Below are 62646 nucleotides of genomic sequence, written 5' to 3' on the forward strand. Positions count from 1 at the left end.
CTACACCAATCACCCCTGCCCCTCTAAGACTGTAGGACAGAGCCTGTACTACGCACTTGATGATCAGCTACCTGGCACCTCAGCTGAATTCATACAAGAAAAGTGAATGGACTCCTAGACTGATATACCTGATAACAGCTCTAACCATCAGGGGACAAGACGTCAGAGTTCCAAAGGCAAAAATAATCAAGCTAGCTCACTCAAGCAACCCTTTTGGGCATATCAAAACAAAACAAAGCAAGAAGCTAAGACACAGTAAACAAACATAAAATAAACTAATATAATAACTTAAAAAAAAAATTTTTTTTTTTAGTTTTATAAAGGTGGAGCCAAGATGGTTGAATAGACAGAAGCTTCCGGCGGGCCCTCTTACAACAAAGACCCGAAAAAACAAGTGAAACGAGTATATTTACGACAAGCTAGGAGCCCTGAACATCAAAGGCAAGCTTAGAAAACAAACTGAGGGGCAGGGGGAGGAAGAGATGGTTTAGAAGCGAAGAGAAGTTACCGGACCTGAATCGTGGGAAAACCTCAGGCACCATTCCCAGAAGCCTAAGCAGCGGGCCGGTACTAGCGTTCAGCCACAGTTTCCTCAGGGAGAAGCAGCCAGCCACACAGCCTACTCACACCTCCAGAACCAGAGAAGAACGGCGCTATTGGCAAAAGCTAAGTACTTGCATCTTTTTTACCACAACCCCACCACCCCCACCCCGCTCCCAAGCCAGCTTCAGAAGCTAATTTCCCTGGGCCTGAGATAGCAATTGGGTGAAAAGATAATTTGCCAGCTCCACTAATCAGGGGAGCTCAGAACAGGAGCGGCTCCTATCCAGGCATAAACATTCCATGGACTTTGAATACCTTTCCCCTCTGCATGGACTTGTGTGGGCCCATTTCAGGAGAATAGGCCCTTGTTAGCAGACTGCAACCATTTCAGCTGTGCAGTGGAGAGGTGGGTGTTTGATGTTTGACGTTCCTATGCCTATTAAACAGGGTCCTCACCTACCCAAATCAGGGGCCTAAGGACTGGTGGATCCACTCAAGTCACCCAGCCACCCACGACAGGGTTCCAAGGATAACTGGTACCTCCCAGTCCTTACAACCAAAAACATTGGGTGCCCATGGTCCGTCTGCAAAGCCCACCCACCTGTACACTCTAGGGAACAGGGACACACTTTCCTCAGAGACACTTGGGGGTTGGTTCTCAGCCCCCTGCCTTGTTCAGAGTGTGACCCCCTGCTGCAACCAGATACCGGTATATATGCCAATCACCCCTGCCCCTCTAATTCCGTAGGACAGAGCCTGTACCACACACTTGATGGTGAGCTACCTGGAAACCTGAGCTGAATTCATACAAGAAAACTGAATGGACTCCTAGACTGACATACCTGATAACAGCTCTAGCCATTTGGGGACAGGATGTCAGAGCTCCAAAGGCAAAAATAATCAAGCTAGCTCACTCAAGCAACCCATAGGGGTATACCAAAACAAAACAAAGCAAGAAACTACGACACAGTAAGCAAACATAAACTAAAACAATAACTTATAGATGGCTCAGAGACAACAGTCAATATCAAGTCACATAAAGAAACAGACCATGATCGCCTCAACTAGCTCTCAAAACAAAGAATCAATGGATCTTCTAGATGAAAGTGCCTTCCTGGAATTACCACAGGCAGAATAAAAAAGTTTAATATACAGAACCCTTCAAGACATCAGGAAGGAAATCAGGCAATACGCAGAACAAGCCAAGGAACACACAGATAAAGCAACTGAAGAAATTAAAAAGATTATTCAGGAATATAATGAAAATCTTAATAAGCTGGAAAAATCCATAAACAGACAGCAATCAGAAATTCAGAAGATTAACAATAAAATTACAGAAGTAGACAACTCAACAGAAAGTCAGAGGGGGAGAACTGAGCAAGTGGAAGGCAGAATTTCTGAACTTGAAGATAAAGCACTTGGCACTAATATACATGAAGAAAAATCAGACAAAAGAATTTAAAAAATTGAAGAAACCTTAAGAATCATGTGGGACTCTATCAAGAGAAATAACCTACGAGTGATCGGAGTTCTAAAACAAGGAGGAATAACAGAAAATACAGAGAATTGTTGAAGATTTGTTGGCAGAAAACCTCCCTGATATCGTGAAAGATGAGAAAATATCTATCCAAGATGCTCATCGAACTCCACATAATGTAGTTCTAAAAGAAAGACACCAAGACAAACCAAAGATAGAGAATATTAAGAGCAGCTAGGGATAAACGAAAAGTCACCTACAAAGGAGAGCCAATAAGAATAAGCTCAGACTACTCGGCAGATACCACACAGGCAAGGAGGCAATGGGATGACTTACATAAAAAATTAAAGGAAAAAAATTGCCAACCAAGAATCATATATCCAGCAAAACTGTCTCTTAAACATGAAGGTGAAATTAAGACATTTCCAAATAAACAGAAGTTTAGGGAATTCGTAAAAACCAAACCAAAACTACAAGAAATATTAAAGGGAGTTCTTTGGTTAGAAAATCAATAATATCACATATCAACCCAAGACTAAAACACTGGGCAGAGCAAACAGAAGTCAACCCAGACAGGGAAATCACAAAAATAAATCAAGATGAAAAAAAAACGCTCAAAACAGGGAAACAGCGATGTTATTATGTAAAAGAAGACAACATTAAAACAATACAGAGGGACTAAGAAATATAGTCATAGATCTTCCATATAGAGAGGAAGACAAGGTGATACAAAGAAATAAAAGTTAGCTTTAAATTTAGAAAAATAGGGGTTAAATAATAAGGTAACCACAAAGGAGACAAACTATCCTACACATCAAAATAAAATACAAGAAAAAAATAGAGACTCAGCAGAAATAAAATCAACAACAATGAATATGAGGAAAGGACAATATATAATCCACTCAGCACATAAAATTAAGTGGGAAAAAGAAATTGTCAACAACACACAAAAAAGATATCAAAATGACAGCACTAAATTCATACCTATCCATAACTACCCTGAATGTAAATGGACTAAATGCATCAATAAAAAGACAGAGAGTGGCAGAATGGATTAAAAAACAAGATCCATCTATACGCTGCCTACAAGAGACACACCTTAGACTTAGAGACACAAACAAACTAAAACTCAAAGGATGGAAAAAAAATATATCAAGCAAACAACAATCAAGAAAGAGCAGGGGTGGCAATATTAATTTCTGATAAAATAGACTTTAAAGTTAAATCCATCAGAAAGGATAAGGAAAGACAATATATAATGATTAAAGGGACAATACACCAAGAAGATATAACCATATTAAATATTTATGCTCCCAATGACAGGGCTGCAAGATACTAAAACAAACTCTAACAGCATTGAAAAGTGAGATAGACAGCTCCACAATTATAGTAGGAGACTTCAACACACCACTTTGAGTGAAGGACAGGACATCCAGAAAGAAGCTCAATAAAGACACGGAAGATTTAAATGCCACAATCAACCAACTTGACCTCGTAGACATATACAGAACACTTCACCCAACAGCAACCAACTATACTTTCTTTTCTAGTGCACATGGAACACTCTCTAGAATAGACCACATATTAGGTCATAAAGCAAGCCTTAGCAGAATCCAAAACATTGAAATATTATAAAGCATCTTCTCTGACCATAAGGCCATAAAAGTGGAAATCAATACAACAGAAAAAGCAGGGAAAAGAAATCAAATGCTTGGAAATTGAAGACTATCCTGCTCAAAAACGACTGGGTTATAGAAGACAATAAGGATGAAATAAAGAAATTCATAGAATCCAATGAGAATGAAAACACTTCCTATCAGAACATTGGGGACGCAGTGAAAGCCATGCTCAGAGGTCAATTTATATCAATAAATGCACACGTACAAAAAGAAGAAAGGGCCAAAATCAAAGAATTATCCCTAAAACTTGAACAAATAGAAAGAGAGCAACAAAAGAAACCCACAGGCACCAGAAAACAAATAATAAAAATTAGAGCTGAACTAAATGAAATAGAAAACAGAAAAACAATTGAAAGAATTAATAAGACCAAAAGCTGGTTTTTTGAAAAAATCAACAAAATTGAAAAGCCACTGGCCAAACTGACAAAAGAAAAACAGGAGAGGAAGCAAATAACCTGAATAAGAAATGAGATGGGCGATATTACAACAGACCCAACTGAAATTAAAAGAATCATATTACTGTGAAAAACTGTACTCTAACAAATTTGAAAACCTAGAATGGATGAATTCCTAGAAACACACTACCTGCCTAAAGTAACACAAACAGAGGTAAAACAACTAAATAGACCCATAACAAAAGAACAGGTTGAAAAGGTAATCAAAAACTCCCAACAAAAACAAAAAAAGCCCTGGCCTGGACAGCTTCACTGCAGAGTTCTAACAGCAACAATTGGAAGCCCTTGTAGGGTTTTGAAGCAGGAAGAGTGATATGATCTGATTCACATTTTTAAAAGTTGGCTCTGGCTATTATATGGACAATGGACTATGGAGGCAGAGAGACCAAGGAGGAAACTGTTGCAGTGATCTATGAGGTGATAATGGCTTGGATTATGGTGAGGGCCAAGAAGATGGGGAGAAGTAGACAGGTATGAAATGCGTTTACTGGAGATAGTATTGGCAGGATTTACTGATGTATTGGATGCAGACTAACTTCCCTCTCTAGCCCTGACCTCTTCACCAAGGTCTAGATGGAAGTTTGGAAATTGAAAGCCATCATTATACAGTATTTAAAGCCCTGGAAATGGATGATAAAGGAAGAAAGTAGAGAACGAGAAGAGAAGTGAGCCCAATGCAGAGGTCTGATGTCTCTCACATTTGTATCTGCAGCCCTAATTCCTCTCTTCCAAGGGTTCCAGAACTACAGCTCAAACTGCCTACATAAACCCAACATGTCCCAAAATGTCCTCATTAACTTCCTCTCCAAACTTAGTTCTCCTTCTATATTTTCTATCACCTATTTATCAGTCAACTGGATCTCTTCTTAACATCTCTGGTATCATTCTCTACCTTTCCATCTCCATAATAGTTATCTTAGTTTTACCACCTCAACATCTCCACTCTGGATTACTTTAAGAGCCTCCTTGCTGGTGTCTCTGCCTCTAGTCTTGCCCCCCACTGTTGCCAGTAGGGTCCTTCTAAATTGCCTTAATCATGGTATGTCCCTATTTAAAACCCTTCAATTGTTTCCCAGTGTTCAAGATAAAGTACAAATTTTTAAACCTAGCATATAATGTCCTTCAAGATTTTCTTCCTACTGACCTTTCCAACCTCATCTTCCACATAACTCCCTCTCCCTACCATCTTAGACTTATGAATTTGCAAACTGCCTTCAGATCTCAGGACTCATTATCCTAGTTTATGCCTGCAAACATTTACCTGCAATACACTCCACTACCACCTGTTCTTCCCCAGCTCTATGAAGTTTTTCCAGATTTCCCTTGAACCATCAGTTTGATTTCTTATACCTGATGCCTCCTCAGTGTCCACTGCGTCCTTCCATCTTTGTTGTCTGTAACAACTTACTGTGTTTGTATGTTCATATATTTTCCTCCCTCTACTAGCCTATGGAAACCCTGGTGGCATAGTGGTTAAGAGTTCAACTGCTAACCAAAAGGTCAGCAGTTCGAATCCACCAGGTGCTCCTTGGAAACCCTATGGGGAAGTTCTACTCTGTCCTATAGGGTCACTATGAGTCGGAATTGACTCAATGGCAATGGTGGCAATGGGTACCAGCCTATAGGTGTTTTTTTTATACTAGCCTATAAGCTTAAGGGAAACCCTGGTGGCGTAGTGGTTAAGTGCTACAGCTGCTAACCAAGAGGTCGGCAGTTCAAATCCGCCAGGCACTCCTTGGAAACTCTATGGGGCAGTTCTACTCTGTCCTATAGGATTGCTATGAGTCGGAATCAACTTGATGGCAGTGGGTTTGGTTTGGTTTCGGTTTATAAGCTTAAGGAGAGCAGAAATGATGACTTATCTTTGTTTTTTCAGAAACTAATATAGCGTCTAAGGAGCCTTGGTGGTGCAACAATTAAGCGCTCAGCTACTAACTGAAAGGCTGGCAGTTTGAACCCATCCAGCAGTTCCGTGGAAGAAAGACCTGGCAATCTGCTTCCGTAAAGATTACAGCCTAGGAAATCCTATGAGGCAGTTCTACTCTGTCACCGTGGGGTTACAATGAGTTGGAATTGACTCAACGGCACCCAACAATAACCATATAGTGCCTAGCATATAGTAATCACAACAGCTAATAATTATCAAGCACTTACCAGCACCACGTACTACTCTAAGTACATGTATTGACTCATTTAATCTTTACAACAACCTTATGAGACAGGTACTACTGTTATCCCCAATTGACAAATAAGGAAACGGAGGCTTCAAGGGGCTAAATAACTTGTCCAAGGTCACACAGCTAGTGAATACAAACCCAGACAGTCTAGCTCCAGAGACTGTGTTTGTACTCACTTAGCTATACTGCCTCTCGGTACGAGTCAATAAATGCCTACCCAATGAATGGGAAATTGGGAATGGGGGCATGTGAACTCTTCATGTTAATATTCTGGCCTTGATTATTTCATCTTTTCTTTCACTTCAAAGTCTCATTTGGGACAGAGGTCAGAAGACAATCAGGCTGTAAAACCAAATAAGAGAGCCTTTGCTCTGGAGCTCAAGGGAGTCAACTAGGGCAGAGATCACTAACCTCACACTACTAGGCACCAACCAGGTAGGCTGACTTACTGATGTGCAGTGATTAAGACCAAAGCCCAGAAAATAAGATACCATGGCTAATACTAAAAATATCTTAACAGGAACCATTTACTGAGTGCTCCATCAATTCTGGGCATTTTGTGAAGAGTTTTACATGGATTATTTCATTTACTCTTTCCAACAGAACCTCTGTGATATAGGTGCTGTTATGACCTCCATTTTACAGATGGGAAAATGGGCTTAAAGAGATTAGACAGCTTGTCAGTAAATGGCAAACCAGGGTTTATGCCAGGGCTGCCTGCCTGCAGGGTCTGTGCCTTTAATCACTGTAGGAAACCACCTCCATTCACCAGTGTCAACTGGGACTCTAGGGCTGCACTGCCCCATGGGGAAGTCACTAGCCACATGTGGCTAGGTAAGTTTAAATTCATTAAAATGAAATAAAATTTAAAAATTCAGTTTCTCAGTCACATTAGCCCCAATTCATGTGCTCAAAAGCCACTAGTGGCTAGAGGCTACTGTATTGGAGAGTACAGACACAGAATATTTCTATCACCACAGAAAATTCTAGAGGACATTGCTGTGCTAGGGTGCACTCTCTAAGATAGAGTAGGCTCCATACGCTTCTTCCAAATGCTATACCCTCCTCTGCACTCTGGCTCTTCTTTCTTCAGAGTCTCAGGGAAAACTTGAAGCATATGTCAAGGTAGTAACTCTCATTATTGTTCCCTCCAGAATTCACCTCCTCGGCAATATCACTCTATCTTCCTACTGTTCCCCTCAGTTCTGCCACTGCTTGCAACTCATCCTCAAACCCCATCCCAGTTGCCCTCAGTGCTAGGAACACAGAGGTTCTGTTGTCATTTTGTCTCATTCTCCCACCAACTCAAATGATTGGGTGAGGGACAGCCACTTTACAGTGAAAGGTTCTTCAGAAGTAGAGTCCTGGCTGTTGCCTGCAGCCACACCCTGGTTTACCACCTGTTGCCTGCTCAGCTTTCCGGAAGGAGGGTTCACCGTAACCCTGGACCAGCTGGCCTGACAACAGCTGGCTGTGGCCACTAGGACTCCTATATGATTTTGGAGCTGGTAAAAATGACCTGGCACTCTTTTAAAAAATCCCGTGTTAGTTAACATTGTGCTGGAAGTTCTAGCTAGAGCAATAAGGCAAGAAAAAGAAATAAAGTGCATCCAAATTGGTAATAAAGAAGTAAAACTGTTTCTATTTGTGGATGATATGATACTATACACAGAAAACCCAAAAGACTCCATGAGAAAACTACTGGAACTACTAGAAAGATTCAGCAGAGCAGCAGGATACAAGATAAACATACAAAAATCAGTTGGATTCCTATACACCCATAAGGAGAACCATGAAAAGGAAATCAGGAAAGCAATACCATTTATAATAGTCCCTAAAAAAATAAAATACTTAGGAATAAATCTAACCAGGGAAGTAAAAGACCTATACAAAGAAAACTACAAAACCCTCCTGCAAGAAATCAAAAGAGATCAATATAAATGGAAAAACATTCCATGCTCGTGGATAGGTAGACTCAATATTGTGAAAATGACGATTCTACCCAAAGCAATTTACAAATACAATGCAATCCCGATCCAAATACCAACAACATTCTTTAAAGAGGTGGTAAAACTAATCATTAACTTTATATGGAAATGGAAGAGGCCCTGGATAAGTAAAGCACTATTGAAGAAGAAGAATAAAGTAGGAGGACTCACACCACCCGACCTCAGAACCTACTATACAGCTACAGTAGTCAAAACAGCCTGGTACTGGTACAACGACAGATACACTGACCAGTGGAAAAGAATTGAGAACCCAGATGTAAATCCATCCACCTATGGTCACCTGATCTTCAACAAGGGCCCCAAATCCATAAAATGGGGAGAAGACAGTTGTTTTAACAAATGGTGCTGGCAAAACTGGATGTTTTTCTGCAAAAAAAATGAAACAGGACCCATACATCACACCATACACAAAAACTAATTCAAAATGGACCAAAGACCTAAATATAAAACCAAACACTATAAAGATCATAGAAGAAAAAATAGTTTATCAATGCTAGAGGCCCTAATACACAGCATTAACAAGATACAAACTGTAACTAACAACACACAAACTCCAGAAAATATGCTAGGTAACTAGAATCTTCTAAAAATTAAACATTTATGCTCATCAAAAGACTTCACCAAAAGAATACAAAGAGAACCTACAGACTGGGAAAAAAATTTTGACTATTACAAATCCAACAAAAGTCTAATCTCTAAAATCTACAGTAAAATCCAACACCTCTACAACAAAAAGACAAATAATCTAACTAAAAAATGGGCAAACGAAATGAACACACACTTCACCAAAGAAGACATTCAAGTGGCCAACAGACAAATGAGGAAATGTCACAATCACTAGCCATTAGAGAAAGGCAAATCAAAACCACAATGAGATACCATCTCATCTCAGCATTACTGGCACAAATCAAAAAAAAAAAAAAAACAGGAAATAACAAACACTGGAGAAGCTGCAGGGAGATCAGAACTCTTATGCACTGCTGGTGGGAATGCAAAATGGTACAACCATTTGGAAAATGATATGGTGTTTCCTTAGAAAGCTAGACATAGAAATACCATATGATCTAGCAATCCCACACCTCGGAATATACCCTAGAGAAATAAGAGCCATCACACAAACAGACATATGCACACCCATGTTGACTGCAGCATTGTTCACAGTAGCAAAAAGATGGAAACAACCTAGATACCCATCAACAGATGAATGGATAAAGAAACTATGGTACATGCACGTAAAGAACAATGCTGAATCTGCGAAGCATCTCACAACATGGATGAATCTGGTGGGTATTATGCTGAGTGAAATAAGTCAATCACAAAAGGACAAATATTGCATAAGACCACTACTATAAAAACTTATGAAAAGGTTTACACACAAAAAGAAACTATCTTTGATGGTTACGAGGGAGGAGAGGGGTGGGGACGGAAAAACATTTAACAGACAATAGATAAGTGGTAACTCTGGTGAAGGGTAAGACAGTACTCAATACTGGGGAAGCCTGCAGAACTTGTACAAGGCAAGGTCATGGAAGGTCCATAGACACATCCAAACTCCTGGAGGGACCAAATTGCTGGGCTGAGGGCTGTGGGGACCTTGGTCTCAGGGAACATCTAGGTCAACTGACATAGCATAGGTTATAATGAAAACACAGTTTATAAAGAAATGATCAGTTTCACCCCTTCAGGAGCAAGGGAGAATGAAGGAAACTAAAGACACTAAGAAAGGTTAGTCCAAAGGACTAATGGACCACAACCACCAAGGCCTGCATCAGACTAAGTCCAGTACAACTAGATGGTGCCCGGCTACCACTACTGACTGCCCTGACAGGGATCACAATAGAGGGTTCTGGACAGAGCTGGAGAAAACTGTAGAACAAAATTCTAACTCACAAAAAAAGGCCAGACTTACTGGCCTAAAAGAGACTGGAGAAACCTCGAGAGTATGGCCCCTGGACACCCTTTTAGCTCAGTAATGAAGTTACTCCTGGAGTTCACCCTTCAGGCAAAGATTAGACAGGCCCATGAAACAAAATGAGACTAAAGGGACACAACAGCACAGGGGCAAGGACTAGAAGGCAGGAGGGGACAGGAAAGTTCGTAATAGGGAACCCAAGGTTGAGAAGGGAGAGTGTTGACATGTCGTGGGGTTGTTAACCAGTGTCATAAAACAATATGTGTACTAACTGTTTAATGAGAAGCTAGTTCTGTAAACCATCATCTAAAGTACACTAAAAATATAAAAAATCCTGTTAGCACTTCCAACATAAATGGAATGTGAGCGATACTAGATGGCAGGCTGGTTATTATCTGCTCTACACACAGGGACAAGTGGGGAAGAACTGAGACAAAGCACCTGGAGATAAAAACAAACCAAACCCAGTGCCGTCGAGTCGATTCCGACTCACAGCAACCCTATAGGACGGAGCAGAACTGCCCGATAGTTTCCAAGGAGTGCCTGGTGGATTCGAACTGCCGACCCTTTGGTTAGCAGCCGTAGCACTTAACCACTACGCCGCCAGGGTTTCCCACCTGGAGATAGGAGAGCTAAAATATGGTCATGGAGAAAAGTTACGGCAGGTTATTAAAGCGAGCAGATAATCCCAGAGGCACTCGGAAATACACTACATGACCAGTCCACATCCTACTTCTCTCTGAACTTCAGGACACTTATCCCTATAATTAATTTTTCTCAGATTGACGTTAAAATGAATATATATTTTCCAAGGCAATCCCAGCTGATAGCTAGAGGAAGTGGGCAATGGCATGCAGACAAGGAGGGGTAAGGACTGCCTAAAATGGTCAGTTTATCTCAGAGAATCTTAATGTAGGCATTTCAGAGTCACCTATACACTGTCCAAAAAAGAGATTCTGCCTGTTGAGTCACCTAAAACTCTTCTTAGAGGCTCACAGTAAAGCTATATGAAGTCAAGTCAGGAGTCTCAAACTGAATGTTCTTCTCAGGCCATAATGCTGCCAGTTAGTGTATCCATAAAATAGCATGGGTAATATCACAGAACTTGCTGATTCCCCAAAGATTCTCATTCAGAAATAATTCAGTCCAGCTCGTTCCACTTAGCAATGAGATGCAGTAGAGAAAGTTGGGGAGGACTGCCCCCAGCTCTGTGATGTGTGGGTCACACTACATCTGAAAACATACCTGTAAAATGGGGCCAGTAAGCAACACACAAGGTTCTCATTCAGTCATGCCTGAAGTGGCTGTAGCAGAATGATAATGGAGCAAAGAAAGAACTAGGAGCCAGGAGACAGAATTAACGCCTCTGAAAGCTAGGGTACTCACTGGAGATATTTATTGGTTCCTGTCTTCCCTCTGAAGGAGAGAAAGTAGGTCAACACGCTCGAAGAACTGTGGAACTAAGAGGGAGTCATTCTCTGAGCCCTGCCAAGATGAGACAGTAAGAGACACACCTCTCATTGTAGAATATATGGCTGAGGTCACTTGGCTTTGGGGAAAAACTCAGGCTGTTGATCCCTTGGTGTGCATTCCCTGCAGGCCCTAGTGGCTGGAGACAAGGGGGGCTCGCGGCTTAAAACCAACATCTAAATGGCTGGCTGGCATGAGCTGGCAAGCACAGGAATGTTTATGAGCAAACTGTGTGCCTACTTTGGTTTTCACACCAGGTGGACAAGGCTTGGGTAGCTTGGCTAAAAATAGACAGCACAGGGTGCCTAGGAAGCCGGAGAGCTAGGTTTCTTTCCCATTACTCTGAATTGACCTTCTAGCAAACTCCTTGAGTGTCTTTGTTCCGCATACTGATCTGCTGTTAGTAAGGCAGGTGTGTTGAATCAAGTTTTCCCAGACTGAGAGAAAGATTCACAGAGTCTGTTGCATTTTCTTGCCTCATCTTCCCTCAAAAGACCCAAGTTTAGGAAAAGACTGGTTGGGATTAGGTGGAAGTTCTACACAGAAATAATACAAACGTATGATGAAGCACTGGAAGCCAAAAGTCCTCTTGGACTAATGGAGGTTGCTGCCTAGCCAAAGCTAAAGGGAAGCTGGCCACCTGAACCCTTTTATGGCGGCAGAGAGGCAAACAACAGGTGCCCAATCAGAGAACCCCTGCAGCATAAAACACAGCTATGAGGTAGGCAGTGTGAAGGAAGGAAATGAAGTCGGCAATCTCAGTAGGAAATTCAGAAAGCAGGCAGTTCCTGCCCTTTGTCACTGCCCCCACATGCTATTCCCTTCTTCAACAAGATTCTACTTGTTCAGAAGCAAGGAACCCAAACCAAGGCAGTTGCATTTCCAGTCTCTAACTAGAAGACAGTGTTCCTAGGAAGAAACTGGACCACTGATGATGCAGAGAAAGCCAAGCCCAAGGAAACTATTTAGTATGTCCTACCTCAAGACCCTTGGTCCTACCCTCAACCCTGGACACTTGCACAAGAAGTCAGTGCATTTCTGTGTGGCAGGAATATCTGGAAGGAGCTATTTTTTTTCTGATTATATAAATGTAATAAATGGGTAGGTAGTGTGTTTCTAGAAATTTGTCCATTTCCCCTAGGTTTTCAAGTTTGTTGAAGTATAGTTTTTCATAATACTCTGTTACAATCCTTTTTATTTCAGTTGGGTCTGTTGTAACGTCCCCCATTTCACTCCTTATTTGGCTTATTTGTGTTCTCTCCTGCAAAACTAATAAATGCTTATTGTATGTGAATAACAGCAAAGAGGAAAATATGAAGTAAAAAAATAAAAGTTACTATAATCCCATCACCCAAAGATTACTACTCTTAACAGCCTTTATGTAAATATAGAGTACACAGGCCTGGATTCAAACCTTGGCTCTACTGTTTATTTACAATGTGACTTTGGGCAAGTTACTTAACCTAACTGAGCCTGTTTCTTTATCTGTAATATAAAAATAGGTATCGTATTCACCTGAAAGTGTTGTTGCAAGAATGAAAGAATTCATGTAAAGAGCTTTAACGGTACCTAGCAAATAATAAGTGACCAATAAAGTTGGCTATCGTCATCATTATTTGATATGCATATATTACCACTGCCCATACTGATAGCTGCATAATATTGCATCTGGTGATTGTACTATTTCCCTAGTGTTAAACATTTCTGTTGTTTCCAAGACTTCGCATTACAAAACCTCTGCAATGACCATCCTTGTACATATATTTTCTTGTATACCTCTGATAATTTCCTTAGCATAAATTTCCTAGAATTGAGTTTACTGGGTAAAAGAGTGTGAACATTTTTGTAGGTCCTTGTTACAGATTGCAAAATGGCTTTCTAGAAAGGTTGTGCTCATTGAAACTCCTATCAGCAGGGCATATAAGTGCCCTTCTCTCTATACTTTTACTAATACTGAGTAGTAACATTTTTTAAGAAGTCTTTGCTGATGCTATGGGGAAAAGTGCTGTCTTGTTTTCATTCACATTACTCTGATTGTTAGGAATCACATTTTAGCTAATTCTCTGTTAAGCTTACACAAGAATCACGTGTTCCCAAAGACAAACTCCATAATGAAGTCTTCAGAGATCCTGAAATGAAAACACACAGGGGACATTTCCATTAAAATATCACATTTGAGTGGCTGATATATTTATTTTTAACCATTTTTATTAAAAATATATAATATATATAACTGCATATAGTAATAGATTATTATTTTTTAAAAATACCCTTTTAATTACCATCTAGGTCAAAAAACAGAACTTTGCCTGTTACCCTGGAAGCCTGACATGTATGCATCTTAATCTTAACCAGTATACTAACTCTTAGGGTAATCCCTCCCTTGCTTCCTTTTATAATTTTATTCACCCCATTTGCAGTCTTAACACCATACATAGTTTAGTTTTGCCTTTTAAAAATATGTAAAGTCTCTTTCACATAGTAATTGATACACTTATTAAAAATTACACTGGACTATAATAGCATATAACTTAAAGGAACAAATGCTCAAAATGCTCCTTTTTTTAAAATGGTGCTTTAAAGACACATAAAAACATATGTTTGTACAATTTTTCCCCAGGCATAAGAGTAAATAAATTACTCTGCATCAAACTTAGCATATAACTTTGATATAGTTAGATGTTTTGGTTCAGTTTTGAAGTAACGCCTCCAAGGTCAGTATCATTTCAATATTTTCCATTCAAGCTTAAACATCAGTTACAAGCCAGCGTTCTGAATTTCAACTTTTTTTTCAACCTATTGGATAGGTATAGGTCAGAGTTCTTAGCTTCAAACAACAGAACCTGCTATGGCTAGTTTAAGCAGAAAGGGAATTTGTTAGGCAATATTAGAGAGTCCACAAGATCTCTAGAGACCAATAAAGCCAGGCCCTGGAAAGGCCAGAAACAAGGCCCGATCATACTGTTCGGTGCTTCTCTGGCAGAAACATCACTGCCACTACCCTGGAAAAACCATCAACTCCCCATGATCCTTGCCTTCCATTTATAATTTCCAAGCTGCTGCTATTTCCCTTCAAATAGCCCCCAGAAGTGTCCTATCAGTGAGAACACTAAGCTAGATGGATTCTACCTACTCAGTGTGGCCACTCTATTGCTTGCTGCTTTCTGTTATCCAGAATGCTGACATCTCCTGTGTCGGATTTTGTTTTTTTCTACCCAATTCTTCAGTAGAATATAAACCTTCTAAGATAGAGACAAGTTCATCACTTTCAAGTAATCAAATACTGAACATTTATTAATTACCTACTATATCCAGATTGGCTGCCTATTCTGAGTCTGGCATAGTCTAGATGCTGGGGACATCATTCTGAATAAGACAGACAAGGATCTTCTCTCGTGAGTTTACATTCTAATCAGTGTAGAGTGACAATAAATATATAAACAATGATGTCTTCAGATGAGGGGATGGGCAGGGATAGCTTAGATAGGTGGTCAGAGAAGGTATCCATGAGTGGCTGAAAGTGGAGCTGCGACTTAAAGATAAGAAAGATGCAGCCATTTGAAGAGTTAGGGGAAGAATAGTCCAGGGAGAAGGAATAGCACATGAGGAAGGAACAAACCCACCTGGTCTGAGGTTAGATAGAGCATGATGAGTGAGCAGGAGAGTAAAAAGTTTGAATTGTATTCCAAGCATGTTGAGAAGTCATGGGAGGTTGTGAATAGTGGGGAGTGACACAATCTGACATACATTTTAAGGGATCACTCCTGGTGGTACGTGGAGAAAAAGCTGTAGGGGAAACAAATAGAAACATTCAGGAGGCCAGTGGTCCTGATCAAAGATTATGACAGTTTAGGCTGTGGTGGTTGAGAGAATGAGAAATGTTCAGATTTGGTATATGCCTTAGAGTCAGAATCAATAAGAATTACTAATTGGTTGTGGGAGATAAAGAGAAGAGGAAGATCAAGGTTAACACCCAGATTCTGGGGCCTGAGCAACACAGTGACTGGTACTGACAGTTCACTGAGATGAAGAAGAGCAGGTTTTGGTTGGGGCGGAGTAATGAAGAGTTCATTTTGACATGCTGAGGTGGCTATACCAATGCCTACGGGACTGAACACAGCAAGCAGACAGTAAAACAGGTGAGTTTTGAGCTCAGAGGAAAGGTCAAGATCCTGTGCTACCCGATGCTAATGGCTCCGAGGGGATCCATGAAATGCATAAGACACACTTTTTTTTTTTATTTGTTTATTTATTGTGCTTTAAGTGGAAGTTTACAAATCAAGTCAGTCTCCCATACATATTTGCTATATACTCCTAATTGCTCTCCCCCTAATGAGACAGCACACTCCTTCCCTCCACGCTCTATTTTCATATCCATTCGGCCAGCTTCTGGCCCCCTCTGCCCTCTCATCTCCCCTCCAGACAGGAGCTGCCCACATAGTCTCATGTGTCTACTTGATCCAAGAAGCTCACTCCGACACCAGTAGCATTTTCTATCCCATAGTCCAGTCCAATCCCTGTCTGGAGAGATGGCTTCAGGAATGGTTCTAGTCTTGGGCTAACAAAGGGTCTGGGGCCCATGACCTCCAGGGTCCCTCCAGTCTCAGTCAGACCATTAAGTCTGGTATAAGACACACTTTTGAAAAAAGAGTTAACATAGGAGTTGTAGTTGCTCAGTCCTTGCATATCTTCAGGGTAGCTTAGAACCACGATTGATCCTAGGCCAAGCCCTGGGGATACGGCCTTCTAAATGTTCTTTATGTCACTGATTGATGATGTTGTTTTATATGCCCAGAGCAATGCAACATGCCATACTGGCTTGTCAGGGCTTTTCAAGATTGGTTAGCAAGATTCATGATATACCCAGTTTCAATGCTGGGGTCAGTTTCAGTTCCATAAAAGCATCGGACCCTGTAACTTGAGCAGGCTTCTTGGGGCAGAGACCTTTTTCGCAGGTGTCCCTGTAGTTTGTTGCTAAAGAGAAAGCACTCCTGAGTAGCCCTGGATGGGGAAGGACTTGGAAGCCTGTGCCTGACTGATGCTTATCTTTTCTCTGTTGCCTCTGCTCTGTATCCTTTGCTGTAACAAACCTTAGCTGTGAGTAAAACGTACTAATGAGTCTTGTGAGTCCTTCTAGAGAATCACCGAACTTGGGGTGGTCTCAGGATTCTCAAAACCCATTCTTTGCCCTCAAGGAGCTTAAGCTCTAGTGAAGAGAAAAAAGGAACATATGGGAAGCAAAAGTGAGCCAAACAAAACAGTATAGTACAGTCGGACTGAGGGCAAGGACTAAGTCTTAGTATCCCCAAAAGAGGGCTGAGTAACTGGGAAGTCCTCAGTAAAGGTTTGCTGAACTTAATAGAAGTGGAGCTTGCCAGATGAGCAGGATTTTGAATAAGCAAAGAGGAGGAGGAGGGCATGCCAAGTGAAGAAAACAACTTGATATAGGCCCAAAAGCAAGAACAGGCAGAAAGCTGTCCTCTTCATCTCCCTGGTCTTACAATGTCTGGCTCATTTGCCGAACAGTGGGCATTTAATAAAGTCTGCTACTTGTCTGGCATCTTTGTCCAGTTGCTGCCACACTCTTTTCAGCCCCTCCCCTGCTTTTTCTGGGTAGTGCTAAGAATGGGAGGTGATGGTACAGCATATCCCCCCTGCCCCTAAACAAGTCACTTGCAAGTAAACTGAGGCTGAGATGTCTAGTTCCAAATTTCGCTGCATCACAGATGGTTCGCTTGGCTGATCTGTGATTCAGTCATTAAAATTCCAGCTGGGATACAATAACTCCATTAATTGTGAATTCCATATGTCAGTTTCAAAATCAAAACTTATGTATCTCTGTTCTTACAATCTTTCCACATTTCCAGGGCAGCTTTCAAAAGTAATAGATTCGTAACTACTTAATCAAAAGAGAGATTCAGGTGAAGGGAGGCATAGATACAGAGGAAAAGACAAGCCACTCTAGGAAGTGAACTAAAACCTTTCTGTCTGTATAAACTGGAAAGAGAATGGAATGTTTAGTACTTAAACCTTAAAAAAAAAACCAAACCCACTGCTGTTGAGTTGATTCCGACTCATAGTGATTTATAGGACAGAGTAGAACTGCCCCATAGGGTTTCCAAGGCTGTGAATTTTATGAAAGCAGACTGCCACATCTTTCTCCCGCAGAGTGGCTGGTGGGTTCAAACCACTGACCTTTTGGTTAGCAGTCGAGCTCTTAACCACTGCGCCACTAGGGCTTAGCTTACACCTTAAAAAAAAATCCTCTAATACAACCACTGTACCCCTCCCCCTCTGGCAGATAAGAGATCTGTCAAAGATCAAACAGCAATCCACAGTTCATCCAGGATCAATCAGAACTCATTTCCCTGATTCCCAGTCCAGTGCTCTACTCCATTTTAGTGCCCTATTAAGTAGTTCTACAGCCATAAGAATCATCTCTAAAGAAGGTGGATGTAGTAAATCTCCCAACTAGCAACCATTTCATGGCGAAGCATGTTAAGAGCCAGAACAGGAAGGGCTGCAAGAGGCTGAGCCAAGACATCACAATTACACGGGCTAAGTGAGACATGCATCTGATTGCTTTATGCGCTCTGCAGGCTCACTGCTTCTTTGCTTTTAGCAGGCCAATCACACTCTGTGTCACAGGGTACAGGTGGGGGGTCAGAGAGAGGGGTGAATAAAACTCACCTCCTGCTGGCAGCAACGCAGTGGCCAGACAACAGATGAGGAAAAGGATGGAGGTAATTGCAATACATATGACAGCAGCAGGAAGCCCTGGCCCAACCACCGTCTCCTCCTACCACACGCCTGCCCATTCACAGCGGCCGGGCAGAAAGCTTATGGCTACGCATGCAGCATTGGCTGCAAACGCAGAATTTGCACCCTAGACTCAGCGCCTTGCCCAGGCTTCTGACTCAAAGGGGGTGACCAAGGGGCTGGGCTGGTTCAGCAGCACAGTGAACCCAGGCGACAACCTGGCAGTAGTTCTTCTAAGGGACCCCCAAGGCCTGAGCTGCACCCCCACAGAACTGGGGCTTCTGTGGAGGTGCTTGGGGCAGCTCTTGGGCCAATCTTCGGAACGTGAGAAAAAGCCCACAGGCAGTTGAGGTATCCTCAGATGAAGTCTGAAAGGAGACACCTCTCTGAGTACCAAATCCTGGAATTAATAACTTCAGCACACAGATCACATTCTTATTCAGTGCCTGAACTATTCTCGCAAAGCCAGTGTTACTTTCAGTCCCTCTCAGGCTGCAAATCTTTCTAAGAAAGCATTATATTGCCATTAGTGAAAATACCTCATAATTCTGGTTTAGGTGAGGTATGGTAGAGTTAGGAAGAATTGAATTTACACAGATATGGGAATCATATCCTTTAAACACCAAAACCTTTAAATCATAATTTCACTTACACGTGAAATATACGTGTATACGGTCAACCCTCGGTATCCAAGCGGGACTAGTTCCAGGACTCCCTGCGAATACCAAAATCCATGGATGCTCGAGTCTCTTATATAAAATGGCATAGTATTTGCATGTAACCTACGCACATCCTCCCGTACACTTTAAATCACCTCTAGATCGCTTATAATACCTAATACAATGTAAAAGTTACATAAATAGTTGTTTCCTCACAATTGAAGACTTACTTGCTCTGGAAGGTAGCCTTTCTCTTCCATGAGTTTCTGGAGCTCTTCTGGGAACTCTGATGCTGCCTGGACAGCAACCAATGCCAATTCACTGGTGATATTGAAGTTCTTGAGGCTGTAGTGCTTTACAGAGCTAGCGAGCCATCCCTTACTAGCCTGTAACTCCTTTCTCTTGTTCTCCTCAACCCCTTCACACCGCCTTGGAGGGACTGCTTTGACCACTTCATTGCTTTTTAGGAGCCTGTCATGGATTAAATTGTGTCTCCCAATCGTGTATCGGTACTTCATTCTTTTATGGTTGAATAATATTCCACAGTTGTTGATCCAGTCATCAGTTAATGACATTTGGGTTTGGTATGGATTGAATTGTGTCCCCCCAAATGTGTGTCAACTTGGCTAGGCCACGATTCCCAGTATTGTGTCATTGTCCACCATTTTGTGATCTGATATGATTATCTAATGTGTTATAAATCCTACCTCTGTGATGTTAAGGAGGCAGGATTAGAGGTGGTTATGTTAATGAGGCAGGACTCAATCTACAAGATTAGGTTGTCTCTTAAGTCAATGTCTTTTCAGATATAAAAGAGAGAAGGGAGCAGAGAGGCAGGGAGACCTCATACCACCAAGAAACAAGAGCCAGGAGAACAGAGCATCCTTTGGATCTGGGGTCCCTGCGCTGAGAAGCTCTTTGACTGGGGAAGATTAACAACAAGGACCTTTCCCCAGAGCCGATAGAGAGAGAAAGCCTTCCCCTGGAGCTGGCACCCTGAATTCCAACTTGTAGCCTCCTAGACTGAGAGAATAAATTTCTCTTTGTTAAAGCCATCCACTTGTGGTATTTCTGTTACAGCAGCGCTACATAACTAAAACAGAACCATTTTTTCACAGAAACAAAGGGTGTGCACAACTCAAGTAACAAATTAACAAGATGTGAGGCGAACATTGCTCAATCAGTGCTAGACAGAGACTGAGGAGCTGTGAAATGGTAGGAGGCTACAGCAGGGGGTGCCTACCCATAACCTCATTCACATAGATTCAGCGTAATGCTTGGGCACAACAAATTCAAGTTTTGCTTTTTGGAACCTTCTTTTTTTCCCCAAATACTTTCGATTCACAGATGGTTAAAACTGGGAATGCGGAACCCGTGGATATGGTAGGCCAATTGTATATTACATGCTTCCCAGATTTCTTAGCACATCAAACCTTTTCCCAGCTAGCTCAGATGAATCAGAATCAACATCCTTTAGTAGGTTGTGCTATTTTGGTTTTCTGTTTCTTTCCAGGATATTAGGCCCTCAGCTGGTACTTCTCCTGTCAATTTGTCTGAGCACTCTTGCGCCCCCCACTCCAATAATTCTTCCTGTTGCTTCTAATCTGTTCTGGCTAGAAACCAGATTACAGAATTCTTTAGAGCTTTTCTATAAACAAAGCATTAGAAAAGGCCTGGCTTTAGTGTTGTCTCTGTGTGTTTGAGGGAGTTCGTGGCTATTTCTTCCTTCCAGGTTTTAGGGCAAGTTTCCAGAGGGCAGATGGTGCCAGAAGCCTGACCTAGGAATTAGTGCCGTGCTACTGAATATCTGCCTGGAACCAGGCCATGCCTCAAGACCCCCCGTCCTCACCCCAACTCCCTGGCTTAGACAACTTTTAGTGACAGAAAATTGGGAAGAGTAACTAAAAATAAACATGAGACCATGCCAGATTTTTCTCTCAGAAAATGAAAAAAGTCCTGAAAAAGCAGAGGGACTTTGGCTTTGGGGTGTGCTCTTAACCTCTGACAGAGGAGCATCTCTGCATCATTCCCAGAGGAACTGTAAAGGACTGAGGACAGAAAACAGGTGATTTCTGGTGCGTAGACAGATGCCGAGGGAAACCCAGTGATATAAAAATGCACTAATCAGGAGTAAGCTAAATAAGATGAACTCTGAATTTTCAAAATATAGCAATAATTGAGATCATAGAGGTCTTCCTTTAAAATATGGGGGGGGGGGAAGCAACACATGCAATTTACAGAGTAATGGCAATAACTATCACGTATCATGTACAGTTGCAGCAGTACACTGACAATGAACTGCCACAAATTCAAGCCAGATTCAGAAGAGGGCATGGAACAAGAGATATCATTGCTGATGTCAGATGGATCCTGGCTGAAAGCAGAGAATACCAGAAAGATGTTTACCTGTGTAGTTGCAAAGGCATTCAACTGTGTAGATCATAACAAATTATGGATAACACTGAGGAGAATGGGAATTCCAGAATACTTAATTGTGCTCATGAGGAATCTGAACATAGGTCAAGAGGCAGTTGTTCAAACCGAACAAGGAGATACTGATTGGTTTAAAGTCAGGAAAGATGTGTGTCACTGTTATATTCTTTCACCATACTTACTCAATCCGTATGCTGAGCAAATAATTCAAGAAGCTGGACTATATGAAGAAGAACGGGGCATCAGGATTGGAGGAAGACTTATTAACAACCTGCATTATGCAGATGACACAACCCTGCTTGCTGAAAGTGAAGAGGACCTGAAGCACTTACTAATGAAGATCAAAGATCACAGCCTTCGGTATGGATTACACCTCAACATAAAGAAAACAAAAATCCTCACAACTGGATCAACATCATGGTAAATGATGCAGAAACAATTGAAGTTGTCAAGGATTTTGTTTTACTTAGATCCACAATCAACAGCCATGGAAGCTGCAGTCAAGAAATCAAAGGACAGATTGCACTGGGCAAATCTGCTGCAGAAGACCTCTTTAAAGTGTTAAAAAGCAAAGATGTCACTTTGAAGACAAAGGTGAGCCTGACCCAAGCCATGGTGTTTTCAATTGCCTCATATGCATGCGAAAGCTGAACAAAGAATAAAGAAGACTGAAGAAGAATTGATGCCTTTGAATATGGTGTTGGCAAAGAATACTGAATATACCTTGGACTGCCAGAATATGAATAAGTCTGTCTTGGAGGTACAGCCAGCACGCTCCTTAGAAGCAAGAATGGCGAGACTTTGTCTCACGTACTTTGGACATGTTATCAGGAGGGACCAGTCCCTGGAAACGGACATCATGCTTGGTAAAATAGAGGGTCAGAAGACCCTTGATGAGATGGACTGACACAGTGGCTGCAACAGTGGGCTCAAACATAGCAATGACTGTGAGAATGGTACAGGACCATGCGATGTTTTGTTCCGCGGTACCCAGGGTCACTATGAGTCAGAAACGACTCGAGAGCAACAACATCATGTATTCCATATTTCTACAATTTAGAAATCACTTTCACAGTCATTACCTCATTTGATGGGCTGCAGTAACAGTTCAGTGGCAGAATTCTTGCCTTCCATGTGGGAGACCTGAGTTCAATTCCCAGCCAATGCACCTGTCTGTCAGTGGAGGCTTGTATGTTGTGACAATGCTGAACAGGCTTCAGTGGAACTTCCAGACTAGGATGAACTAGGAAGAAAGGTCTGGTGATCTACTTCCCAAAATTAACCAACGAAAACAGTTCAATCTGCAACCAATGATAGGGATGGCACAGGACAAGGCAGTGCTTCATTCTGTTGTGCACTAGGTCACCATTAGCCGGGGGCTGACTTGAGAGCAGCTAAGAGCATGCAGTGGATTAATTACTTTTGTGTGGCCTTTCTAGCCATGGTCTTGTAACTCCCTCCCAGGTGATTGGGCAGGACTGTGTGATAGGGTAACTGTGGCCTACCAAGGGGATTGGCCAGTTTTGCCTTAAAAGAGAGCCAATTCCAGAGCAGAGAGGAGGATCCTACCACCACCAAGGAAGAACAGCCAGGAGCAGAGAGTGCATCCTTTGGACCCAGGATCCCTGTGCTGAGAAGCTCCTGGAAGCAGGAGGCAGAGAGAGCGGGCAAGCTGTAACGCTGAAGACGGTGAGAGGGGGTGGCAGGAGAGACTCAGCAGCAATAACCCAGCAGCAGGAGATGGTGTGGTGGGCTTCCCAGCCCACAGAGAGAGAAAGCTGAGTGCCTTTGGGGAGAGGCGTAGGGCCAGGGAGAGGTGTGCCTGCCAGCACCGCTGGGAAGAGGCTGTCCTGATGGAAGAAATGCATCCTGAGCATTCCTGAGCCTGAAGTATAACTGTTACTTCCCTAATAAACCCCGTAATCATGAGTATGGTCGGTGAGTTCTGTGTGGCCATTGCAATGAATTATCAAACCCGGCAGAGAGTGCTGTGGGAGGGACGGTTGGTGTCAGAATTAGTAAACATGGCAGAGAGAGGAGGCCTGTCTGGTCTCCACCTCATGGGAGTCAGCCTTGTGCTATTGATCTTGGTTCTCCTTCTCCCTTATGGGATTGGAGGAGGTCAGGCGCTGCCACCACACCATTTTTACAGAACAACAACCTCATTTGATATGCTGCAGAGGAGGCCATTCTCCCTCCCACCCTCAGTCATCCTTGGTTAGTTTAAGCAATGCTTAAAAACAATTTCTACTGTCTATAACATTTTTTTAATTTTTATTGTGCTTTAAGTGAAAGTTTACAAATCAAGCCAGTCTGTCATACAAAACCTTATATACACCTTGTTATATATTCCTGTTTGCTCTCTGCCTAATGAGACAGCACACTCCTTCCCTCCATTATTTTCGTGTCCATTCCGCCAACTTCTGACTCCCTCTGCCCTTTCATCTCCCCTCCTGACAAGAGCTGCCCACATAGTCTCATGTGTCTGTTTGATCCAAGAGGCTCACTCCTCACCATTATTGTTTTCTATCCCATAGTCCAGTCCAATCCCTGTCTGAAGAGTTGGCTTTGGGAATGCTTCCTGTCTTGGGCTAACAGAAGGCCTGGGGACCAAGACCACCAGGGTCCTTCTAGTCTCAGTCAGACTATTAAGTCTGGTCTTTTTATGAGAATTTGAGATCTGCAACCCACTGCTCTCCTGCTCCCTGAGGGGTTCTCTGTTGTGCTCCCTGTCAGGGCAGTCATTGGTTGTAGCCAGGCACCATCTAGTTCTTCTGGTCTCAGACTGATGTAGTCTCTGCTTTATGCTGCCCTTTCTGTCTCTTGGGCTCATAATTACCTTGTTATCTTTGGTGTTCTTCATTCTCCTTTGCTCCAGGTGGGTTGAGACCAATTGTAAGCATCTTACATGGTCGCTTGCTAGTGTTTAAGACCCCAGACGCCACTCTCCAAAGTGGAATGCAGAATATTTTCTTAATGGATTTTATTATGCCAACTGACCTCGATGTCCCCTGAAACCATGGTCCCCAAACCCCCGCCTCTGCTACGTTGGCCTTTGAAGCGTTCGGTTTATTCAGGAAACTTCTTTGCTTTTAGTTTAGTCCAGTTGTGCTGACCTCTCCTGTATTGTGTGCTGTCTTTTCCTTCACCTAAAATAGTTCTTGTCTACAATCTATTTAGTAAACCCCCCTCTCTCCGTCCCTCCCTCCCCCTCTCATAACCACAAAAGAATGTTTTCTTCTCAGTTTAAACTATTTCTCAAGTTCTTATAATAGTCGTCTTATACAATATTAGTCCTTTTGCAACTGACTAATTTCACTCAGCATACTGCCTTCCAGATTCCTCCATGTTATGAAATGTTTCACAGATTCATCATTGTTATCGATGCATAGTATTCCATTGTGTGAATATACCATAATTTATTTATCCATTCATCTGTTGATGGGCACCTTAGTTGCTTCCATCTTTTTGCTATTGTAAACAGTGCTGCAATGAACATGGGTGTGCATGTATCTGTTCGCATAAAGGCTCTTAATCCCCTAGGATATATTCCAAGGAGTGGGATTGATGGATCGTATGGTGGTTCTATTCCTAGCTTTTTAAGGAAGAGCCAAATCAATTTCCAAAGTGTTTATACCATTTTACATTCCCACCAGCAGTGTATAAGTGTTCCAATCTCTCCACAGCGTCTCCAACATTTATTATTTTGTGTTTTTTGGATTAATGCCAGCCTTGTTGGACTGAGATGAAATCTCATTGTAGTTTTGATCTGCATTTCTCTAATGGCCAATGATCATGAGCATTTCCTCATGTATCTGTTAGCTACCTGAATATCTTCTTTAGTGAAGTGCCAGTTCATATCCTTTGCCCATTTTTTAATTGGGTTCTATAACATTCTTGACAGCAAAACTCCCATGGTGCCCACATCCTGTGTAGGGAAGGATTACTACAAGGTTCTGCTCAGAGAGCTGGGCCAGACCCAAAAAGCCCAGCTATGCTGAGGGCCTAAAAGAGGAGATTGCCTAGATATTGGGGTTCTGCCTTCCAGGGACCTCCAACTGAACAGTTTTGCCTCTGCTAGGGTCTGACAGACCATTAACCCCACAAAATGCAGAGCAGTCTCCCTGAGCCTGTCTCAGTATCATTTCTTGCCTGGAAAGGGGTAATAATCCAGAATTCACAGGCCCATCATTTCATTATTTGGGTCTGGACATCAAACAACCAGCAGGGCGGTGACAATGAAAAGTTATTTATCATCTCTGAATCTTGATTTGTCCATTCTTAAAACAAACAAACTCATTGCCATCGAGTTGATTCCAACCCACAGCAACCCTATAGGACAGAGTAGAACTACCCCATAGGGATTCCAAGGCTCAGGTGGTGGATTTGAACTGCCCACCTTTTGGTTAGCAGCTGTATCGGGGCAAAACATGCCCCTACCCAGTTTCCAGATACTTGGCGATGATAAGTGAAGTACTACAAATAAAGTATTTTCATTTTGGAAAGATCACAAAAGTCTGAGAAATTCTAACTGACTCAAAGTTAGATATCTCTGGTCACTTACAAGTTTCACTGGAAATCATATACAACACTTCGAATCAAAGATTTCCGGAAAAGAGACAAAAGCTTAGGATTTGATATTTGGAGAGGAGAAGGAGACTTAGTGAGGAAAGTTGCAATCAATAGCACGGATAGGAAATAGGAAGAGAAAGACATGAAAATGTCAAAGTCACATGGAAGAATCAAAATTTTGTTATTGGGGAAGAAAGGGGAAATGTAAACAGCAACCCTCAAATGATGTTTTCCCAACTAGAATAGAAAAAATTACAAAAGGAAATTTTTAAAAGCCATTCAACCTGGAAGAGCTGAGAAACAATTAAGTAACATTATAAAGGGCATACTGTTTACATGTGTGAAATCATTTTAGATGGTAAATTCCAATGGACATGAACACTGCACCTGGGCCTTAAGAATCTTCTGGCCATAATGAGTTTGGCAGTGGCTCTAAAGGGAATATGGTCTATATTCAAGAACTGTTTGGATGAGTCACATCTAGATTCAAGATAATAAAACCCACACGGAATAAAGAAACAAAGCCAGAGGAAAGAAAATGACAATAATTACCATGGCTCTTGTAAAAGGGGGCAGACCAAGCACAGCCTGCCGCCTTTCTCTGTGACCCACAAGTGAACCTTGTACTTATGACCAGATGTGTCAGCCTGGCTTCTCGGACGGGATGTGGGTGTGGGATGACTCCCTTTCTGGGGTGTCTTGACCCAAAACACACACCATAGCAGATGTTGACATATCAGCACATCCCTCCCCTCATGCCCTGAGTACATGTCAACATTCCCAGGAACTGCTTAGCTAAATGTGTGTGTCATAAGGCACCTGGCCAACCCTACTGCTCTATCTGTTCCCGGTGGGGAGGAAACAGGGTCCTCCTGCTGCAGTACAAGACGGGTTCATGCAGACCACCCCCCTGGGTTGGAGGCAAAATGAGACCTGCTGGCCATGGGGGATGACACCCACTACTGAAGCTGAACTTGTTCTGTCTCTTCTCCATGTGAATGAAGCACTGTTCATTCAGTGCCTGTGTGTCATGTTTTTATTGGTGACCCCGACACCTGCAAGCCATGGAGTAGGTTACTATCCTCCATGTGACAGGACTCCTCCCCTAGTGGTGGTCACAGGTGTCACTTGCTTGACAGCCCTATTTCAGATACACTCTTCTTAACCCCTACCTCCTTCATTTCTGCCCTTCCTACTCTTCTGAGACAGCCAGCACATCAGCCAATCAGCCACTCTGTGGATTACTTACTTACATCTGGTTGAAGGGCCTACCCTTGAGAAAGGTATATATGACAGAACTAAGAAAGCTGAGCTGCAATCCTTGCAGATTTGCACTCCTTGGGTTGATCGCCACTGACTCCAGACACTCCTTTCCTGTGGAAGATACTAAAGGCGGTAAGAGTAAATTACATCCTTAGTTTGCTCACTGCTGAGATTCAACCAAAGGAAAACAACACAACAAATTGTTGAAAGAGATTTTACAAAAGCAAAGCTAGGCAACCAAAAACACCAGGTATCACAGGATTATGTATATAGTATTAATTAGCTAGATAGATAAGTAGGGTAGGAAGGTAGAGGTTATGATTCAGTTAAACACTATGAGTCAGGTCAGGGGCAGTCGACCACTTCTTACCCTTCATATTCCTTCTGGAAATCTGGTCTTTACTTCTAACGAGAAATCTGGAAATAATTCCACTGTGCATTCTCCTCCTAAGGAACGACCACATTAACTATCAAGAGTTAGCCCAGGAACAACGTAATAATGCAGACTTTGTTGAGGGAGTGTGTGTGATTCTCAAGGACACTGGGACACCCCATTCTCACCAATTCTACTCACTCAACTTTGTCCGAGGATTTGCCATGAACTAATCTATGGTGAATCAACCCTGAGGCATTAGGGTCATTGCAGGGAGGCACAGCTTGTGAGATCAACCTCATAATGAACAATTATCACACTTCCTTATCAAACACCCTTGAGGCTCCACTCAGATCTAGAACCTGGGACCTCTAGAGTGTTTGACCTGGGAGCAATTCTTATGTTTTTATGGGTGTAACTCTTAGGATAGAAACAAAATGGAAATGTATACTTGGTGGTGGGTAATGATGAGGGAAAGGAAAAATGACTGTAGTTGACAAACAGGTATGGACTGTCTGACCTGCTGCCTCTCCTCAAATAAAACAAGCACTTAGTCTGTTCGACTGAAGAGGCGGTTTGGTGTTCACAGCCCATTCTCTACAGAATAAGAAAATCATCATTACCCATACATTCCCTGAGAGTGGGGTGGGAAGTTAAGGGTCAGTCAGTATCCAGGGAATGTAGCAGAGACTCGTAATAGCCACCAAATATACCAGGTACACCTCTATATATCCCAGTCTCCCTTGCAGTTAGATTGGGGCTATGTAGCTAGTTCCTGCCAACGACATGTGTATAGAAGTGATACGTGTCACTTTGGGGATGAAGCAGTTAAGAGCATGTGGGCTACCATCTGTCTTTTCCCCTGCCATGGTGTCCTTGGAGGTCATGTGTTCCAGACGGCATTGCTACAAGGTAGAAGGGGGTTAACCAGGCTTCATTAAACTTTATGTGAGCAACACATAAACATTTGTCATTTGTTACTCCATCAAAGTACAGTCTATTCTGACTAACACAGGAGTGAAAGCAGTGGTCCCTCTAGGATGCCAGAGGCTTTAGTGAATTAACGTATTCACTCCCATAATGCATAAAAACCCATTGCAGTCAGTCAATTTTGACTCACAGAAACCCTATAGGACAGTGCAGAACTTCCCCATAGGGTTTCCAAAGAGCTGCTGGTGGATTCAAACTGCCGACCTTTTGGTTAGCAGCTGACCACTTAACCATAATGCATAGCTCCTTCTAAGGAAGCAAACTCTGCCGGGATGATTGGATTTTCTGTGCTTCCCTAGACTCTTCAACAAAACATTGTCTCTGATAGGATGGTTGGTCTTGAAATAGTAACTTCAAGTGTGAAGGTCAACTCTCCCCAGGACACACATCTTTAAAATACCATAAAGTATGCAAAATTCATTTAATAGCTCATAAAATCCCTTCCTAGGTACCCACCACCTCCTTTTCCTCCTTCTGCTACTTCCCATTCTACTAACATCACTAGGCACAAATGCTGGCTTATAGCCTCTTAAACAGAACTTTCTCATAAATTTAGGTTCCCATAAAAACCAAACAAAACGAAAACAAAAAACAGAGACACAACTAAGTTTCTCTTTATCAAGACCATCTCAATTTCTTTTGGGCCTTGGACCAACCCACTTCTAAAGTGTGGAATAGGAAAAGGACTTCATTCACTGTCTGTAAAATGTCTAAAGTTAGCCTCTGGAACGCTCTCAGTGAGCCAGCAAGTCCAGAATAAGGTAGGAGGCACAACACATTAAAGCTTGACCCAAAAGGGCTGGGGATATCTTCGGCTTGGCACTCTTTACGAAGGAAGGATGACTTCTTGGCTATTTTTCACTGTAACTGGCTAAAGTCCTCACTTTTTAGAGCATCTACTTGCTGAGACAACAGGGACTTCATATGTGGCTGTTGCAAATGACTCAAAGATGTTTTTAAAAACATTTCTTTCAAAGGTGGATCACATTACAAGTAAAGGCTGAGAAATTACACACACACACACACACACACACACATGTTTTCCTTGGGATAGGGACTTGATGGAAATCTTGATGCAAGAAACCAGTGAGAAGACCTGTTTGGTGATTAGAGGCTAGACAAAAGCCATGGCTTGGGCCCTGTGTACAAGCTTGCCCCTTAGTTCACAGCTGGAATCCAGTTCTGTTGGGAAGAGACATTCAGAGAAGTCCTTCCATCTCTGACCCAGAAGGCCTCTTCTGGCATTGCCCAATGCTCCCGTTATACAACATGCAAAAAAAAAAAAAATCAACCTTAAAAGTCAGACAGCCAAAGCTCTGCTCAAATAATAAGCCCTTTTAGTAGCTGCTTATCACCTGCCAAAATCAGCTCCAGAGGAACACCAGGAACTCTAAATTCTATTGCTCTCATTAACTACTTGGGGGAAATAGACAAGCTTCAGTGGCTTTTATTGGTTTGCTGAGAGGCAGAAGAGGTAAAGGTTTTCATCTACCTGCACCTTGTCCTTGATCGCAATAATTTAACTAGAGTTCCAGTCCCACCATCTCTGAGAGGCCTGGATTAAAAGTGTGAGAGAGATAGGTGCCCTAGCCTTTTCTTAAGAATGGGCTCACTCACTCATTCATTCATTCCTGTGTATCACTCTAGGTAGTGGTTAAGAGAGCACATTCTAGAGCCTGATTACCTAGTTCATGTCACTGCTTTGCCTCTCTCTACTCTCCCTCCCACCTGATTGCTGGAGAAAGGAAGGAAAGAACCTAAGTGCCAACCTTTGCAAAAAATTCACTGGGAGTTACCAAGAGGGCAAAGCAGAGACATGTGAAATTCAGTCTCCTGCCCTTGAGGGCCCTCTGTGTTTAAGAACAAAAGGAAAGAGGAGCTTTGCTCAAGGAAAACTGTTCAAAACCATTTTTGTACAGTTGGGTAGGCCTGACAGGGTGTTGTTATTGGCCCAGAATAGCTTCTCTAGGTTTCAAAAATACAGGCTGAGGTCCCTTAGAGGTCTCGTTAACGGGTTTTGTTAAGGAAATCTGATGGGAGAAATCTGTCACAAAACTTATTTCTGAAGAACCACAAAAGGGATTTTCATACCTATTTTATACAAGGGGCCCCGGTGGCACAGTGGTTAAGAGCTACGGCTGCTAACCAAAAGGTTAGCAGTTCGAATCTACCAGCTGCTCCTTGGAAACCCTATGGGGCCATTCTACTCTGTCCTATAGGGTCGCTATGAGTTGTAATCAACTCGACAGCAATGGGTTTTTTATTTGATATGAACATCCCAGGGTTGTCAACCCACAGATGCAAAGCTCAGAATGTACCTCCTCTATAAAACCTTACTACCCTTCCTTTTCCTCTCACTGTTTCCTCCTATAAAATTGGTCTCTTCCTCCGCTAGGCTCTATACATACTAACTTGCTCACACTTGTTTCCTTCACTAGCTTATGAGTTTTCCAAAGCAAGGACCAAACCTTATTCATCTCTACATCCTTATAGTCTAGCAAAGTCCCTGGAACACTGTAGGCGTTCAATATCCATTGCCGGCGAGTCAATTCTAAGTCATGGTGACCCCATGTGTTACACAGTAGAACTGCTCCATAGGGTTTTCTTGGCTGTAATCTTTACAGAAACAGATTGCCAGGCCCTTCTTCCGCAGTGCCACTGGTGGTTGACCCACCAATGTTTAGGTTAGCAGTTCAGGACAAACTGTTTGCATCACCTAGGGACCTTAGGTACTCAATAAATCATTTAATTGCTGACAAGAGTAATTATAATTGTAGTTAACATTTGAGTGTTCAGTAACAGTGTGTTTAATTTTCTATATTTTTTCTAGATGAGGAAGCTGAGGCACAGAGAGGTTAAATATCATGCCAAAAGTCACCCAACTAATAAAAGGCAAAGTAGTGATATGCATTAAGCAATCAGGCTCTAGAACCTGCTCTCTTAACCACTACCCGGAGTAGTACACAGTAACAAATGAGTGAGGGCTACACATATATGAAACATTAAACGTGAACTTAAATTTGTTTGGATTAGGGACGCACAAAAATTTATTAAGCACCAGTACTCTGTTCTAAGCCCAGTGCTAAAGGTACAAAGAGAAAGGCATGTTTTTCTTCCTCAAGGAGACGAGACACAAATAAATGTTTACTCAGTACTTAGTATGTGTCAGGTACTGTTCTAACTACTTCACATGTATTAACTCCTTTAAAAATCACAAAACCCCTATAGAGTCAGAACTATTAAAATTATTATACCCATTTGACAGATGAGAAACTGAGGCATGGGGAGGTTAAGCAACTTGCCAGAGCTAGGATTTGAACCCAAGCAGCCTAGCTCCAGAGTCCTTGGTCTTATCCCTACATTCTACTGCCTCTTCAGTTTACAACCATACTCATCTCTAATGCAATGTGATATGTGCTTGAAAAGACAAACAGAAAAAATGCTATTGGCATGCAGGGAAGGAAATGATTAATTTTGCTTGAGAGGGTGTTCAAAGAAGGCTCTGCAGAGCAGGTGATACTTTAAGTGGGCCTTGAAGACATGAGAATAGGAAAGACACTCCAACAAAAACTGTAAATGGAGACCAGGAAAACTGGCTTGTGTGTTTTCAAAGCCATTACTGCTAAAGCACAAAGCAGCACCATCCTCTGCTGCTGAGGCTGCTTTGCACTAAGGAACAGTGAAACCATTAGCAGAATTGTGGCTCAATTTTTATGTCAGTTTTCCCACTTGGTTCAAACTCTACCTGGAGTTTGGTCATCCTTACAGTACCTGTAAGAATTTTTTTTCCTCTCCTTTTCTGCAACAGAAATGCTTCTGAAAGGGGACTCACAGGCTCTCTTTAGTGTAACTGAGGCCAGACCCTCCAAGATAGCCTCAAGAGTCTGGAATCCTCATGTGGGGTGAGGGCGACTGCTCAGACCTCAATTTTTTCTGCATATGGTGATACTCCCTCCTTTGCTAACTACAGAGGCTCTGAGCTCAGCTTTATTAAAAGGAGTTTCTGAGTTTTCTTAGAGTTCATTCCACTCAAACCCACTTGCAATTTCCCCTTCCACAACACCCAACTTCCCTGAGGAGTTCTGGATACTATACCAAGAAACATATGTGAATAAGGACAAGTGAAACCCAAATTCCAATCAATACTCTTGGGGCAAACTTGCGGTTATTTCTCCCATTTTAAATACCCCCTCTTGACCCCACACACCACCCTAGTTACTGGCTCGTTTCTCTGCTCCTCTTTACAGCAAACCTCTTCAAAAAATTTTGTCTATACTCCCTGTCTACAACCTTTCTCCTCCCTTTCTCTCTTGGATCCACTCAAGTTTTTAACTCCTTTACTCCATGGAAACAGCTTCTATCAAGGCCACCAGTGACTTTATGTTGCTAAATTTTATCGAGAATTCTCAGCCCTCACCTTACTTGACCAACCAAAAGTATTTTGCACAGTTGGTCATTCCATCTTCCTTGAAGCACCTTCTTCACTTGGCTTCTGGGACACCATTTTCTTCTGGTGTTCCTTCTACCTTACTGGTCACTCCTCAGTCTCCCTTGCTTGCTCCTCCTTATCTTCCTAACCTCTAAATGCTGGAGAGCCCCAGGGCTTAGGCCTTGGTCCCCTTCTCTTCTCTAAGTACTCTCACTCCCTTAGTGATTTTATCCAGTCTCATACCTTTAATACTATCTAGATGCTTATGACTCAAAAATTTTTATCTCTAGCCTGGCCCAGTCTTCTGAGTTCCAGGCTCATATATCCTGCAGCTTACTCAACATCTCCACTTAGATGTCTCGCTGACATCTCAAATTCAACATATTTAAAACTGTATTTCTGAAAGCCCTCCAAACCTGTTCCTCTCACATTTTCCCCACAGCAGTTAGTGACAACTCCATCCTTCCAGCTGCTTAGGCCAAAAACCATAGTGTCATCTTGGACAGGGACGCTGTGTTGTACAACTCTAGGGGACACCAGTCACATTTATTCTATGCTTTTTTTTTATTGGTGTACAACGTGGTGGCTCTGATTTCCTTGATTCGTCTTTCTTTCACATCCCCTATCTGACCTGTCAGCAAATCCAGCAAAACTTTCAAAATATATCCAATATCCAACAACTCTTCCCCAATTTCACTGTTCCCACTCTTGGCCAAGTTTGCCCCCTTATAGTTTATTCTCCACAAAACAACCAGAGTGACCCTTTAAAAATATAAATCGGGTCACATCAACCCTCTACTCAAATATTCCTCAATGCCTTCCATCTCACTCAGAGTAAAAGTCAAAGTTCTTCCAATTGCCAACAAGGCTCTGCATTTTTTACCCTCTTTGGCACTTATCCCCATCTAATATACTATGTATTTTACTTATTTATCTCACTTATTGTCTGCTTCCCATATAAGCTCCATGAGGTCAGGGACTTTGTATGTTTTATTCACTTATGAATCCTCAGCACCTACAAGAATATCTGGCACAATGTATGTACTCAATATATATTTGTAGACTGCATGAATAAAGCATATGGAGAAGGAAAAAACCTTTACACAATGGCCAAACTCATATAACAATATATAACTCATATAACAACATAACAAGTTAAATGGCATTTGAGTAGTCAGCTAGTGCTGGGACCAAAACAAGTCCAGGAGATATTCAGTTCCTACTTCCTAGTACTGTTTGTTTTTCCATTGCTTTGACATTTTATCTGATGAAGTCTTTCTCATGCCTCCTAAAGAAAATTGACCAATATATAGGAAGGAGTGCCCCCTGGTGGAAGCAACTCCATCAAAGCAAGAGAAACGGAAGTCATCCTAGGAACAGGCCCCTGGAGATCACTCCAGACAAAGAAAGTGACTCCAATATTTTATAGGAAAGGTCCTGAATAGAAAGGGAAACTAAACATAGGGTTTGAAGTATGTGGGAGAACTTATCTACTTATTTTACTGTTGAACCTCTTTTGTATCTGACAGTCAGGAAAAAATTCATTTAACGTTGAACATAGGTACCTATTGTTGTTACATGCCATCAAGTTGGTTCCAACTAATAGTGACCCTATGTACAACAGAACAAAACACTGCCTGGTTCCACGCCATCCCCACAATTGTTGCTATGTTTGAGCTGATTTTTACAGCCACTGTGTCAATCCATCTCATTTAGGGTCTTCCTCTTTTTCTCTGACCCTCCACTTTACCAAGCATTACGTCCTTCTCCAGGGACTGGTCCCTCCTGACAATGTGTCCAAAGTACATGAGACAAAGTCTCACCATTCTTGCTTCTAAGGAGCACTCTGGCTGAACTTCTTCCAAGACAGATTTGTTCATTCTCTGGCAGTCCATGTTGCATTCAATATTCTTCGCCAACACTACAATTCAAAGGCATCAATTCTTCTTTGGTCTTCCTTACTCACTGTTCAGCTTTCACATGCGTATGAGAGGAGTGAAAATACCAAGCCTTGGGCCAGGCACACCCTTAGTCTTCAAGGTGATATCTTTGCTTTTCAACACTTTAAAGAGGTCCTCTGCAGCAGATTTGCCCAATGCAGTATGTCATTTGATTTCTTGACTGCTGCTTCCATGGGCATCAATTGTGGATCATATGTACCTACTCTCAAGGAATTTAAAATCTGGTAAAGCATATAAGTCATGAATACAAATAAGTACAAAGCAATGAGTTTGACTGTGAATAAGTGTGTGTCAAATATGAGGAATAAACTATGACTTACTGAGGAAACAAAGGGACTACTTTAGGCTAAGTAAATCCAGGAAGACATCTTGGAGGCTGTGGTTCTTGAGCTGAGCCTTGAAAGACATACAGAATTTTAACAAGACAGAGAGTATCCCAGGTAAAGATCTAAATGTAGGGAAAGGCCCATCATGCTGGAACCCAAGGAGACCAGTGGGGCCCTATAAAGGTCACAATTTGGGTGATTCAAAACGGAACTCAAACTCCTCAAGAAGAGCAGAGATGGAGTCTCAAGAGGACAGTCCTTGGCAGAGGCAAACACAGAGAAGAGAACCAAAGAAAACCCCTGTCCTTGTTCTCCCTTAGATGAGAGGAACATTACTAAAAATGACGGAAAACAAAGAAGAAGAAATAGATAAAGCAAACACAAACTCCATAATAAATAGTCCACCTTACATAAAAGAGGATTCTGAATCTAATTCAACTTACATACTAGAGGATTCTCATTCACTCACTATCTAACGAAATCACTTATTGGTATGCAGTACCTGTTCTGTTCTATGTTTCATCTGAAGGTAATGCTCAAAGAATCTCCTTTTCAAATGTGGCTGTTCGCCTTCCATTGTTGTTCCCCTTTCATTCCCTCCTGTGCAGTGCGCATAGAGATGCCAAGCTGCATCCTGAATCCACCCACCCCTCTCCATCTCCACAGTCATCACCACCCCAGTCCAAGCCACCATCGTATCTCCCATGGGCTAGTGCAACAGCTTCCCAACTGGCCTCCCCACCTACACTCTGATCTCTCTATATGCCATAAAGCACACAGGAATATTTTGGGGGGAGGTAAGTAACTGGTGTTGTATTTTTAACTTTTCAATCTGAAATAAAATTACTAAACAAGACGCAAAAACAGTACAAAGAACTCCCAGATTCCCCAAATATTAATTGACATAACTACAATACAGTATTATCAATCAAGAAATTTACATTCACAATGGAATACTATTGGCCAGGAGGAGAAACGAAGTATAGATGGAGCTGGAAGACAGTATGTTGAGTGAAGTAAACCAATCACAAAAGGATGAATACTGTATGACCTCACTTATATAAAAAGACAAGAAAAGGCACCAAAAAAAGAAATTAACATTCACGCAGTATTATAAACTAATCTATAAACCATATTCAACTTTCTCCAACTGCCCCACTAATGTCCTTTTTCCCATCAGGATCACACATGTCTCCTTTAGTCTCCTTTAATCTGTCTTTTTTGGTCTTTCATGACCATGACACTTTTGAGAAATACTGATGAGTTATTTTATAGAATGCCTCTCAGTTTGGGGTTTGTCTAATAGTTCACCTTGATTAAATTCAGGTGATGTCTTTTTGGCAAGAATACTACAGATGTGATCCTGTGTTGTTCTCAGTGAATCACATCAAGAGGCACGTGACGGTCAGTTTGTTCCATTACTAGAGATGTTAACTTTGTTCCCTTGATTGAGGTACATCTGCCAGTTTCCTCCAGAGTAAAAGTACTATTTTTTCCTTCGTAATTAATAAGTATTTTGTGGAGGGACACTTTGAGACTATATAAATACCCTGTTTCTCATACTTTTGCCCACGAATTTAAGCATCCATTGATAATTCTTTCTTGAAGTAATTATTACTGTGGTGCACGCCAAAAGTGCACCATTATTCTCTCTACATTCATCAATTGGAATTCTACTGTGAGCAAGTGCTTTCCCTTCTCCCTCCTTTACTCATTTAGTCTATTATTTATTTATATTAGTACGGACTCACAGATTCTTGTTTTATTCTATGGGTTATAATCCACTACTATCATTATTTTTGTTGTTGTTGTTGTTGTTGCTTAAATAGCCCCAGATTTGGCCATTAGGAGCCACTTCAAGTTGACTCCTATGTCCTTTCGGCACACCCCTATTACACCATGAGCACCTTCTTACTTTCTGGCAGAAGATGGCATTCCAGGCTCATCTTACACTCTTCCTGTTCAGCTCTGGAATCAGCCATTTCTCCAAGGAGCCCCAGTTGCTTTTACTTGGAGAATGGTTATTTTAAAACCCAAATCTGAGTGCTAGGTGCGCTCACTGGTTTTGAGGTGTTGCTTCTAGGCTTTCTCAGCAGACAGAGTTACGAAATACATGTATATACCCAAGTACCTATGTTTATCTCTGTGTGAGAGTGGTGGGGGCGGGGGGTGCCGTGTGCAGGTTAGCATGTGCTTGGGCATGTGTGTGCAGTGTGTGTGTGTGTTTACAACCATTCGTTCATACTGAAACCTCAATTCTAATTAAACACCACAGGATTCATTCTAGTCTTCTGTCTTTCCTCACTTGTAACTCCTTTTTCTGACAAAGTAAAATCTGGCTTTCATTATATATATTTACTTGTTTGCGCAATAATTGAATATACATAAAGTTGTTTCAGGATTGCTAATCCAAGCCCAGTGGAAAACAAACCTACTAAATATAGTATTTATGTACAGTTGTTTGTTTGTTTGTTTTAGTCTTTAACTTTAGAACAGTGGTCCTAAAAAGTGTGGTCCCGGGACCAGCAGTATCAGCATCATCTAGGAACGTGTTAGAAATGTGAACTCTTGAGCCAGACCGCAGAACTACTGAGTCAGAAAATCTAGGGGTGGAGACCAGCAGTGTGAGTTCTAACAAGCCCTATAGATGAGTCTGATGCATATTCAAGTTTGAAAACCACTACTTTAAAGTATATAGTGAAAATACTGTTTTCCGAAGTTAGGTTAGTTATTTTCTTCCCCAGTTCATTAAGGTTGCTATTCATTTGTAATACAGTTAAGTTTGTTTGTTTGTTTGTACTCCATTTTGGGTCTCCCTCATGGCCCTTATTAATTTTAATTTTCTTTAGTATTAGAACCATACAAAGAAAAGTATACTTTTTTTGTCATTTTCTCGTCCATTCTACCCCATTCCCATTCCCCACCTTTTACCCTGTTCCCCATTCATGCCCTATAAATTACTAATCTCATTAATTTTGGGGTTATCTTTCCATACAGGGTATATTGTTGCTGTAACAAACTACCACAAACTTAGTAGCTTAGAACAATACAAATTTATCATCTTATAGCTCTAGAGGTCATAAGTGGGTTTTACTGGGCTAAACTCAAGGTCTCAACAGAGCTACGTGCCTTCTGGAAGCTCTAGGGGAGAATCTGTTCCTTTGCCTTTTACATCTTCTAGGTGCTTCCTGCATTCCTTGGCTCATGGCCCCTTCCTCCATCTTCAAACTAGCAGTGTAGCATCTTCAAACCTCTCTTTGACTATGCTTCTGTTGTCACATCTCCTTCTCTGACTCTGACCCTCCTGCCTCCCTCTTATAAGGACCCTGGTGATTATACTGGGACCACCTGAATAATCTCCCCATCTCAAAATCTTTAACTTAATCACAACTGCAAAGTACCTTTTGCCATATAAGGTAATATAGTCACAGGTTCTGGGGATTAGGACACAGTCATTTACGTTTTTAATGTAAATCTGATAAAGTCACTTCCCTGCTTAAAATCCTTCAATGGCTTCTCTCTGCTCTTAGAAAAAGTCCAACCTCTTCACCCTTTAGCTTACATTGCCTCTTTCCATTCCTTGAACATCCCAGATCCCTTCTGGCTTCAGGGCCTTTGCTCTTACAACTCCCTCTGCCTGGAATATTCTTCCTCTTCTCATGGTTGGCTCCTCTTGTGGTTGGCTCATTCTCATTCTTCTAGTCTCATCTCAAATGTCCTGTCTTCAAAGAATCTATCCCTGATCACCGAATATGTAATGACCTGCCTTAATTACTCTTTCTAATTTAGCCTATTTATTTTCTTTATCATTCATCATAACCTACAATTATCCTTTTTACGTATTGGTTTACTTGCTTTTTGACCAACCTTCCCACTAGAATGCAATCTAGTGGCGCAGCGGTTTAGAGCTCAGCTGCTAGCCCAGGGGTGAGCAGTTCAAATCTATCAGGCGCTCCTTGGAAACCCTATGGGGTAGTTCTATTCTGTCCTATAGGGTCACTATGAATCAAAATCCACTGGATGGCAATGGGTATATAGGTAAATAAATAAATGACGGCCCAGTTTGGGTAAGCAATGTAGGATAAGGGTATTGCTGGTCTAAATAGGCTGAACAAAACAACCCCACATTACCTTAGGTACTGCTGATGAAGATTTTTACCGTTCTCAATACAATACAAATAGCTTCCCATACGTCATCCATTCAGGAGGTATTTACTGAACAGCTAATAGATACTCATTTAATCCTTAAGACAACCCTGAGGTAGCTACTATTATTATCATCCCCATTTTACAGATAAGAAAACCGAGGCTCAGAAAAAATACTGTGGCCAAGGATACACAACTAGTAACCTACTATATACTAGACATTATACTAGGCTCAGACGGTATACAAAGAAACAAGGGAATATAGTCCCTGCCCTCTCTAGTGGAGAGACAGAAAATGAATCCAAGATTATAGGGCAGTGTGTTAAGTGTCATGATAGAAGTCTTCTAAGAGTGCTATGCGAACACGAAGGCAGGGCAGAGGAATCAGGGTAAGCTGTCAGAGGAGGCTTCTAGAAGGAGGTGGCACTTGAATGAATTTGAACCATAGGTAGATCTTAACTAGATAAATGGAATACTAACTGTTGATAGGGCTCACAAAGTATCATTTACCTGGATAGATTTTCTGTGTTTTTTCTATGGCCTGGTCTTCACTCAGCTTTGTAGGATAAGAAATCCAATCTTGTAAGTGACCTAAAAAAAAAAAAAAATGAAACCCATTGCTCTCGAGTCGATTCCAACTCATAGCGACCCTATAGGACAGAGGGGAACTGCCCCATATGGTTTCCAAGAAGCGCCTGGTGAATTCGAACTGCCGACCTTTTGGTTGGCAGCCGTAGCTCTTAACCAGTACACCACCAGGGCTTCCTCTTGTAAGTGACCTAGAGCCGTCTAAAATCATGGACACTGATACTTGCTAATAAAACACAGAAGAGTATGAGGTTTATAAATCTGAATGTCAGTTCGTTAATATAACCATGAAGTGGGCATTCCCTCCCTATGCCTACTGAGAAGTTTTCTCATGAGTCTTGAACAGGGGTTAGCAAACTTTTTCTGGAAAGGACCAGATAGTAAACATTTTAGGCTTTCTGGGCTATATGGTCTTCCTCAAAACTACTTATCTCTGCCATTTTAGGGCAAAAGCAGCCATAGACAATATATCAATGAAGTACTCCAATAAAACTTTATTTACAAAAATACACAGAGGATCAGACTTGGCCCACAGTCTGTCAACCTCTGGCCTAGAATATGAACATGACTCAAATGCTTCATCACATCTGGCTTTGGTAGCTTGATGTGTTCATCAATGCAACAGAAATATACCTAGTACCAGATTGGACACGTTCTTGGGTAGGGCAATGTTTGCCTTCTGGTTCTTCTTTCTGACTGCCAACCACCAAAAAAAAAAAAAAATCCCACCTGTTTTAGAGCTCTGGATATAAGAAAGCTCTACTTACAAGTAAAAGTCCAAGGGAAATGCCAGTAGCATCAGTGTACATTCTGCAGCTATGTCACAGAGCATGCTTTGATCCTTCATCACTTGCAAGAGAGAAAGACAGATCCATTCCTACAAGCATTCCTCAGAAAAACAGGAACAAATTGGGTAATACTAATATTTACAAGAGGCACTACCATTTACACTCCATAAGAGCAGAGATTATTTCTTAAATTAGAAATAATCCTTTATGTTTACAAAAGCAGTTTTTATGGATTGCAGAAAATCAGAAAACAAAAGTAAGTAAATAGGAGCATCATATTTCAACAACTCAGAAATTGGTACCACTGTTAACAGCTTAGCATACATCCTTCCAGATCTTTTTCTTAAGTATATATAATACATCTATGCATTTTCTACCAAAATAAGATCATGTTGTATGTCATATCTTGTAACTGCTTTTTCCAGTTAATGACATCTCTACTTTACCATGTTAATAAGTTTTCCTTTCATCTGATACCCATCCATATTCAAGTTTCCCTAATTTTCCCAAAAATACCGTATAAAGTTAGTTTGTCCAAACAGTCAATCCCAAACCATACATAGCCTCTTAAGTCTCTTTTCATTCAGAATAGTATAATTTTTCAGGACAGAAATTTTGCTTCCTGCTGTATCTCCAATGCTTTTAACAGTTCTTGGTACATAGTACTAGCTCAGTAAATATTTGCGTAATTAATTACTCAGTAAATACTTGCATAATTAATTACTCAAAAACTAAGGGGATGGGGGATTCGCCCTAGAGTTTATCTCATCCACCATCACGCATCATCTTGATTTTAGAGATGATAAAAATAAAGACCAGAGAAGTGAAGTAACTTACCCAAAGTCACACAGCAAATATGTGGCAACTGCTTTTCATTCTTCTGTTCATTCTACTACAACAAGAGTCAGCAAACTTTTCTGTGAAGGGCCAGATAGTAAATATTTTAGGCCTTATGGGTCAAGAAACAAAATCGAGACTATTATGTAGGTACTTATATAACAAGAGAGAAAACAAATTTCCACAATTTTTATTGATGAAATTCAAAATACACTAATAACTGACTACACATTTTTGTAATACATGTCTACCAATGGAAAGAATGGAATGGAAGAATAACACTTCGCTTAATTGGGATTTAAAATTAGTATCCCCTATTTTATTATCAAATCAGAGCCCTGGTTGGCAGTTCGAATCCACCAGCCCCTCCTTGGAAACCCTATGGGGCAGTTCTACTCTGTTCTATAGGGCCACTATGGGTCAGAATCAACTCGAGGGCTATGGGTTTGGTTTCTTTGGTTATTACCAAATCAGGAGCCCTGGTGGTGCAATGGTTAAAGCACTTGACAGCTAACCAAAAGGTGGATGATTCAAACCCACCAGCCTCCAAGGGAGAAGGATGTGGCAGTCTGCTTCCGTTAAGATTTACAGCCTTGGAAACTCTATGGGACAGTTCTACTCTGTCCTTTCGGGTCACTATGAGTCAGAATCAACTCAGCGGCAGTGAGTTTTATTATCAAATCGATTGTAAACATACATCTGAAAAATCATACTTAGCTCCCAGGCCATAGTCTGCTAACCCTTGTACTATGATTTGGTTCTTGTCTGTGATTTGGCTTTTCTTAAAAGTTTGAGTGAAATTAAATTCCTCTTAATTGACATATGCAATGTATTCTGGCTTATTGAAGTTATATGGTACTACGGTACCAATGAGAAAAACAACTCCTCAGCCACTCCTTTAAAATGTATATACTGTCTCACTTCAGTTACTCGGTTACCTAAATACTGAGCATGCCTGTCCTCGCTCATTTAGATTGCATTTTGACTATGGGTTTCACAATCAACCATCTATTACCATTTAACAGAGCTGACCAATATAAAAATCAGTCCAAGTGAGGGTGGTGATGGTTTGGTCTATGTCAGAGGCTGGTTTTTTGTTTCTCAAATGTAAATGTGTTATTTAGAGATACAGAGGTAAACACCCAAAGAATGGAGCCTTGGTGGTGCAGTGGTTCAGAGCTCAGCTGCTAACCAAAAGGTTGGCAGTTCAAATTCATCAGCTGCTCCTTGGAAACCCTATGGGGCGGTTCTACTTTGTCCTATAGGGTCGCTATGAGTCAGAATTGACTCGACAGCAACAGGTTTGGTTTTGGTTTATCCAAAGAATCAACAAAGTAGAAAGTGATTGCTCTGGGGGAGCAAAGGATTGGGGGAGGGAGCAGCCAGAGATTCTTTTTTCTTTTAAGAACAAAACTTGTAGAACTATTTGACTTTTTAAAACTCTGCACGTGTATAATTTTGATAAAAATAGAAAATAAATTAAAAGAAAGAAAACCAAAGGCACATTAAAGCATTAAGGCCGGGCTCAGTTGTCATCCCTCTAGCAAAAACTTCTTTACTACTTTCCTTAATCGCCCCAAACTGGGTTAGGTGCCCCTTTTCTCTGCTCCCCACAGCATTCTGCGCCCACCACCATCAGAGGACACACTTTACTATAATTATCTGTCTGTCTGCCTCCCTGAAGGAGCCATGAGCTCCTTGCAAGGAGGAACCAGGTATCATTCATCTCAGCTCTTAGTTTTTATAATAGTAAAAAAGTATTCATTAAAATAAAATGAAATTAGCTAACCCAAATACAACTAAAAAGCACTCAATCTAGGCCACTTAACATCGTAATGAGATACCACTCAAAATGACAGACAATAAAAAGTGACCATGAGGATATGGAAAAATTGGGACCCACGTACAATGGCTGATGGGAATGCAAAATGGTGCAACCACCATGGAAAACAGTCTATAAGTTCCCCGAAAAGTTAAACACACAAAAGAAGTTAAACAGAGTTACCCTAAAAAAAAAAAAAAAAACCCAAACCCGCTGCCCTTGAGTCAATTCCGACTTATAGCAACCCTATAAGACAGAGTAGAACTGCCCCATAGAGTTTCCAAGGAGCACCTGGTGGATTTGAACTGCTGACCCTTTGGTTAGCAGCTGTAGCACTCAACCACGATGCCACCAGGGTTTCCAAGAGTTACCCTAGGACCCAGAGATTTCACTCCTAGGTATATACGCAACAGAAGTGAAAACATACGTCCACATAGAAACTTGTACACAAATGTTCATAGAAGCATCATTCATAACCAAAAAGTGGAAATAACTCAAATGTCCATCAGCTGATGGATGGGTTTACAGATGTGCTTTATTCATACAATGGAATATTATTCAGCCATAAAAATGAGTGAAGTACTGATACATGCTATTACATGGATGAACTCTGAAAACATTACGCTAAGGGAGAGAAGCTAGTCACAAAAGGCCACATATTGTTTGAATTCATTCATATGAAATGTCCAGAAATGGCAACTAAACAGAGACACAAAGCAAATAAATAGTTGCCTGTGTGGCAGGGGGGCAGTGACTACAAATGGACTTAAGGGAATTTTGTGGGTGATGGAAACATTTCAAAACTAGACTGTGGTGACATTGCAAAACTCTAAATTTACTAAAAGTAATTGAATTACACACTTAAAATGGGTGAATTTTATGGTATGTAAAATACACTTCAATAAAACTTTTTTAAAAAATTCCTCAATCTACTTGTATCAGGTGGACACTTGAGACTGTGATGGCATCGCCTGTCTGGAGGGGACATAGGAGGGTAGAGAGGGTTAGAAACTGGCAAAACCGTCACGAAAGGAGAGGCTGGAAGGAGGGAGCGGGCTGACTCAGGGGGAGAATAAGTGGGAGTATGGAGTAAGGTGTATATAAGCTTATAGGTGTCAGACTGACTTGATTTGTAAACTTTCACTTAAAGCACAATAAAAATTATTTTTAAAAAATGGAATAAACTCAATTTTAGGTCTATCTTCAAAAAAAAATTCCTCAATCTACTGTATTATGTAGTTTCTCTCTAAATTTTCTTTCCCCCATCTGGACTCACCCTGTTACTAGGCCTGGTAAGAAGAACTCTGGTGGATGAAGTTTGCAGGGCATTTTGGCAGTCCTGAGGCCTGGGGTTGTACTGACAGAAACATCAGTCAGTTTCTCTCTCTGAAACTGTAAGCTGTCTGGGGGTGTACTATGTGTTTCCAGTTGGGTGACCCCAGTATGTAGTATGGATACTCCCTGGCCACTCTGCCTGTTTAAGTCTGAGTGTGACCAAAGCCCCTACTCCCAGCAAAAACTGTAGTCAGATAACAAACTTCACTTCTTGAAACTCTCATGCCCTGTTCACAATCGGGAAAATTGTTCTAGTACGGCATATACACGGGAAAAAAAAAAAAGTTTTTTGAGGGGGGCAACTTGGTCAATGCTTATTGGGAAAGGATGTCCTGCCACGTCTGCCAAGAGATACAAACCTCACCCCCTGGGTCCGCTGGCAAGGGATACTCCAAGGAAAGCCTACCTATCCATCTATCCGAGGGATATGAGGAGAGGCAACGGGATGTAACGGCATCTCTCCGTGCTAGGGCAAAGGCTGGGGACGAAGTCCCTCCTTTTTTGCACTGTGGGAAGGGCAAAAACTGCCACAATGTGGGGGAGAGGCATCTCTTCTCAGGGCCTCCTGGTGCCCGGGAAACTCACGCAGCGGCTGCTGTAAGGGTTGCCGGGAGGTTACAACTAAGCGCGGCCGGATTTCAGTCGCTTTCCCAGCTGCATCTCCACCTCCTGGCCAGCGCAGGGAAGGCGGTGGAGGAAAGAAAACAGCCTGAGCTGGCTCGAGGCGCTTCACCGCTTCCTCCTCGCAGTCTCATTCCAGGCTCCACCCGGTGGCCCTCAAGTCCCTCCAGTGACACGCTGATCACGTGGTTGCCACCCTCCTAGGAAATGCGATTGTTGCGCAACGCCCCCTAGTAACCGGAAGCAGGCAAAGCCAGGGCCCTAGGCACAGCCGGGCCAGAACCTGCGCCGGCGGGCTGGCGGCTTCCGGTCCGCGGGGGTCGCGGAGGCCGAGGCTGCGATCCCTAAAGCGGAAGTGGCTGCGAGGGCAGGCGCAGACCGAATGCTGAACTGCAATACTAGATGGAGGCTTTTGGCTTCCACCCTTTCTCACTTCTCTCTAAAGGAAAAAGGATCCCAGAGAGGACAGAATGACCAAATAATTATTTTGAACTTAGATCCCAGCTTCCTACTGCAAAAAACAGGACCGAATACAGCAGTTTCCCCATTTTTTGGCAATTTTAAGGTATTTTTGGTTGTCTCTAAAAAAAAATGTATTTGTAACTGTGCAAATATGAGATAATTACCTCTTTGAGCCTCAGTTTTTCCTCCTCTATAGAATAGGCTTACTTCACTGGGTGTTTTTGAAAATTAAATAAAACAGTCCATTTAAAGGTTAAAGTTGGCTGTTTAATTTGTTTCTCAGGGCTTAGCAAACATGTAAGAGTACATGTCGTCTTTCCTCGGGATTCAAGGAACTGAAAGGACTTTGATACCACAAAATAAACATATACCTAAGGTGAATTATAAAAAATGTTATGTACATGAGAACTAAAACCATCTATCCTCACACTCAGCCTAGACACTGAGAACCAAAAAAACCATACCTTAGTATCTACAGAAACATGACTTTGTCTCCATTAGCATTTCTTTCCTTTTCTGAGATTCCCCTGCCCAGGAAAATGGTTTGGTGGTTCATTTACAGGAACTTCCCCCAAAGACCCATCAAGGCATTAATGGAAAACGTCAACAGTTTGTGCCCTAAAATTCTTTGAATTCTTCACCTTGTTGCTTCCACCACTCCTGAACTGTTGTGCCATGATCCTTACCCAGTCCTAATCAAGCTCCCACATTGAAAGACTTGCCTTAAACCACACTTTAACCTCTCAATAAATTCTGACCTTTCTTCCCCCTGAAACACTGCCAAAGCTTCACAAGGTGGTGTTCTCCTTTACTTTGTCATATCAACAGTTTGTTGGTGATGATATTCCAGGAGTGCAGCTTTTAACAGTTTTGGAACCCCCATCGAGATCCAGTCAAGTCTGAGATCTCACTACCAAGGCTCAAGACCCTCAACTTGCAAATAGTGTGCTCTTCTAAGACCCCGTGAACCTCCCTCTTAGGGCTCTCTCACCACAGTGGCGGGGTAAGTAGGTTTCATGTTGGTTGGAACTCCCCTTCATTGAGCTCCCAGTTGCTGAGGGTAACAACAGCCCTTCAACACACACATCCCCCCTTCTGAGAAACTGGACCTGACCACTTGGATTACAGGGCCCTCCTCTGTTTTCCAACTGCCCCCTGGCTCAGCCTTGCCATGGCTCTCACTACACTTGTTTTATTCCCAAAAAACTATTGCATGTAATGGCACACCTAGTGGGGCAAGGGGTCCCTGCATCATAATTGTGACACAGACCTATGATGTGCCTGGGAACTGGGCAATTTTATAGTGATGTCTTCCTCCCCACCCCAGTCACCATGGCCACCACTCTATAGCTAAACTTGAGATCTCTCCATTCATTCACATCTAACAGTACTCAAAAGAGTATTTTTATAATTTTCTTCTCCAAAATCTTTCAGAGTTTATATTAATACCTGTGATGGTTAAGGTTGTGTTTCAATTTGACTGGGCCACGATTCTCAGTGGTTTGGCAGTGTTGTGATCACCTCCATGACGAGATTGGATATAATGTGATCACCTCCATGATGGGATCTGCTGTGCGTAGCCAGTCACTTGAAAGGGAGTTTCCTTGGGCATGTGGCCTGCATCAAATATATAAGTGGACTTTCTGGCAAGGCTTGTGGCTTTTGCTCCCTCTGGATCCTGCAGCTGACTCATGTTCACCTGACCTCTGGTTCTTGGGACTTGAGCTAGCAGCTTACCTGCGGTCTTGCCTGCCAGTCTTGGGATTCGACAATCTTCATGACCTGTGAGCAAGAACCCTGCTCTCTGACCTGCCAATATTGGGTTCGTCAGCCCCTGCGGCTAGGTGAATCAGGAGAAGCCTCTATCCTGACCCACAGACTTGGGATGTTCCAGCCTCTACAACCGCGTGAACCATTTCCTGGATATAAATCTCTCTATATATATATTTATATGCTTTACTGGTTTTGCTTCTCTAGAGAACACAGCCTAAGGCAGTGTTCCTCATTATTTTATTTTAAGAGTTCCACTAATTCTCCTGTTTTTTTGGAAAACAATCATACTGACTACAATTAATGACCGTTATTCATCAGGAGTAACATAGTGTTTCTTTTTTTATTTTTTGGTATGTTCTTATATTTGCACAAATGGTTTGCCCTTGGCTACTGACTGAAAGTTTGGCAGTTCAAATCCATCCAGTGGCACTGTGAAAGAAAGACCTGGCTATCTACTTCCATAAGATTAAAAACCAAACCCATTGCTATTGAGTCAGTTCTGACTCATGGCAACCCCTTATGCTGCAGAGTAGAACTGGCTGTAATCTTTATGGAAGCAGATTGCCAGGTTTGTCTTCTGTAGCACTGATGAGTGGGTTCAAACTGCCAACCTTTGGGTTAGTAGCTGATTGCTTGTGCCACCCAAGGATCTTCTGTAAGATTGCAACCATTGAAAATCCTACTCTGAAACATGTAGGGTCTCCATGAGTCGGAATCAACTACACAGCAGCGGGTTTGGTTTTCTTTGGGGTTTTATATTTGTTCAGGAGCCTTGGGGGTACAGTGGTTAAGCAATCAGCTGCTAACCAAAAGGTCAGCAGATTGAATCCACCAGTCGCTCCTTGGAAACCCTGTGGGGCAGTTCTACTCTGTCCTATAGGGTCGCTGTAAGTCGGAATCAACTCAAGGCAACAGGTTTTTTTGTTTGTTTTGTTTTTCAGCCACAAACATTCATTGAGAACCAGTTATGTTCTAGGCAGTGCTGTAGGAGCTGGGGATGCACCAGTGAACTAAGCAGATTAAAATGCCTGCACTTGTTGAGTTTATATTCTAGTAGAAAGAGGCAGCAATAAACAATATAATAACAGTAAATTATATAACATAGTATAATAGAGGCACATGATGGAAAAAATAGAATAGGGAAGGGGGAATGGGAGTGCTGATGGCCAGATGTGCAGTTTTAAAAGGGCTGTTCAGGGTTGACCTCTTGGAAAGGGTGACATTTGAGCAAATAATTGAACATGGTGAGGGGGCAAGGCACAAAGATATCTGGAGAAATAGAACTGCTAGCACACCCGATGTGGGAGTGTGTCGGGAGTATATGCCAGGACATTCAAACAACATTGTGCTAGGTACAGGGGAGATATAAGCTTAATTATACAAGCAATTACAACAAAATGACAAACGATAAGATTTAGGGTTTGACCTTTAGTGGAGTCAGGGAAAGCTGGCTTGGGGAGTTTTCTGAGGCCATATGAGCTGATATTTGAAGTTTAGCTAGGGTTTTGCCACGTGACAGGGGAAAGGGGGATCCAGACTAATGAAACAGCATGAGTGATAGTCTGAGAATCAAAGATAATACATATGGCCTGGTGGACTGGTGGTCTTTTTGCCCCTTTTCTGGAGGGACCATGCTTTATTTCTTGAGTTTGGTCCAATAATCTAAAGGCATACATAAAGTTTTAAATGTATAGCATTCCATTGCAAGTATGAAGCCTAATTAATTCAATTGAACCTTACTCATGGCCTTGTAAAGTTGTTTCCAGTTTTCCACTATTACCGAAAAAAGCTAGGATAAACATCTTTGTTTATAAAAAAATTTTTTTTACATATTTCGAGTTACTTTTGTAGCATCAATTTTAGGCAGTCAAACTGCTAGACTCAAGGGTTTCTTTATTTTCACCTTTGATACATTTCCCAGTCAGCCTTCCAGAAATGACAAAGAGTGTATTAATTCTCAGTGCTATCAGCAGTGGGGGAGAGAGACTATTTGCCCACATTCTCACCAACCACTTGTTATTTTTTGGTATCTTACCCCGGAAATTGGATATAAAAATAAATATGAGGAGAAGATGGTTTCAGGCTTTGAGAAGGAACCTTCCTAAACTGACCTACTTTGTTTTTGTCTTGTTTAATAACAGAAATGAAACTGAAGCCATCTACTGTGCAGCCTTTAGGTCATGCCCAGGACCCAGCCAATAGAATGATCTGATATGTTGCAGCCATTACCTCAGGAATGACTTTACAGCACAATGGTAAAGACTTCTGGCTTTGGGAATAGCAGTCAGAAGTTTAACTCCAGTTCTAATGCTTACTAGCTATGTGACCATAGACAAGTTACTATAACTGTGTGCCTCAGTGTCATCATCTATAAAATGGGGATGTTGAATTACAGTACACATCTGAAGGAACAGTTATGAGAGGTTATGACAAGTTGTGAGTTCTGGTCTGAGAGGACCTGCTGCACCTGGGGATCCATACATCCTGTGAGGATAGGTCATGAGAGCCTCTTTTGCTAGGGGGAAGGCCTTGAATGGGCAAAGGCTTGGCTGGTCTTGGGCTATCTAAAAGGATAGGGGTGTCTCTGACATGTAAGGGAAAGAGAAATTCCCTGGGGGCACACAAATCATGTGTGAGGGGGGCCTAGCATCTTTCTTATACAAGGAATCTATCTCAGCATTCAATGTTGTTGTTAGCTGCCATCAAGTCTGCCCCCAACTCATGGCTGCCCCATGCACAACAGAACAAAATGCTGCCCATAGGGATTTCATTGGCTGATTTTCAGAAGTAAATCATGAGGGCTTTCTTCCTAGTATGTCAGTCTGGAAGCTCCGCTGAAACTTGTCCAGCATCAGAGTTACATACAAGCCACCACTGACAGATAGGTAGTGACTACACATGAGGTACATGGGCCAGGAATCAAATCCAAGTCTCCCACTTGAAAGGTGAGAATTCTACCACTGAACCACTAATGCCTTCAATAAGTGTTGCCTTATCATCTCATCATCATTATCCTCATCACTGTCAAACTCTCAGGTATTTCTAAATCCACTCTTGTGCCTCTCAGTGTCCAAACTCAGGGTAGCTCCTGGAGCCAGACTGTCACATCCTCAGATTGGCACTAAATAAGCACTGTTTACAAACATGGGCAACATTTAATTTTTCCCATTCTTCTGCCTGTAGCAGAGTAATACATTCATGCAGAGTAATAAAAGAACCAAAGATGGACAGCCCTGTGCTAATCACTGATACACATGACACACCTGGAAAAAGGAGATCTTATTATCCTGAATTTACAGACCTCAGTTTCCTCATAAGGAGCTCTGATAGTGCACTGGTTAAAGCACTTGACTACTTATCTAAAGGTCACTAGCTCAAACCCACCAGCCACTCCATAGGAAAAAGATGTGACAGACTGCTTCTGGAAAGATTACACCCTTGGAAACCCTATGGGACAGTTCTACTCTGTCCTGTAGGGGCTCTATGAGTCAGAATCACCTCAGTGGCAATGGACAATGGGTAGTTTCCTCATATGTCATATATGGACAATAATAACACCTATATCGGAAGGCAGGACCAAGATGGCGGAGTAGTGAGACACTTCCTGTGGTCCCTCTTACAACAAAGACCCGAACAAATAAATGAATCAATTATATATGATAACCTAGGAGCCTTGAACATCAAAGGCAAAGTTGAGGAATCGGACTGAGCAGCAGGGGGAGGGAGAGATGGTTCAGAAGCAGCGAGGAGTTGCCAGACATGACCCAATGGGAACCAGCACCCTGCAGGCCGGATACACTGGCATGAGCACAATAAGGCAAGCAGTTGCATCCAGGATGTGTTTTCCACACTGGGAGAGACCGAGCGGTGGAGAGTCTACTCACACCTCAGAATCAGTGAAAAGTGGCACTCAGTCAGCAAAAGATAAGAACGTGTCTAACCTACCACGCGGATCAAAAAACACCCCTTTGGGGAAAAACCTCTCTCCCATTTACCTGCCACCTTCCCGCTCTGCACTGAGTCCAAGCTGGTTTCAGAGATTGCTGCCTCCCCTGGGCTGGAAGTAGGACCCATCACACACCCTGAGCCATTCTCCCAGCTTGGAGAGGGAACAAATTAACAAACATGAAAAAATAATCTGCCAGCTCTCCTAAGCCAGGAACTCAGGGTAGAAACAACTTCTTTGCCTAGGCACTGGCATAAGGGAGGTCCACAGACCTCTGTGGGCCCATTACAATAGTGTAGGCCCTCATTAGCACAGTACAACAGGGTATATACCTGAGGTCTAACTTCAACTGTTTCAGCTATATGGTGGCGAGGTAGGCTCATGACATTTGACACAGCTCTGCCCATTAACCAGGATCCTCACCTACCCACAACAGGGGCCGGAGGACTGGTGGCTCCACCCACGCCACCTAACCACTTGTGACAGGGGTCCAAAAATAAGTGGTGCCTCCCAGTCCTTACAGCCAACAGCATTGGGTGACCACAGTCCAGATGCAAAATCCACCCACCTACATGCTCTAGGGAACAGGGACACACTTTCCTCGCAGACACTTAGGGGCAGCTGTCAGCCCCCTGCCTTGCTCGGTGCGTGAGCCCCTACTGCAGCCAGATACCTGTACCTAAACCAATCACACCTTTATATCTAGAACTATAGGTGAAGGCCTGTACCACACACTTGGTGACTGACTACCTGGACACCTGAGCTGAATCCATACAAGAAAAGTAAATGGACTCCCGGGCTCACATACCTAGTAACAGCTCTAATCACCTGGTGACAGGGCATTAGAGCTTCACAGATGCCAAAAATCAAACTAGCTCACACAAGCAGCCTATTTGGACATATAAAAACAAAACAAGAAACTAGGACACAGCAAATAAACATAAAATAAACAAATACAATAACTTACCAATGGCTCGGAGACAACAGTTGATATCAAATTACATGAAGCGGCAGACCACAATGGCTTCAGCAAGCTCCCAAAACAAAGAATCAAGAAATCTTCCAGATGAAGATAACTTCCTGGAATTATTGGAGGTAGAATACAAAAGATTAATATACAGAACTCTTCAAGAGATCAGGAAGATCAGGCAAAATGCAGAACAAGCCAAGGAACACACAGACATAGCAATAGAGGAACTTGAGAAGATTGGAGAAGAGCATAATGACAAATTTAATAGGCTGGAAGAATCCACAAAGAGACAGCAAACAGAAATCCAGAAATAAAATTTCAGAATCAGACAACTCAATAGAAAGCTGTAGGAGCAGAATTGAGGATACGGAAGTGAGAATTAGTGAGATTGAAGATAAAGCACTTGACGCCAACATATTTGAGGAAAAATCAGATAAAAGAATTTTTAAAAATGAAGAAACCCTAAGAATTATGGGGAACTTTATCGAGAGGAATAATCTATGAGTTATTAGTGTACCAGAACAAGGGGCATAACAGAGAATACAGAGAGAATTGTTGAAGATTTGTTGGCAGAAAACATCCCTGATATCGTGAAAGATGAGAAGATATCTATCCAAGATGCTCATCGAACTCCACACAGGGTAGATCCCAAAAGAAAGTCACCAGTACATAATCAAACTTGTCAAAACCAAAGATAAAGACAGAATTTTAAGAGAAGCTAGGGTAAATGAAAAGTCACCTACAAAGGAGAGTCAATAAGACTAAGCTCGGACTACTCAGCTAAAACCATGCAGGCAAGAAGGCAGTGGGATGATGTATCTAAAGCCTTGAAAGAAAATAATTGCCAGCCTAGAATTATATATCCAGCAAAACTGCCTCTCAAATATGATGCCGGTACACAAAAGTATAGGGAATTTGTAAAAACCAAACCAAAACTACAAGAAATACTAAAGGGAGTCCTCCAGTTAGGAAATCAATAACATCAGATAAATAACAACCCAAGACTAGAACACAGGATAGAACGACCAGATGTCAACACAGATTGGGAAGTCACAAAAATAAATCCAAACTAAAATACTGAAAATATGGAAACAGAAACATTGATATGTAAAAGATTGCAAGGTTAAAACAAAAAAAGAGGGATTAATAATGTAGTCCTAGATCATTCATATGGAGAGGAAGTCAAGGCAATATAAAGAAATAAAAGATTGGTTTAAATTTAGAAAAATAGGGTTTAAAGTTAAGGTAACCACAAAGGAAACTAACAATCCTATAGTTCAAAATAAAAAAAAGAAAAACATAAAGACTGAGCAAATACAAAATCAACAACAATAAAAAAGAAAATACGTAAAGAAAAAGGACTCAGCACAGAAAATGAAGTGGAACAAAGAAACTGTCAACAACACACCCACAAAAAAAAGGACATCAAAATGACAGCACTAAACTCATACCTATTAATAATTATGCTGAATGTAGTTGGGCTAAATGCACCAATAAGGAGACAGACAATGATAGAATGGGTAAAAAATCATGATCCATCTATATGCTACCTACAGGAGACACACATTAGACTTAAAGACACAAACAAACTAAAACTCAAAGCATGGAAAAATATATCTTAAGCAAAAAACAATTAACAAAGAGCAGAAGTGGCAATGTTAATGTCTGACAAAATAGACTTTAAAGCAAAATCCACCACAAAGAATAAGGAAGGACACTATATAATGCTTAAAGGGTCAATACACCAGATGAACATAACCATAATAAATATTTATCCACCCAATGACAGGGCTCCAAAATACATAAATTCTAACAGCATTGAAAACAGTAATAAAAAAAAATAGCTCCAAAATAACAGTAGGAGACTTCAACACACCGTTTTCGGTGAAGGACAGAACATCCAGAAAAAGCTCAGTAAAGACACAGAAGATCTAAATGCCACAATCAACAAACTTGATTTCATAGACATATACAGAACATTCCACCCAACAGCAGCCAAGTATACTTTCTTTTTCAAGGCACATGGAAAATTCTCCAGAATAGACCACACCACGTATTAGGCGACAGAGCAAGCCTTAACAGAATCCAAAGCATCAAAATATTATAAAGCATTTTTCAGATCATAAAGCCATAAGAGTAGAAATCAATGACAGCAAAAGCAAGGAAAAAAATCAAATACATGGAAACTGAACAACACCTTACTCAAAAACTGCTGGGTTATAGAAGAAATTAAGGACAGAATAAAGAAATCTACAGAATCAAATGAGAATGAAAACACATCCTACCAGAACCTTTGGGACACAGCAAAAGCAATGCTCAGAGGTCAATTTATAGCAATAAATATATAATTTATAGCAATAAATGCACACATCCAAAAAGAAGAAAGGGCCAAAATCAGAACTTTAACCCTATAGCTCAAACAAGTAGAAAGAGAGCAGCAAAAGAAGCACTCAGGTACCAAAAGAAAGCAAACAATAAAAATTAGAGCAGAGTTAAATGAAATAGAGAATAGCAAAACAATTGAAAGAGTTACCAAGACCAAAATCTGGTTCTTTGAAAAGATCAAGAAAATCGATAAACCATTGGCCAAACTGCTAAAAGAAAAACAAGAGAGGAAGCAAATAACCTGAAGAAGAAATGAGATGGGCAATATCACAACAGACCCAACTGGAATTAGAAAGAATCATAAGAGAATACTATGAAAAATTGTACTCCAACCAATTTGAAAACCTAGAGGAAATGGGCAAATTTCTAGAAACACACTACCTAACTAAACTAACACAAGCAGAGGTAGAACAACTAAATAAACCTATAACAAAAGAAGAGATTGAAAAAGTAATTAAAAACCTCCAAACAACAACAACAACAAAGCCCTGGCCCTGACGGCTTCACGGGAGAATTCTACCAAACTTTCAGTGAGGAGTTTACACACCTACTACTAAAGGTATTTCAGAGCATAAAAAAGGATGGAATACTCCCAAACTCACTCTATGAAGCCAGCGTAGCCCTGATACCAAAACCAGTTAAAGATTCCACCAAAAAAAGAAAACTACAGACAAATATCCCTCATGAACATAGACACAAAAATGTTCAACAAAATTCTAGTCAGTAGAATTCAACAACATATCAAAAAAATAAGTCACCATGACCACATGGGATTCGTAGTAGGAATGCAGGGATGGTTCAACATTAGAAAAACAATCAATGTAATCCATCATATAAATAAAACAAAAGACATGAATCACATGATCTTATCATTGATGCAGAAAAGGCATTTGACAAAGTTCAACACCCATTCATGATAAAAACTCTCATCGAAGTAGAAATAGAAGGGAAATTCCTCAACACAATAAAGGGCAACAGCCAACCTCTTTATAAATGGAGAGAGCCTGAAAGCATTCCCCTTGAGAACGGGAACCAGACAAGGATGCACTTTACCTCCACTCTTATTCAACATTGTGCTGGAGGTCCTAGCCACAGCAGTTAGGCAAGAAAAAGAAATAAAGGGCATCCAAATTGGTAAGGAAGAAGTAAAAGTATCCCTAGTTGCAGATGATATGACCTTGTACACAGAAAACCCCAAAGACTCCAAAAAAGAAAACTACTGGAACTAATAGAAGAGTTCAGCAAAGTATCAGGATACAAGATAAACATACAAAAATCAGTTGGATTCCTCTACACAAACAAACATAACATTGAAGAGGAAATCATCAGATCAATACCATTTACAATAGTCCCCAAGAAGATAAAATACTTAGGAATAAATTTAACCAGAGACATAAAAGACCAGTACAAAGAAAACTATAAGACTGCAAGAAACCAAAAGAGACCTACATAAGTGGAAAAACATACCTTGCTCATGGATAGGATGACTCAACATTGTGAAAATGTCAATTCTACCCAAATCGATGTACAGATACAATGCAACCCGATCCAAATTCCAACAACGTTTTTTAATGAGATGGAGAAACAAATAACAAACTTCAGATGGAAAGGGGACAGACCCCGAATAAGTAAAGCATTACTGAAGAAGAAGAACAAAGTGGGAGGCCTCACATTAACTGATTTTACAACCTGTTATACCCCCACGGTAGTCTAAACAGCCTGGTGCTGGTACAACAACAGATACATAGACCAATGGAACAGAATTGAGAATCCAGATGTAATTTCATCCACCTATGAGCAGCTGATATTTGACGAAGCTAATGTCCGTTAAATGGGGAACAGACAGTCTCTTTAACAAATGGCGCTGGCGTAACTGGATATCCATCTGCAAAAAAATGAAACAAGACCCATACTTCACACCATTCACAAAAACTAACTCAAAATGGATCAAAGACCTAAATATAAAATATAATACGATAATGATCATGGAAGAAAAAATAGAGACAACACTAGGAGCCCTAACACCAGTTATCGACAAAATACAAAGCCTTACTAACAATGCACAAACACGAGAAGAGAAACTAGATAACTGGGAGCTCCTAAAAATCAAACACTTATGCTCATCAAAAGACTTCACCAAAAAAATAAAAAGACAACCTAAATACTGGGAAAAAAGTTTTGGCTACAATATATCCGATCAGGGTCTAGTCTCTAAAATCTACAAGATGCTGCAAAACCTCAACAACAAAAAGACAACTCAATTAAAAAATGGGCAAGGGATATGAACAGGCACTTACTAAAGAGGACATTCAGGCAGCTAAAAGATACATAAGGAAATGCTCACGATCATTAGCCATTAGAGAAATGCAAATCAAAACTACAATTAGATTCCATCTCACCCCAACAAGGCTAGCATTAATCCAAAAAGCACAAAATAATAAATGTTGGAGACATTGTGGAGAGACGAACACTTACACACTGCTGGTGGGACTGTAAAATGATACAATCACTTTGGAAATTGATTTGGCACTTTCTTAAAAGGCTGGAAATAGAAGTACCATAGGATCCAGCAATACCACTCCTTGGAATATGTCCTAGAGAAATAAGAGCCCTCACACAAATAGACATATGCACACCTATGTTCATTGAAGTACTGTTCGCAATAGCAAAAAGATGGAAACAAACTAGGTGCCCATCAACAGATGAATGGATAAACAAATTATGGTATATTCACACAGTGGGACACTATGCAACAATAAAGAACAATGATGAATCCTTAAAACAGCTCATAACATGGATGAATCTGGAAGGCATTATGCTGAGTGAAATTAGTCAGTTCCAAAACGACAAATACTATATGTGACCACTGTTACAAGAACTCAAGAAAAGGTTTAAACACAGAAGAAAACATTCTTTGATGGTTATGACGGTGGGGAGGGAGAGGGGTATTCACTAACTAGATAAAGTAGACAAGAATTATCTTAGGTGAAGGGAAGGACAACACACAATACAGGGAATTCAGCACAACTGGACTGAACCAAAAGCTAAGAAGCTTCCTGAATACAACCAAACACTTTGAGAGACAGCGTAGCAGGGGCGAGGGTCTGGGGACCATGGTTTCAGGGGACATCTAGGTCAATTGGCATAACAAAATGTATTAAATGTTGTGTATCCGACTCTGGTGAGTGGCGTCTAAGGTTTTAAAAGCTAGTGAGTGGCCATCTAAGATGCATCAGTTGGTCCCAACCCACCTGGAGCAAAGGAAAATGAAGAACACCAAAGACCCAAGGAAAATATGAGTCCAAGAAATAAAAAGAGTCACATAAACCAGAGACTCCATCAGCTTGAGAACAGAAGAACTAGATGTTGCCAGGCTACCACCAATGTGTATAAATTTTTGTATGAGAAACTAACTTGAGCTGTAAACTTTCGCTTAAAGCACAACAAAAAAAAAAGAGCAGGGAACAATGAGAGAGGGGCGTCATGGAAACCAAAGGGCACTCAGAGGCTAGTTTCTTCTGACAAAAGAGTGATTTCCATCTCTTAGCGACCAAGGAGAATGAAGGGAGAAAGGAAGGAAAAAAATCCATCATTTTAAAAGAAGGTATCAGACAGAGTTCCCTAAAAGCCTGTTTTCAGCTAACTCCATTAGTCTGATCTGAATGCCCAGGTATACGTTCAATGTCTTCCAATTAGAGAGAATAATATTTCTTGAATAAAGGAAAAGCCAGTGTCATACAAAGTGAAATAAAGAAAAAATGTCAGGTTTACATCATGTTGGTGAAATGAAAAATTTAGACAATTTCTAGTTTACAACAGAGAAGAGGATGGGGGAGGGAAGAAAAATGGGGTGAATCCCATAACAGGTTGTCAAAGCAGTGGTCCTTACTGAACCTCCAAGCTTCAAAGAAGGGGAGGGGTAGATACAGAATGTATTTATTTTTCTTTTCATCTTTGTCTTCTACCTCGTACCCAAAAGAAATTATGGCAGGATAAACTGTATTTAGGCAAATCATTCGACAAGTGTTTATAGAGTAAAAATTGACAATATGTGAGCAGGAAGTAAAATGATATTCTAATCTGGGCTAGATGAGAGGCCAGATATCCCCCAAGGGTAGATTTAGGGAGGGACAAGGAGAATACCAAGTTAAAGAAAACGAAACTCCTCACAACTGGACCAATAAGCAACATCATGATAAACGGAGAAAAGATTGAAGTTGTCAAGGATTTCATTTTACTTGGATCCACAATCAACAGCCATGGAAGCAGCAGTCAAGAAATCAAAAGACGCATTGCATTGGGCAAATCTGCTGTAAAGGACCTCTTTAAAGTGTTGAAGAGCAAACAGGTCACTTTGAGGACTAAGAAGCGCCTGACCGAAGCCATAGTATTTTCAGTTGCCTCATATGCGTTGGAAAACTGTACAGTGAATAAGGAAGACCGAAGAAGAATTGATGCCTTTGGATTATGGTGTTGGTGAAGAATATTGAATATATTCAATATACTGCCAGGAGAATGAACGAATCTGTCTTGGAAGAAGTACAGCCAGGATGCTCCTTAGAAGCAAGGATGGTGAGACTTTGTCTCATGTACTTTGGACATGTTATCATGAGGGACCAGTCCCTGGAGAAGGACGTCATGCTTGGTAAAGTGGAGGGTCAATGAAAGAGAGGAAGACCCCCAACAAGATGAACTGACACAGTGACTTCAACAACGGGCTCAAACACAGCAATGACTGTGAGATTGTGAGGATGGCGCAGGACTGGGCAGTGCTTCGTTCTGTTGTACACAGGGTTGCTATGAGTCAGAACCAACTCCACGGCGCCTAACAACAACAGCAACTAACCTAAAGGTTGGTGGTTTGAACCCACCCAGAGGCACCTCAGAAGAAAGGCCTGCCAATCTGCTTCTGAAAGGTCACAGCATTGAAAACCCTATGGAGTGCAGTTCTACTTTGACACACATGGTGTCGCAATGAGTCAGCATCAACTTGAGAACAACTGGTTTAGTTTTGGGGGGTTTAGGGAGGAATAATAAGTTATAAAACTGCAAAAACTGGTGAATGTTGGGTACCCCTTGTGGCTTTGGAGGTCTGAGTGGAGCTGCCTTCTGCCTGGGGGTAAGGAGGGGTCCTCCATGATTTTGGAAAGATGGAGGCTGCTGTCAGGGGTCCAGAGGTGTCCCAGAGGGGTGCAGGCAGTGGGCCTCTTAAGCCTTTGCTCCTGGCCCAGCTCTCAGCTAAAGGGTCAGAGGCATAGGGGCCCTCCCAGTCTCCTGCTGGCCATGAGGGCTAATAAGGAGGCTCAGACTAGAGGCAAATATTGAATGCTGGGGGAGAGGGAAAGGAAATGGAGATGAGTGTGGCTCTGAGGGAAGGGAGTGTTTATAAGGTTAGATTTTGGGGTGGTGGATGGAGCAGGAGCAAGAAGCCAGGGAGTAGCTGATGGGGGTGATTCTGGAAGGAGACACACTTCAAACCCGGTTCTGGACGTGGCTTCCCATGGAAGGCTGCAGCGGGCTCCTTGCAGTGCATGGCTTCTCCTCCTCCCTCAGGGCCTCAGCCTGCACCCCTTTGATCCCTCTAAGCAGGCCATCAACTGCTAACATAATTAGAATGCCAACACCCCTCCCTGGGCATCTTAGCCTGTGCTGTCCTTGAGTTCTGTGTGAAGCCTCCAGGTCTGCAATTCCTACCAGGCTTCTTGTCCCTGTCAATCTAGATGAGTCTTCCCGGTCATCATGCCATCTCCCCTTCCCCTACCCACATGCTTCCTCCCCCCTGACACACCATCTCCCACTGCTGCACGCCCTGTCCTCTCTCAGCCCAGTGGAACCCGTTGCCTGCATGACAAACTCTCTCAGGTCCTCAGGTCCGCATAGGGCATTCATTTCATTCTCCCCCTCCCCCACCGCTTTAAATGAAGTCACACATACCCCCCAGCCTTCCCTGCTCACAAGAATAGGGGCTTGAGCACCTGCAAGAAATATAGGGTCCCTCGGGAACTGAGATGACACATGTCCTCTTTTATAACCCTCCTATATGAGGTCAGGAGATAGAGCAGGAGAAGGTGCCCAGGAAGATCTTTCTTGGCTCTGTCCCCTACCAATGCCCTCAGTTCTCCTAAAATGATGTAGGGAACTTCCTGACTTTCTGATTCTCTGATGTTCCTTCATGTTCCCAGGCAACTAGATTGCTTTTCATCCCTCCCAGCTATTCCCAATTCTTGGGGTGGAGAGGTGGGGAGGGGAGGAACGGGGTTTGTTTGGAGTCCTCCGGCTACCTGTGCTCTCTAGTATGCAGCTACAGGGTTTTCAGGGTGCGGCTTAGGGACCTGAGCCTCCTGACACTGAGCAGCCATGAGTAGCTGCTCTTTCCTTTCCTTAATTGGGGGCGGGGGTGGGGGTGGGGGGTAGGGGGCAGAGGATAGGAAGAGATTCCTTGTTGTGACCAGGATACTGTCCAGAAGCAGCAGCAGCAATCTAAGAAATCCACCCAAAGAAGGGAGAGCAGCCTTTTTGCAAAGTGAACAGAAATCAAGCCCCTGAAATCCCCATGTAGAACTACTACCTTGGCACCAGACTCCACCGTCAGACTCCTCTGGATATATTAGAGAAGAAAATATTGGAGCACTGTCAACTAATGAATGCCGTAGTTTGGCTCTATGACCTAGGGTCAGGTCAGTTGTGGTAAGGGGCTCTTTCCCTTTTACCTTTGGGGAATATTACAAGGTGTTTCATCTTCTCTTTTCCTTGTTTGTAGAATGAAATTGATAAAAAACCTCACCTCAGGGTATGACCCCTCTTTGCAGCTTTTTATTATATTTTTCTTATTTCTTTTTCCTTTACTTCTCCCTAAAATAATACCACGGAGACATTAAAGTCAATGCTGATATATATTTATTGGTAAAGAAAGAAGCATACAACATATATTGTTTGGTGAAAAAATACACAGTATAGAACAGCACTTATATTTGATAACTTTTATCTACACATAAATCTATGTGGATACACAGGTATAGGGAAGTATCTAGAAGGGCATTTATCAAAGGGTTGACAATGGTTATGTAAGGGTGGAGGGTTTCAGCAGTTTCTACTTTCGTTTTTGTCTTGCACTTGTACTGCTTTCAAACAGAGTAAAGCCATCAAGGAAATAAACACAGAAACTAGACCCTTAGACAGGCAGTGGGGGAGCAGGGACACAGAGGTCAGCCCACCCCCCTCCACTGTGCTGGATCCAAGACTTTTTCTCCTCCACCCCAAAAAAAAGTTCCTCTGTGGATTAATGCATGCAATGAGAACCCCTCCCTAGTCTTCCCACCACTGGACTCTGAATATAGGTAAGGGTTCATTTAGGGCTGGGAGTTAGCACCTCTCTGTGGCTCAGAGGGGTCACTGTGTTCACCACAGACCTGTTTTAGCTCCTCCTCCTCCTCCTCCTCCTCCTCCTCCTCCTCCTCCTCCTCCTCCTCCTCCTCAGTGTGTGTCA

General features: G+C 41.8%; 1 protein-coding gene and 1 long non-coding RNA gene across 6 annotated transcripts in view; both read right to left on the minus strand.

Annotated features, from left to right (window-relative positions):
• Nucleotides 1-10832: 10832 nt before the first annotated feature.
• LOC126068563 (uncharacterized) lies at nucleotides 10833-45842 on the minus strand. Of its 5 annotated transcripts, XR_007515739.1 has the most exons (6): nucleotides 45410-45842; nucleotides 44945-45025; nucleotides 41847-41926; nucleotides 40989-41110; nucleotides 40144-40224; nucleotides 10833-13851 (listed from the first exon to the last, which is right to left on the minus strand). It is a non-coding gene; the product is annotated as an uncharacterized LOC126068563 (long non-coding RNA). The 5 variants fall into 5 exon arrangements; XR_007515740.1 differs by lacking the exon at nucleotides 44945-45025 and having other exon boundaries at nucleotides 45363-45842; XR_007515738.1 differs by having other exon boundaries at nucleotides 40989-41098; nucleotides 44945-45842.
• Nucleotides 45843-62614: 16772 nt separating this feature from the next.
• The window catches only part of ZCCHC12 (zinc finger CCHC-type containing 12), a gene marked incomplete at its 3' end in the record, with an annotated part of 2531 nt that continues 2499 nt past the window's right edge, over nucleotides 62615-62646 (minus strand). Inside the window, exon 4 of the mRNA XM_049871427.1 lies at nucleotides 62615-62646. This exon is cut by the window's right edge and continues 1246 nt beyond it. Coding sequence (XP_049727384.1) covers nucleotides 62615-62646 — 32 coding nt within the window.

The sequence above is a fragment of the Elephas maximus genome, chromosome X (genome assembly GCF_024166365.1).
Source record: "Elephas maximus indicus isolate mEleMax1 chromosome X, mEleMax1 primary haplotype, whole genome shotgun sequence".
Lineage (NCBI taxonomy): Eukaryota > Metazoa > Chordata > Mammalia > Proboscidea > Elephantidae > Elephas > Elephas maximus.